The 72,089-nt window shown below is 42.2% G+C and overlaps 1 protein-coding gene across 1 annotated transcript; it reads left to right on the forward strand.

Moving 5' to 3' along the window:
* Positions 1-23,726: 23,726 nt before the first annotated feature.
* On the forward strand, positions 23,727-59,834 carry LOC149276710 (alanyl-tRNA editing protein Aarsd1-B-like). The gene is made up of 9 exons (XM_089503370.1): positions 23,727-23,765; positions 31,367-31,495; positions 32,428-32,587; positions 34,926-34,983; positions 39,111-39,267; positions 39,376-39,492; positions 39,980-40,110; positions 42,010-42,076; positions 59,739-59,834. The coding sequence occupies exons 1-9, from the start codon at positions 23,727-23,729 to the stop codon at positions 59,832-59,834; spliced, it is 954 nt and encodes a 317-aa protein (XP_089359496.1).
* Positions 59,835-72,089: the final 12,255 nt, after the last annotated feature.

The raw sequence follows: 72,089 nt of genomic DNA on the forward strand, positions 1-72,089 counted from the left end.
TTTTATGTAGTCTTGTAGGGACAAGATACCATCTATTCAAGATTTTGAATTGGACTTCCGCTAGAGACAAAGAACGAATAGATGCTGTAACCTCAAATAAGGATTTACCCCAGTTATCATACTTGATCTTAACATTAAGCTCTTTTTCCCAAGTTTTAATGGCCGGAGGTACACTACCTGGAATAGCAAAGCGTATTAGATCCAAACTTTTAGAAAACACTATCTATGCTATGGCCCTTGAAGATGTTTTTAATTCGGGACGAAATCCCCTGATTTGCTCTAAGTTCTTTTAAAAGTTTTTCATTCTCAAATATTTAAATATATCAGCACTAGTCGAGTAGTATTCTTGAATCAATTGGGGGGAAAGGCTTGGGTCCTTCAGAAGTCATAAGCTGTTCTAAACCCAATATGCCTTTTGCTCTCCAGTCATCAAAATTGATATTTGGAATAAGGTATTGAGCCAACTTAAGTTTGGAGAAAATTGGAATCCCTTTATGGAGATTCATTATTTTCTTAATGGAAACCCATACCGGGAGTATTTGTCCCAGTATTATATTTGATTTTCTTACATTCATAATATCATCTGAAGTTAACTTGTTCTTATTGCCCTATAACTTGAAACATTGGGTATTTATAAGCTCACAACAAGTACTAGAGTCTATTTACCATTTTTTTATTGGCTTTTGTAGTTTTTTTTTTTTTACCATATTTTGTAATTTGTTTTTATAGTAAATTAGATGATATGATCAAAATAATGGTATCGAAAGAGAGCCCTAATTGTCCTGAAGAAAAAAAATAAAAATATATGTGTAATTTGTGTGGTGAGAAGAAAATTACAGCTTAACACAAGCATCAAACACATGTTAAAACGAAGGGTCCAAAAAATAGAATCAGCCATTGTCATGGAGGTGTTAAGTGAAAACAAGGTAAAAAGTAGTTGAAAATTGACATAACAAAAACACACAAAAATGCTCTGGTCCTGTAGCAAATAGCCCTGGTCCTTAAAGGTTAAAGTGCTTTAATATGCGCTCTTTGTTGATGAGGCCTCATGGGACACTAGGCATGGTCAAACCCTCAATATTTGTTAATTTGTTATTTTATACACTACTTGCAGTATGAAGACAGTTGTGGTACTAACACATAAACATGATTGCCATAATTTATATCACTTCAATATACTATTTTTATGACTAGATTGTTACCTTTAAATTACAGAATAGATCTGGACTGGAGCAACCAATTGCTACAGAGCAGAACTTACATTTGCAGAGTGACCACAAATGGCTTTTCACTGTCAGAGAGATAGTTATGCCTCAGAGGTAAGTTTTGATTGGAGTATGCAATGGTGTGGTGAATTGAAGGCTTGTTTCTCTCAGCTTTGTATATTTTGCAAATTTCAACTTTATATATATTTTTTTTAATAATTAACTTTTAATTGCCGGCAAACCACAGGCAGCTTCAGGAAAGGGGGTTGAGTGCTGATTGGGTCCCCACACAAACCTGACACAACAAACCCCTGCTGCCTGATCGATCCATGAGAGGGACAGTGTAGCGTTAACCCCTTCAATGCCGCGATCGCAGCATTTTAGGGGTTAATTCCCATTTTGTACGGGGCTCTGCTGCTGGTGGTCTGCCTGGAAGCCCAAGCAGACCAGCAACAGCAAAAACGAGCCCCCATAAGCACTTTGAGGACTCCTGTAGGCATGAAAGCCTACAGGAGTCATCAAAGAGACTCCTCCCTGCAATGGCTGGTCTATAGACCAGCAATTGCATCCCTGCTGCCAAAAGCATCTTCAGGGACAGGGGGAGAGGGTTCTTCGGTCTCCACATTAGTGTGGCGACCAGCCACAACCCTCCCCTGCTGCCTGATCGCTCCCTGAAAGCGACAGTGCAGCGTTAACCCCTTCAATGCCGCAATGTGTGTGACACAATCGCGGCATTGCAGGGGTTAACATTTGTCCCCACAAGCTTGTGGGGACTAAATATCACTCAATGCTGTGCTCTTCATCAGCTTTGAATGGTTAAAAAAAAAAAAATCAATATGAAAATATCTCTAAATTTGGCAGCAATTGGCGATAAAATCCCTGTTTGAAAAGTGTCAAAATGACCCTAGTTGTACACTTTGACTTATCTACTGTTCATAAACCTATAATTTTGGGGGATAATCAGTATCTGTGACAACTATTGCCATTATTAGCCTACCATGCCAAATTTGAAAAAAAATACATTTTAAAAACGTGATGCATGCTTTGCAATATTTGCCCTATACTGGTCAAAATAGATGAAAATCCTGGCCATATTGGGTGGTTTCCAAATCAGGACAAGTTAATGAATATATTTTGGATATTTTTTTTTCCCATTGGTTCAATGTGTGTACAATTTGTATGTATACAAAACTGTTGAAAAATGTTTTGTTTTTTTCCATTTATTCCCCACGTTTATTTCAAACAAAACAATACTACCCAGCATAATATGGTTTCAAATGAAAGTCCTACTTGTGCAAAAAAAATTTTTTTATGATTTGATTTGTGTGGGTGCGTTAATTGAGAAGAGAGAAATTACAGTTGAAGAAAGACATATCAAAAACGGCTCAGGTCTTTTAGCGCAACCTTAGTAACAAAAACACGGTCCTAAAGGGGTGAAGGGCTTCTCATTTATTGTGGTTCACTTTGTACCTTGATATTTGTGAGTAAGTTAACGGCGAAAGTCTGGATAACTAATAACTAGTCTCCCACTTGTATTCCATGAATGTTTAAATTTTCTCCAGTTGAAATTGCAAGGGGGCAGAGGGCACTGTCTCATTACGTTCAAGATGGGGAACCTAATTAATTCTTGGACTATATCACATTAAAAACGATTTTTTTATGTTATATATTGTTGCTCTTATTTATATATACACATTGACTGGTCACTTTAATTTTTTCACTTATGGGCGGGTGTGCCCATCCTCTTAATTTTTCCTGTTTTGCTTAAATACTTGAGTGTGTGTTTTCATGGCTTGAGAAAGACCTGTGTGTCGAAACTTTGCTTGTGTGAAATAAACTCACCATTAAAGTGCTTAGCCTCTGCTTCTTTATTCCATATATTTGAGGGACTGGTGGTACCCTGGCTCATGCACCACCCCATAACTGAGTGCCATACTCTCTTTTTTTGTACCATCGTCAATGTCTGCGGTATATTATGCTAGAAACATAAGATAGAAACATCTCTGTGTGTGTCACATACAGGATCCGCCCCAGGTGCCAAATACTCTAGGTACGCCCCTGTTTATTATCATAAAATTCTAGTGGCAAATTGCTTCGCCATAATATTCGGCGTAATCCAAGCTTTGCACTTTTGCCTGGCACGTTACGACTTTTGCTTTCTTTGTTCAAATGGTGTTGCTGTAATGCCAGCTATAGAAAGCTAAGACAGGAGATGAAGGAAGCGAAACAGAAGGTAAAATCATTGGCAGTATATTCACAGCCTCTTAATGTGTTTCACTGGATCAGGTCATGTTGTTCCCATAATGTGTTCAGCCTTCCCTGATACAGCAGGCACTTTTTCATGATTGAGAACACTGGCTGGGGCATTCCAGGTCATATATCCATATCATAATATCGAGTCCACCCACATTAAAAGGTAAACTGTGAAAATGAGTGTGATCAGATGTAGATATCATGAAAGTTAATTTAAACAAAAATACGTAGAATTGCTGTAATATGGTTTTGTACACATACCAGTAATACCGGTAATCTCCCACAATTATACTATGGGGGTTTAGAGGTAATAGTAAATCTATCAAACTATCATAACAATTTTCTGAAGACACTAAGCGGGCACTTAATTATAAATAAGGATGCTCACACATTTCTTTTTTATTTCTTGAGAGACCCATGTGCTGCATTCTAAAGGGCCCTATATTTCTTGCCTAGTATTGGGGAGTGTCTTTTATTCATCTTTTGTAGTAGTGCTATATCTTCCTTTAAGGCATGCGTTATATCGTATATTTTGATATCACCCTATGTCACAAAAGAGGGCTGTAAGCCCAGCTTTTAACGATACAAGCTCCTTTGCTACCTGTTACTATTCCCAGCACTCACAAAATTAACCCCCGAAAATGCTTCTCACCCCTGTACAGAATTTGTTGTCCTCACCAAGTCTATATAAATGGGTGTTTTAGATTACCCCAAATGCAACAGAAGAAGTATAAAAAAAAAAAAACTATCACCTTAATAATCAAACCTATATGATTAACGCTTCAAAGGTATTTACTTACCGCCTGTTTGCTGCCTTGGTGTCACACTTGACTCTGCTCTCTCCTTCATTCTTCACATCCAGTCCCTCACCAAATCCTGCTACCTTCACATGAAAAACACCTCCCTCACACAAGAAACAACAAAAATATTTATCCACTCCCTTGTGATAATCTTGTCAGGACTACTGCAACTCCTAACTGGCCTCCCCCTCTCCTGCCTTTCATTGCTCCAATCCATCTTTAAAACATATTGGGGTGTTGTGTGACAGTAGCATATACCAGGACCTGCAAATTTATACCTTAAGTACAGCAAGAAGCCCCCTTGGCCGCGCCCAAGGTAGGTGTAACGTTCCACCCTTCGCTGTCTGGAGTTGTTTAAACTCTGTTCAGCTCATTTTCTTTGCCAACCACTAGTGGCTGCCCTTGCCTCTCTGAAACACTCAGACCTGATTGTCATGTCCAGCTGCACCTTATCACCTGGAGTACACAGCCTTTATAACCCTGCCCAGCCCTTCAGTCTGGGCCTTGACATTAATGTTTCTGGACTACCTGTTTTGATCCTGTACCTGTTCCTGATCTATTCCTGAGTTGCAGCCAGCGCCCCGCAAGCAGACTCCCAAGCCGAGTGACCCGCAAGCGGGCAACCTGCCTTACCTGTGTACCCGGTCCGTGACAGTAGGAAGCCCACTTCGCAGGGCTGACGGCAGGAAGCCCACTTCGCAGGGCTGAAGGCAGGAAGAATACAGGATCAGGTACACAGGAAGGCAGGAACAAGTCAGGATCGGGTACAGGGATTTTTATTAGCTATATGCTACAGTACAATAAATAAATACTTTAAAACAGGTTAAAGGACATAATGGAACATTTAAAATGAATTAAAACATTTTACATAAGATTAGAATAAATGTATAAAACCAGTCTTTGGGATGTTCATGCAAGAGAAATGGAAGGATCTATATAATCTTAATTAAACAGTAAAATATTTCTGCTCTTGCAAATTGCTTCTTTTATACAATTTATCATAATCCATAAAACACGCGACTGGTCAGCTGTGGGACAGGTAAAAAGGCCATATAAAACAACTTTATAGCTTAAAAACCGAAGGCCACAAATCTATTTTAAAAGTGGGCCTGCCTTTTCCCATATGTCCTGTGCATAAAAGCAGTTCCAAAATATATGCAACACTGACTCATCTTGGATACACTGATCTCTGGGGCACTTAGCGGTGGCACCAAAACCTCTCCTGCCTAGTAGGCAAACATTTATTTTTTTATTTTTTTTTAAATAATTTATTGATTTTTAAATAGAAAAAACACATACCAGTAACATACAAAATATGAAGAATATATGCAACAATTCATTCGTATATCGAAACTTACAACATTTTTCTTATGCAATAGCTTAATAATTAATCAATGAAATATACCAATCAGACCCATTCAAATGGGTCTAGACTAGTTTCCTTATTCAATATAAGATCATATATAAATCATACTTCCTAATACACTACATTCATTCCGACACATACTATTAAGGACGCATACAAACAAGGGTGGCGGTATAAGGGAGGAGTAAGAATATGATTATTGGTGGCTATATTATATTCCAAGACACTATACCCATTGGGGTCTTACATTACATGGGAACAGATACAGTCTAGTATGAAAAAACTCAAGGAATTTAGGATTTATACCAAAATAGAAAGGTAACTAGATGATATAATATAATCAAATTTGTTTAAATGAGTATTCAAAAAAAAGTATTACATTAAATGAATAAGAAACTCAGGCTAGTGTAAGAAGACTCCCCCCTGAGTCTTCTTACACTAGCCTGAGTTTGTTATTCATTTAATGTAATACCAAAAATAGTACCAAAGAAAAAGGATTTCTAAATAGTGGAATCAGGATAGTTTGTATGAATATCTGTAATATATTTAAACCACAAAGACCATATATGATTGTATTTGGAAAGATTTTGATTCGTCAAATAAAAATATTTTTCCATTTTAGCTTGATGAGTTATTTGATCAATTATTTCTTTCCAGGTAGGAGCTTCAACTATCTAAATATGATGATATCAAAGAGATTAGATTTTTTTTGTAACGTTTATTAATAATTAAATCGAGTTCTAAGGGTGGGTGAACTATCTGGAAATCCAAGAAATGTTTCATTCTAATATAAGAAAATAATTCGTTATCAGGAAGTTTAAATTTAGATTGTAGCTCGGAAAAACTGAGCAATAAATCATTCGGTTTTAAGTCTCCAAACGTACAGATATTATTTGAGGTCCAATTTTTTAAATCAATATTCTGCATATAGTATTTAAGGGCCTTCAAAGGTGTAAAGGCTGTAAATTCCACATCTGAACTTTCAAGTGTTCTAAACTTATGACTTGTTTTTAAAGCATCCACTATAATTGGGTTCATAAAGTTAAATTTTTTCCAAATAGAGGGTCCAAGCCAGAAAAGGTTAAATAAATCATACTTGTTTGCCTGATTACGTTCGCAATACAACCGTCCTAAATTTATATCCTTTTTGATGTCCCAATGTAACACATGTGTAAACATTACAGCTTCGTGTAACCTTCTGATGTCTGGAAACACCAGACCCAGATATCTATAGCTTCTTTTTATTATTTTCTGACTTATTCTTGATTTACCCGCTTTCCAAACAAAAGAAAGAGAAACATTTTTGAGAATTTATCCAAAATATAAGCCGGAACTCGGAGAGGTATTATCCTAAAAAGATATAAAATTTTAGGAATTAAATAAGATTTAACCATGTTAACTCTACCGAGCCAGGATAACTTTATTGATTTCAGTTTTTCTATTGAAGAAGCAAGATTATTCAATACAATTTCATAATTCAAAGAGATTAATTTTTTTAGATTAAACATTAATTTGATTCCAAGGTAGTCCACCGACTATTTTGAACAATCAAGGTGGTATTGTTTATCGAGGTAGGTCTTTTGAGGAGAAGAAATATATGCTGACATCGCCTGTGTCTTCGGAAGATTTCATTTATAATTTGAATACAAACTAAACTCTCGAATAGCTGACAGAGCTGCAGGGACTGATACCTCTGGATTTGTCAAAGTAAGTATAATATCGTCTGCCTATAATGTTATTTTGAAAGATTGTTCCTTAATATTAATCCCTTCGATTTCTTGCAATGATCTACCGTATTTGCTCGATTATAAGACGAGTTTTTTTTCCAGAGCAAATGCTTATGATCGGGGGTTGTCTTTATAATCAGACCTCAAAGTCTGACTATGAGACTACTAAAATCCAGATCCCCCGCAGCTGCAGGGGATCTGGATCCTCCTGTCTCAACCCCCCCGCCCCACTTACCTACTACCGTCTTACCGTCTACACGCTGCCCCAGCTACATGACAGGAGGCTCAGAAGTACCGGTAAGTGGGGCGGGGGGGGGGAGTGTTAAATGGGGGCATAAGGCATTTCTGGAGGCAGGGTGCTCTGTGAAATGCCTTTTAACCCCCTTAATGCCACTCTGCCTCCAGAAATGCCTTTTTAAACCTCTCTACGCCACTCTGCCTCCTGAAATGCCTTAAACCTCCCTATATGCCACTCTTCCCCATAATATGCCTTTAACCCTCTAAGTGCCAGAGTGGCAAATAGGGTTAAAAGGCATATCATGGGGCACAGTGGCATATAGGGTTAAAAGGCATATCATGCGGCACAGTGGCATTTAGAGGGTTAAAAGGCATATCATGGGGCACAGTGGCATATAGGGGGCATAAGGCATTTCTGGGGCAGATGTGCATAACTGGGGGGCAGGTTGGAAAATAGAAGGAAATAAAACCAAAATATTTTTCTCAATCATAGCTTTAATTAAAAAAATTGTTTAAATGAATTAACATTTACTGGTAAAACTTTTTTCCCATAGGGTCATCTTATATTCAGGCTTTCTTTTTTTCCTAAATTAATAAGATTTGGGGGGTCGTCTTATAATCAGGGTCGTCTTATAATCGAGCAAATACGGTAATTTGGGTTCAATACGCCAAGGGTTCAATTGTTGGTGCATAGAGCAAGGGGGCCAACGGGCACCCCTGTCGGGTGCCATTGGCGATATCGAAAAATGTAGAATTTAAAGCAGGCCCTGTGACCTTAGCAGTAGGAGTACTGTACAAGGCCATTGTACTTGATTTAAAGAATCCCGTAATCCGTACCGCATCCAAAGTCGCACTCAGGAAGTTCCAGCTTACCCTATCGAAAGCCTTCTCGGCGTCTAGAGCCAAGAACACAGAGGGAGTACGGGTATAGTGCACCTGCGCAATTAGATCTAATAATTTCCGAGTATTGTCTTCTCCATTTCTGCCGCTAATAAATCCTGATTGATTGGGATGGATCAAATCTGTTATTACTTTACTTAATCTCTTTGCTAAGATTTTAGAATAGATCTTTGCATCTACATTTATCAAAGAGATCGGTCTATAGTTGGAAAGAGAGCAAGGATCCTTCCCTGGTTTTGGGATTGGACAGATAGAAGCTTGGAGAAAGTCTTTTGTAGCAACACCAAGTTCTCCAATCTTATTAAAGACCCTCAACAAGAGGGGAGAAATCAAAGGATCTAATGTTTTATAAAATATTGCTGTATAGCCATCTGGGCCAGGTGATTTCCCATTCTTCAAATTTAGAATGGCTTCTCTTATTTCACTTAGTGAAAAAGGTCTGTTAATATATTCTACTTTTTCTCTAGATAATTTTGGTATTGGAAGATTACGAAGGAAACATTCGATACGAGAAAACGAAACATCTCTTGATCTGAGATTATATAAAGATTTATAATAATCTCTAAAAGCTCCTGCAATTTGTGAGGGATCCAAAAGTACTTCCTTGTTTACTATTAATTTCTTTATTCTATGTCTTTGGACTGTTGACTTAATTTTATTTGTTATCCACTTATTCGGACGATTGCTATCATAGTACCACCTCTGTTTAGTATTAGAGATAACTCGCTCTAATCTCTCATCAAGTTTAAATTTAACCCCTTGATGACAATTGCTGGTCCGGGCACGTCACGGAAATTCAAGTCGATAACGACAAATGACGTGCCAGGACCGGCACGTCTTTAAACGGGTGCAGAAAGCGATCTATTTTCGCTTTCTGCACCGAAACGGCGTTGCTGTAATGCCTCGACCTCGAGGCATTCAGCAACGCCATTATCGGCACAAAGGGGCCATCTCTGGCCCCTCCCCGGGGCGTCAACATCCGCCATACATGGCGGCGGACGCCCGTTTTAAAAGCGTTTAGGAGGCGATCAACGATCGCCTCCTAAACTTAAATGGTGTCGCTGGAATGCCTCGATCAGGAGGCATCCAGTGACACCAAACACTTACCTGGGGATGGACTGTGACCGCTCCGGAGAGCGGTCACAGCCGCAGCTGCCGGTGATCTTCGCCATCAGCAAGCCCGGGAAAAAAAAACCAACAACGACTAAAAAGTTCGCTAGACGGTCTCCAGACCCTCTAGAGAACTCTGGCTCCACTTGCAGGTTGAATATAGGTACTGCATTCAACCATGCAAGTCAATGGAGCTCAGCTTTCTAATCACAGTGTGATTAGAAAAAAATTAAAAATTAAATAAAATTAATAATAATTAGAAAAAAAATAGTAAAAAAAAAGTAAAATGTAAAAATAATTTCCCACCGATGTCACTATCAGGGGAACCTTCAAGTTGAAAAAAAATGTTAAAAAAATAAAAAAAAAAGCAAAAAAAAAATAAAATATATATATATATATAAAAAAAATATTTTTGTGAGCAAGTCCTAAAATTAGCATATTAGCTTAAAACAATTCTCGCATGGAAAGAGTTAAAATACTGGCATATTAAATGCCCATGGGGTGTCTACTTTTAAAAAATGTATGATCTGATGGGGTAAATTGAATTGGCCGGGTTCAACAAGGTCCCAATTAACACGGGGGGAAGGATGGCCACACATCTAATTTCCAATTAGAAAAATGCACACGTAGCAAATGTGGCCTTTTAGTTCCCCCCCAAAAATGACAAACCCATGCATGTGGGGTATCACTGTACTGTAGGAGATGTTGCTGAACACATATTGGGGTGTCCTGTGACAGCGGCATATACCAGGAGCTGTAAATTCATACATAAAGTAGGTGTGTGTGGGGAAAAATACACACACAAAAATACTACTGCAAACTTTGGAAAAAATGCTGGTGGTAAAATGTGTGCATGCAAAGAGTTAAAATACCAGCATTTAAAATACCCTGTGGTGTCTAGTTTTCAAAAATATATGGTTTTGTTGGGCACACTGAAATGGCCCGGCTCAAAGATGTACCAAATAGGGGATGGGCAGTGGATCCCCAAATGCCAAAGTTCAACATTGAAAAATGTGCATGCCCCAAATGTGGCCCTTTTGCCCCCGAACAGCCAGGCAAAATCATTCATGTGGGGTATCACTGCGCTCAGGAGTAGTTGCTGAACACATATTGGGGTGTTTTGTGATAGTGACATATACGAGAAATTTTTAATTCATACCTGAAGTAAAATGTGTGTGACAAAACAAATGCAAAAAAATGACTACCACAAAGTTTGACAAAGACTGGTGGTAGATATGGTGCATGGAAAGAGTTAAAATACTAGCATTTGAAATACCCTGGGGTGTCTAGTTTTCAAAAATATATGGCTTTATTGGGCACACTGAAATGGCCCGGCTCAAAGATGTACCAAATAGGGCATGGGCAGTGGATCCCCAAATGCCAAAGTTCAACATTGAAAAATGCGCATGCCCCAAATGTGGCCCTTTTGCCCCCAAACAGCCAGGCAAAATCATTCATGTGAGGTATCGCTGTACTCAGGAGATGTTGCTTAACATATATTGGGGTGTTTTATGATAGTGACATATACCAGAACCTGTTTATTTATACCTAAAGTAAAATGTGTGTGAAAAAACAAAATTACTACCATAAAGTTTGACAAAGGCTGATGGTAGAATAAGTGCTTGGAAAGGGTTAAAATACCAGCATTTGGAATACCCTGGGCTGTCTAGTTTTCAAAAATATATGATTTGATGGGGTAAATTGCATTGGCCGGGTTCAAAGATACCCGAAATGGCACATGGGGGGAAGAATTACCAGATTTGGAAAAAATGGCTTTGAAATAGCAAAACGCTACCTGTACTTATTGCTCCATAACATGCAGAAAAAAGCAAAAAAACATAAAAACATTGGGTATTTTTAAACTCAGGACAAATAGTAGAATCTATTTAGCAGGTTTTTTTTACCTTTTATAGATGAGTAAAAGATTTTTCAACTAAAAGTTAGAAAGTCATTTTTTTCTAAATTTTTCACCATATTTTATACTTTTTTTAATAGTAAATAATATGATACAATCAGAACAATGTCATCTAAAGAAAGCCCTTCTTGTCCTGAAAAAAACAATATCTAATGTGTGTGGGTTCAGTAAACGGGAAAGAAGAAAATTACAGCTAAACACAAGCAGCGCAGAAATGTTAAAACGGTCACGAAGGGTACAAAAAGTAAAATAAGCCTTTGTCACGAAGGGGTTAATCTCCTTCTGGATTGTTATTTCTTTAGAAAGGTCCGGGGTAGGGTTTAATTTATTAATGCGTTCGACCTTTGCAAGTGCTATATATAGTTCAGCGATAGTTCTACCTTTTTGCTTACTAATGAAGGCATCAGTTTTTATTAAATACCCCCTTAATGTACATTTAAATGCCCCCCATAAAGTAGATTTTTGAACTGAACCGTTATCATTTATCTGCATAAATTGCTGGACTTCTTTAAGAAGATTTTGTTTATATAGGTCAGATTTTAGATTAAATTCATTCAATCTCCATCCCGGTCTAGCATTATAATTAGATTGATCATTCAAAGAAAAAACAACTGGTGCATGATCAGACCAAGAAATATTCCCAATACAAGATGAAATACAATTTTTTAACGATACTAAATTAGTATATAGTGCATCAATCCTTGAATAGGACAGATGTCTATTAGAAAAAAAACTATAATCTTTTTCGGAAGGGTGTTGAGTCCTCCAAATGTCAAATAAATTATAATTTTCAATAAGTGTAGACAATCTCCGAGCCATGGTCCCTGCAGCCCTGTCAAAAGATCTACTATCTCTCAATCTCCTATCCATATCCACATTTGGAACACAGTTCAAATCTCCTCCGAATAATAAGATACCCCTCTTAACTTCCTCAGTTCTTCTAATAAGTGATGCCAGAAATTTCACCGGATAATCATTAGGGGCATAAAAATTAACCAGAGTATAAACCATATAATTTAATTTACATATAAGTATAACAAATCTACCTAAGGAACACACTCATGAAATATGTAGTCAAACTTAATTTCAGCGGACAAAATTATCGCTGCGCCCCTTTTTTTTTTTAAAGTGGTAAATTAGATGAATAGACAATGGGGTATTTTTTAAAATTTCCAATATGTGTATCCTTTTATGGTCCCAATGAGTCTCCTGAGCGAAACAGATCGATATCCTTTTGAGGTGTATTTAAACCTTGGGTATTTATAGTGACTAAATTGATCTTTACCATTTTATTTTAAACTTCACCCCATAGCGTCTACTCATAATTCTCCAGATCGTCAGGTCACCATCTACCAACCATCCACCGCCACCACAACTCACAAACAAAACTTTCATACTCAAGAGATACAGAAATGTATGCATCTCTGGCTCTGATACCAAAATAAAATCAGAGCACAATCAAGTGGAGGCACAAGGGGGTAAAGAAATGGACACAAACAAATATCAAACAGTTCCAGCAAAAGAAAAAAAAAGAAGTAAATAAATAAATAATAAAAAAAGGTAAATAAATAAACAATTCATAAAGTGTTAGTCTATAGTATCATATCATAAGCTATGAGGTCTATAGTAATCATATATTACTACAGCTACACAACTCAATAATATATATGTGATCTATAATAATCATATTTCTAACAAATTGTATAATATCCAACCAATACATATTGTGTAATCTTCTGTAAAGAGGATAATAACATAAAAAAACAATAGTGATCATAAATCAACATTATAGAAGCTATCTATTCGTAAAACAGTAAGCTATATTATCAGTTCACAAATTAATAATCCTAAGTGATTCAGTGCTTAATATATCCATTATGTATAATATCCGTTCTATACATATTGTGTTTTAGTCTTCTATAATGAAGACATAATAATGGAAAAAAATGAAAAAATGATCAATTCATAAGGTAGTGATATACAGTATCAATTCATAATCTAATGATATAGTGGTCATGTTGCTAACAAGTAATTGAAATAATTTAGCAATACCAGCTATACAGTGATCTATAATTATTATCCTGTAATCCAATATGTGAATTCCCTCCAAATAGACTAACTCACAGATTCATCAACAAATCGCTATACTTCATTAGTTTTTATATCCACTTTGTAAAATATTTAAACTATGCATATTATGTGATCTTCTAAAAAACAAAAACAAAAAAACCCCAGAATTCATAAGGTGTTAGTCTATAGTATCATAAGCTATGAGGTCTATAGTAATCATATATTACTACAGCTACACAACTCAATAATATATATGTGATCTATAATAATCATATTACTAACAAATTGTATAATATCCAACCAATACATATTGTGTAATCTTCTGTAAAGAGAATAATAACATAAAAAAAACAAGTGATCATAAATCCACATTATAGAAGCTATCTATTCGTAAGACAGTAAACTATATTATCAGTTCACAAATTAATAATCCTTAGTGATTCAGTGCTTAATATATCCATTGTGTATAATAACAGTAGTGATCATAAATCAACATTATAGAAACTATCTATTTATAAGATAGTAAACTATAATAGCAATTCACAAATAATAATTTATAGTGATTTAATAATTCAGTGCTTAAAATATCCAATATGTAAATATATCTAAATTCCGTTCTGTGCATGTTGTGTAGTCTTCTATAATGAGGACATTCTAAATAACAAAGGAAAAGAGCACAAAAAAAAAAGGGGAAAAATTTGTCAAGCAAAGGATAACGAGATGCGGCTTTCAGTTTATTCAGATGGATGATTATGTTCTTCAGCCTGTAATAATAAGGCTTTTGCCTTATCTGGGTCTTCAAAGGTATGTTGTTGATGTCGAAATGTAAAAAATAGTCTAGTTGGAAAAAGCCATCTGTAAGTAATTCCCATTAGGGCTGCAACAACTAATCGATAATAATCGATAATGAAAATCTTGCCAACGAATTTCATTATCGATTAGTTGAATCGATTTTTATCGATTATAAAATGAGGGTTTTTTCAGAGCAAACGCTCTGAAAAATACCCCTCATTATATAAACCGTTTCAGTGACTCACAGCAGCAGCTCCTACTTACCAGTCCCTCCCTGTAATCACTGTGACAACTGGCCCCGCCCCCTTCCTTCTCCCAGAAGGCCAGAACCACATGGCTGTGACACTCATCTAACTGTAAGTATAAAATTAATATTTGTGGATAATGTTAGGGGAGGTGGGGTTTAATTTAGGGGCAGTTATGGTTAATGGGGTGTTTAGGGTTAATTTAGGGGAAGTTATGGTTAATGGGGTGTTTAGGGGCAGCTATGGTTAATGGGGTGTTTAGGGGCAGCTATGGTTAATGGGGTGTTTAGGGTTAATTTAGGGGCAGTTATGGTTAATGGGGTGTTTAGGGTTAATATAGGAGCAGCTGTGGTTAATGGGGTGTTTAGGGTTAATTTAGGGGCTGTTGTGGTTGATGGGGGTCTTTTGGGTTAATTTAGGGGATGCTGTGGTTAATGGGGTGTTTAGGGTTAATTTAGGGTAGTTGTGGTTGATGGGCTCAAATGTGCATGTGGGAGGCAGCGTGGCATATGTGGGAGGCAGGGTGGAGTGGAATATGTGGGAGGCAGCGTGGAGTGGTATATGTGGGAGGCAGCGTGGAGTGGTATATGTGGGAGGCAGTGTGGAGTGGCATGTCTAGGAGGCAGCGTGGCAAGCCTGTGCTCAAATGTGCATAAATTGGGGGGGCTGGTTGGGAAATAAAGACAAGAAATGCATTTTGTCAGTTTTTTTTTTTTTTTTTATTCTGCGTTTGTATTTAACATCATTTGTTTATTAAATTATTTTAAATAAATGAAAAATGTACATTCATTTTTTTATCCGATTAATCGAAAAAATAATCGGCCAACTAATCGATTATGAAAATAATCGTTAGTTGCAGCCCTAATTCCCATCTTCGTCAGTATAGTCGTTGCATCCGAAAATTTGCGTCTACTAATTCTTGTTGCCAAGGATACGTCCGAGAACAGCAGTAGTTCTTTATACGGGTCCGGAAATTGTTTAGCTCTGGCTGCCTTCATCAGTAGTTCTTTAATTTTAAAATTGTTACAGCATATCATTACATCTCTCGGTTTCTCCATATTGGGGAAATTTCTTGGTTTCGGCAGTCTGTGTATGCGTTCAAATGGGAAATTTCCCAGGTTATCATCTTTAATCACCGAGGAAGCCCATTTTTTACAGAATAACTCTAACCGGTCATTGGAGACGTCTTCAGAAATGTCTCTTATGCATAAGTTTCTTCTCCTTGAGCGATCCTCCATATCTGTTATTTTGAGCTCTAAGTTGTTTAATTCTGCTTTCAAAAGTTTATTATATGAGTTTAGTTGTTCTATTTCATTTCTCAATGATTGTGTTTCAGTCGCCAGTTTGCCTATATTTTCTGAAATTAAGTGGATCTCTTGTTTAAGATCTGACACATTTTCTATAAGATCCGCTTTAATTTGTACACGAAGAGTTTCCATAGCTTTAATTAGGCTTTCATTAAAGGTTAATTCCATAGAGTCACTAGAGCTTTCAAGGTTTGTTTTCTCAGGAGTTACCATAGGACCGGGTAGTGATTTCCTAAATATGTTTGCAGCTTTGGGAGAATAGTATCCGCTTATTGCACTTGTTGCCTTAGTATTAGTATTTTGAAGCTTTTCTTTATCTCTCTCTTTTTCTTTATCCTTTTTAGGCGGCATTGTGGAGAGGTATATGAAATGTCCAGCAAATTGACTTTTTAAGGTTGATATACTACTTTGATATGCTTTTGATGCGCCACATGAAACAGGGAGAGTTAATTTATGGGAATCCCAAAGACTTCGCTTTAACTTATATAGGATCTCAAATAGCTCAAATAGACTGATATGAGAGATCTACTTGTATTTGCCGAAATTTCAAGAGTTTTGACCAAATCAGTAATACTGCAGTGATAATAAAAGATTGAGGATATGTAAAGATCCGAAATAGAAGAAATATTTATGTAAATTTTAAGGTGTTATTTCTTTTGTAATCAATTGCGTAAAGTCTTAAGTGCCAAACTGAAAAAAGGGTGAAAGATGTAATATTCAAAATTTACTCACTTCTGCCAAAGCAGGAGTTCGCTATTTGAAAGTTTTTTATCATAGGAATAAGGTCCAGAAGTCCAAAAATTAGGAGATATACACCATTTGCATTTAGCAATTTGTGATTTGCAATAGAGTTTCTCCACTCTCTGCTTATTTATTCTTCTCCTTATCTGCCCATTTTCCTTTTCTTTCTTTCTTAGCCTTACAATTTTGCAGTTTAAATATTCCGTTTTTTTCCTTTTTCTTTCTCTTTACCGCTTTTCCTTTTTTTTTCCCCCGGGTATTCCTCTTTGCCGCGAAATTCGGCAAACGTTTTTCTCGGCCTCGCTTCCTCACCGCCCAATCGTCTCTCCAGCACGTCAACGCTCAGCCTGCCAGCCCCCATCCTCGCCGTTCCAGAAACCTCGCCCGTAGCTACAGCCATACGGGTCTAGTGCACTTTGGGAGGAAAAGGGGAACAAAAAGAAGCTGCCGCTCAAAAGCCGCCGCTCAGAGGTCCCTGCAGCCTCGCGCCATTCCTCACCCCCCGACGCTCAACCACGCCTCCGATACGTGCGTCCTACGTCATCACCCTTGACCTGGAGCCTTTATTTATTTTATTTTTAGTAGGCAAACATTTGTGCACTACCTGCCATGCAAGATCTCTCTGAGAGCTGGCAAGAAAACGGCGACATACATTCTGCCAAACTCTTCTGGACTCTGAGAGAGTATTGTGCCACTTGCTCAGTTTCTTCCTTTGATAATATAGCAGCAGTCAACTTTCCTAAAAATATGACCAGCCACGTAGCGTAAAAAATAAGCAAAAATACATTCTTTGTAAAAGTTTTTAAGTCTCTCTTTACTTTCTCACTTCTGGAGTTCCAGAAAAACATAAAACAAACACGCATAAGTTTCTTTGCGTACAAGTCAGAAGTGGGAAATACCACTCCTAAAAAATACATCATTAATGGTAAAAGTATTGCCTTGATGATTAAAATTCTCCCTTCCATTGTCACCTTTCGGGTTTGCCATAATTCTATTTTGCGGTTTAATTTTTCCAAAACAATATCCCGTGATCTCTTGCCATTATTTGCATAATCAAAAACCACTACCAGCATTTTAATACTGTCACTTTGGGTCTGGACAGAAGGCGTCTGACTTCCATCCCAATCGGCAATAGTGAAACCAGAGGCACAAGTAAAATACTCAGTTGTTCGTATAGCTCTTTTGAAGGACTCTGGGGTTGTGCAATACACACTAACATCATCCAGGTAGCCCAGAGCCTTCACCTGTACCCCTGCCCCCCCCCCCACCGGGATTGGGGACAGCCTGGATAAACTTATCCTTTCGTAGAAGGGCTAAAAGGGGTTCAATGGCACAGACAAAAAGAAGGGGTGAAAGCGGACATTCTTGCTTCACCCCGGATTTAAGAGAGACTTTCGGAGTTAAAAAGCCATTGATTAAAGTTTCTCTAAAATACAACTTATATAAAATGTTAATATGCTGAATAAAATCATCTGGGAATGCCATTTTCTTTAAAACCATAAAGAGATATTCATGGGATACAGGATCAAAAGTTGTTTTTTTTTAAATCAAGAGATAAAATGGCCAGTTTTTGTTTACGGGCTTTCTGATACCAGATTAGATCACGTATTACATTTAGGTGTTCCCAGATAGCACATCTTGGAATACCACAGATCTGATCTGGGTGAATAATCTTATCAATGACAGCTTTTGTTCTATTAGTAAAAGTTCCCGAAAACATGTATAAAATTCAATAGGGATTCCATCTGCTCCTGGGGATTTATCAGCAGAAAAGCTTTTGATTGCATCATGCAATTCAGTTACCGTCAGCTTTCTGCTTAAACACGCTTGATTATCAGATTTTAAAACATTAGTTATGGCCCCAAGGGTATCAGTTAAAAAGGAATGATCTATGACTTTCTCATTAAAAAGGCTTTGGTAAAACGCTTGTGACACGTTTTAAAAGGCCCGTGTGACGGACCCTGTAGAGACGGATGGTCTCTACGGGAGGTCAATAGTTCCAGCGATCTCCTATGGTCCCCTCGGTATATTCCAAACTTCCAGTAACCAAGTAGTTACACTCCACGATGAAGTGTCCCTTGTCCCCACAGACACGGTCTTAGGCTTGAACAAGTAAGAATCTCCTTTATTGTACACCAAACACCAACTTTATACCCGAGACCATCTTGGAAAGAACAATACATAAATACATTAGCTTAAACACTTTAACTGGCACTAATCAGAAGAGAGCTAGAACAGGGAGCAACCCATCACAGTGCAGGGGGTGTGGTCAGGGGCCACCCACGTCCCATTAACTTACCATATATGGATGTCCGGGGGTATGGCTGTAGCAACCAATATATTATTTTTTTCAGGACAAACAGGGCTTTCTTTAGATACCATTAATTTTATCATATCATCTAATTTACTATAAAAAATGATCAAATATGGGGATTTTTTGTTAAAAAATTACTTTTTCTCACTTTTTAAACAAAAAACTTTTACTCATCTGCAAAAACGAATGTAAAAACCTGCTAAATACATTCTACTATTTGTCCTGAGTTTAGAAATACCCAATGTTTTTATGTTTTTTTGCTTTTTTCTGCACATCATGGGGTGTACAGGTCAAGTACAGGTAGCGTTTTTGCTATTTCAAAACCTTTTTTTCCAGATCTGGCAATTCTTCCCCCCCATGTGCCATTTTGGGTATCTTTGAAGCCGGCCAATGCAACTTACCCCATCAAATCATATTTTTAAAAAATAGACACCCCAAAGGTACTTGAAATGCTGCTATTTAAACCCTTTCCATGCACTAATTTTACCACCAGCCTTTGTGAAACTTTATGGTAGTACATTTTTTTTTCTTTTTCACACATGTTGTACTTCAGGTATAAATTTATCGCTCCTGGTATATGTCCGTGTCAAACACCCCGATATGTGTTCAGTAACATCTCCTGAGCGCAGTGATAACTCACATGCATGGGTTTGTGGGGTTATTTGGGAGGTAAAAGGCCGCCTTTGTGGGGTGTATATTTTTATGCCATTTTGACATCTGCCCCCATGTCCCATATTTGGGACATCTTTGAACCAGTCCAATTCAGTTTACCCCATCCACTCATGCATTTTTTAATACGAGACACCCTATGGGCATTTGTAATTTTTATTTAAAGATAAAAAATTTTAGGACTTGCTTATTAATTTTTTTTTTGGTGACAGTGGGGATTTTTACCATATTATTTATCTTTTTTAAACATTTTTAATTTTTTTTTTTTTTTACTAATCACTCATTAGTGAGCTGGGCTCCATTGACCTTGCATGGTTGGATGCAGTACCTGCATTCAACCTGCAGGAGGAGCTCGAGAGTTCTCAAGAGGGTCTGGATAGACCCTCTATGAACTCATATCTATTGTTGATGCCATCCTGTGAATGACGGTAACGTTATTTACAGGATGGCACTTGTGGTTGCTCCTCGGAGCAATCACAAGACTATCTGGGTAGGGGGGTAGTGTTACTGACATGCCTCGCTATCGAGGCATGTCAGCAACACCGTTTATGCTTAGGAACCGATTCCGATCGCTTTCTAAGCTGTTTAAGCAGGGCGCCGTTTTTCTTCACTTGTGAGGCTTCCGTGGATGCTGCAAAGCTGCTGATCGCGGCTATGCAGCTATTTAACGGCAGCCTGTACATGTACGGGCATTGTCTTTATCTCGTTGCACGGCAACCCTGTACATGTACGTGGATTGTCGTTAAGGGGTTAAAAACTTGTTTGCTCTCTTTTTTCCTCCTCTTGCCAGCAACAATGAAAAAGTTCTTAATCTTGGACTGGATGGTTTCCCACCGATCCAAAAAAATGTGACTTGGGTCTTTCTGGTGCCGCCATGGCCCATATGAGACCTTAAAATTATTACGGATTTGTTCGTCCTCTAGTAATAATACATTGAGTTTCCACAGACCATTCCTAGTTTTGGATTCATTAGGAATTAAAAAGTTAGTTTTTAAAAGTTTATGGTCTGAGAATATATTATCTTCTAAAAACATGTCCTGAGATTAAAACCAGTAGAGGACAACATAAAATCAATGCGGGAGCTGACCTGGCCATCAGACCATGTATATCCAGGGTCAGATGGTTTTAAATGCCTCCACGCATCTTTCAAGTTAAAATCAGTGATAAAATTTCTAAGCTGGCCAGAAGTTTTATCTACCCTCTGGTTCTCACCCCCTCCACAGAACCTGTGGCAAAGAAGGAGATACGCTCTTAAAATTCTATTCTTTCATTCTTAACTGGTGAAGCATATACATTCATAAGACGCACATTAAAACCTTTAAAAACAACATCAATTAAAATTGCTCTCCCGGGAGCAATGTCAATAATAGAATTTAAAACCACATGTTTGTTCTTAAAAAGGATCCCAACCCCAGAGGCTTTAGTATCATTTGACCCGGACCAGTAAGAGGGCCCCGCGGTCCAGTCCTTCTTTAAATGTCTATAAAATAGTCCATGATCTATTGTACACTCCTGTAAGAAAATGATGTCCGCATTTAAAGCCAGTAAATATGCAAACAAAGCAGCCCTTCTGACAGAGCTCTTCATACTCCTCACATTAAGTGAGGCAACAGTGAGATTCAGTGAGAGCATTAGTGCATTTTACCCACTTCCCTCTCACCTTCAGAGTCCGAAACTTCTGATACGCCCATCCCAGCAACACCTGCACGGCTCTGTATGTTCCGAGCCACCTTCCGGACAGATGATTCCAGAAGGTCTCCTTGCTCTGACTGCGTCATCTCCAGGGCTCCCGGAAAACTCTACTTTGGATTCCTCCTCCCAGGACCTCCACATCAGCCCCCAGAAGGGGTGCCAAACGGCATTCACGGTCAGACCTCTTAGGCATAGGACCAGCTGGATACTCCACATCTGCTTCCATCAGAGCAATCGTATGCGCAGGGTTAATGGATAGTAGGGATTGGACGGTCTCCGCTACAACAGCTGTAGTTAATGCTTGTTCCAGACTTGATGGCGAGATCTCGCTGCTGGACTTTCCACCTCTGTCGTCAGGACTGCTCTCAGGGTCTCCCACAGAAATGCGACTCTTATGGCTGGTAGAAGGACCTGCACAAGGATTTAAAAACACATTGGGATCCGCAGGACCCACCACTGGGGAGGAATCCATTGGACCCTAAACAGCCTTTTCCTTCACCTGATCAACTGAGATTACTGATGCTACTGCAGCCAGCACAGCAGGATCATCCAGTGGCAGCATCACCATTACAGGCTCCTTCGGGTCAGCTGTAGAGGAGGGCTTACTTGGACCTGGATTTAATTTCCCAGGCCGTCCAGCAGCCATTTCTGCCCAGGACCACCGGGGCTTACTAGCACAGTCCTTATACACATGATCAGGCTTTCCACATCCGTTGCATAGCTTGAACTTGTCACAGCTAGTGGTGAGGTGGCCCCATTCTCTACAATTCCTGCATAGGGGCCTAGGTTCGGCTCTGCAGGTCGCAGAGTGTGCCAGTAGCCTCCGCATCTCCTGCACAGGAATGGCATCCCAGGGTAGAAACAGTGTCCCCTGTTGCTATCGTTGGAGAAACTCTGGGGGGGATGCACTATTCCACCAATGCCTTCCTTGTGTTCTTTTAACTGCACAAGGAACCTCCTCTTACCGTTCCAAATCCCCATCTCATTCTGTACCTTCTGTGGGTTAGATACTTTGGTACAATAGCGAAATAGCCAGACACACATGGATTATGCATGTGAACAGTAAGAGGGATTTCCTCACCGCCATACAGCAACGTGAGTCCATTCAATCGAGGGTCATTTTTCTTTTCTCTGAGGCTCTTGTAGATGTTATGACAGGCACCGATGTTCAGTAGTGTTACTACGTATGTACCTTTCACTTGGTCTCGCAAGAAGTATATGTCTTTAAGATCCAGCCTAAGTGTTTTAATTAGCACCTCCTCTACAACATACTTTGTTCCTTTTTCCTCCTTCTTTCTCTCAGGAACTTCAATCTTTATTGAATTTCTTAGTCTCCCGTCCTTAACAGACGCAAAGTTGATAGTTTTCCCCTTCACCAAAGCAATAAATTACTCCGGCTTAAGGTAAGGCAGCCTGCTGCCTTAAGTGACTGTTTACACAGCCCAAACGCACAGTAAAGCAATAGGTTGCTGACACTGTAATGCAAAGGCAGGTACGGCCAGAGCAAAACGGTCCACAGACTGTAATGAAAAGGCCCTGACTGAAGGGCAAAGCTGGATTAAATAGGCAGGTTTCAGTCCAGGAAACAAGGCTCAGCTGAATGTAATGATTAGGGCTGGGTGCTCCAGAGTGAGAAGGGTTACACCCAGGTAAGTAGAGGCAGGGTAGAATCCTGACAGCTTGGCCCTGGTGTGGAGCTGGGTAGTCCAGGAGCGAATAAATCAGGAATAATAAATTGGGATGCACCAAAATGAAAATTCTGAACCGAAACCGAAAATTCAGGATTCACTTGGCCGAAACGGAAACCGAAAAAAACCCCACACTTTTATTAAAAGTAAGTAACACACCAAAATTGGACAAAAAAATGCAATAACTATTAATATCATTTTTTTTATATATATATATATATATATATATATATATATATATATATATATATAAAAACATCAATCAGCCAGATTCCCGCATGTACTGGCTGACTTGGCATGATAGGAGTGTGGTTGCTAACAAATACATATCAAAGTATAATTATTTATTAATAGAAATTCATAATATTATAAATACTATACTATAACCTCCCTTTAGCATATTGAGCTTTAGAGCTTCTGCACTCTAGGCTACTTTTTAGTTGCAGGAAGCTAGGAAGGAAATGTGGTCTGAAAGCCTTAGCCTAGTTAGTAGAAGATGTGGTGTTAAACCACAAAGGTTCGTATACTTTAACAGATATAAAAAAGAGACAAAAACGCAGTAATATACAATAAATGAGTGACAGCCCAACAAACAATTAGAAATGACGCCGTGAAAGAAACCAAAAATACGTGCTACTATGGTGAAATATAGTGAATAATAAGTAAAATAATAAACTAAATAGTACTTCCCAAATATGGACCGCAGCTACCCAGACGACACTCTTCCTCAAAGTGTAAGAATACAAGCGAACCAAAATTGGATGGGGCGCAGGTGCATATAAAGGGAAAAATGAAACAACACAATAGATGGTATGTCCAATAAGGTGATCAAGTGGTATATTGCACTCACAAATAAAAGAGGTGATTCCAACCCATCAGTATGGACTATGTAAAAGCTTTAATGTTCTTCATATGAAAATCTAAAAGACAAACTTAAAATAGTGCAGTATCTCAAGGTAAAATACAGGTGTACCAATAAGAATGCACTCACAATTTTTCATGCACAAAAGTGCATATGCAGGCGTTTGGTATAAAAGTCCACCAAAATGTGAAGTATAGTGAAGTCCAATTGAGTCTTTAAACGCGTTTCGCCCCTTGGGCTTCTTCAGGAAATCAATTGGTGAAGATATCAGCAAATATCAGCAATAATCAGCGATCTGTGTGTAGTTCCATTCCTTCTGTCTGCTCTTTTATAGCCGTTTCCATGTATTTCCGTGTGTGTCATCGCGTATTGACCTTTTCCCTTTGTTGTCATCGCGTATCGTCTGTTTTTTTCTAATTGTTCTCCCGTTTGTCGATAAAGTTTGCAGATGAAAAAAACGAACAAAAGAAAGAGGCCGCCCCGCCTGTATACGCGAGGATCTTCAGGATGCGTCACTCGATGGTTAAAAAGAGAAGATAAATCATTTACAAGAAAAACAGCCTCGAAGGGATGATCGCGATTTATATATGTTACCTTGCAGGCGGCGCAGCCCGCCCCCTGCTCGTTCTGTTCACGGGAAGACGCGTTGTGGTCCGTCCGGCTGTTAGACGCGCGCCCCCGTGTGGTGATCTGAGGTTAGACGGGACGCGCGTCTCAGCAGCATGAGCAGCTATCTCATGAATATTTATGCCGCGTCTTAAAGGGGTACTTATCTCTTTTCCTCCTCCCCCTAATTTAGGGGGTAGGAGGATCCTGAGCTAGAGGACTATTTAAACCTTCAGCCTGCATGTACCCCTTGCCTGTGATAGTGCCTTTATTGCCTTCACTAGCGTTCCAGAACCTTATTTGCCTTTTTGTTGCCTGAACTTTGCTTGAACCTGACCATCCGTTGTTTGCTGCCTGCCCTGACCTCTGCTCGTGACCCCGACTATCCGTTGTTTGCTGCCTGTCCTGACCTCTGCTTGTGACCCCGACTATCCGATTGCCAGCTCCTAGTACCATCTGGTTGTTCCTGCACTGCTCGTCATCACCGCTTGGGGGCGCCTTTCCTTGTACTGCAGCGTGGATCCACAGCCTGAACCACCGTTAGTGACAGTATCACAGGCCTTTAATATGGATCCCGCAGAATTGGCAAGGATGTCCAACCGACAAGACAGACAGGATCAAGTTCTAGCAGCACACGCTTCTCAACTCCAATCCTTGGAACGGAAGTTAGACGATGTTGCAGACCTACTAAGATCTATGGCCACAAACTTGTCTCCGTCCATCTTGCAGGGGGCATCATCCACTTATGCACATTTGAGCCTAGGCTTGCCACACTGCCTCCCAGATATGCCACATACCCCCAGATATGCCACATGCCTCCCAGATATGCCACTCCGCCCTCCCCACATATACCTTATACCTCCTGATATGCCTTTGTGCCCCCTGATATGCCTTAAACCCCCAGATATGCTATAGTGCTCTCATTGATTCACAGACTTGTTCACAGCACACTGACACAATACTATAGGATTAAACTTCACTGCCCCCAGGATTTAGATTCCCATTAGTTTGCCCCCCCCTTTATCTCTAACTGCACGTTAAGTTAACTTTCTTAAATTAATCCTAAAGACCCTATTAACCACAACTGCCCCTAAATTAACCCTAAAGATCCCATTAACCATAACTGCCCCTAAATTAACCCCCACCTCCCCTAACTTTCAGCAGCCCAAATATTAATTTTATACTTAGTTAGATGAGTGTCACAGCCATGTGGTTCTGGGAGAAGGAAGGGGGCGGGGCCAGTTGTCACAGTGATTACAGGGAGGGACTGCACCTGCAGACTGGAGGGATGATTTCTCCCATCCCCACTTCGAATCATACTGGGCACAGTACTGGACAATGTGGGATATACGAGTTCCGCTCCTGGGGGAGAACCCGTTGCCGGAGTGGGAAGAAGAATTGAGAGGTCTCATATATGCAGAGCTTGACCTCCAGAGCCGCTACCAGGGATTCTCCCAGCAGTTAGCAGGTGAAGACCACAGCGACCCTCTGATGCTGTATAGCCCCGTCGACCCAGGACTGATATATGATGCCTTCCAATTTGACTCGTCCTTCGGAAGCCCCTGCCAGTACCGCTGGGATACAATCTGGGACAACCGTGCAGAAGTCCTGGTTTATGCTATTCCCCCCCGAGCTGGAGGCTGTTATGGATTGCCTGGTCCAAGAGGAATGGCAGCTCGAGAGGGACTATAAAGAATTGCTGTGGAGAGTGGAGCTCCAGGAGTTACAAGGAGACAGGGAGCATGATCCTACAACTTGCGGGAGTGGGACCGAGGTCCTCTTCACCTACTCTGCGGCCCCTGCCCTGGCGAGAAGAACCGAGGTCCTCGCCAGCAAGAAGAAGCGGAGGAGGAAGCCAAAAACTCCGACCCAAGTCCTCACCAACAACCTTGGCTGCTCTACCCCGGCAGAAGAGATGACTGTCCCCACCTCCCGAGTAAGTGGCACAATCCCCCTCACCAAACCCCTAGCTATGCCCGTAGAAGCCAGTGCCCCAGACTCTCCCCCTGATTTCCCGAGTGTCCTGGAAGAAGCCCGGGTCACTGCCTCAGAGGTTCCCTATGAAGTCCCCGGTGACCCGGTAGAGGCACCGTTCCCTGACCTAGCGAGGGCGCCAGAGGGGCTGCCGAGTTCCCTGGGTCCTTTCAGTAGCCTGGCGCAGGCCCTGGTTCCTATCCCTGTGTTCTCCGAAGGGGCTGTGTACTTTCCTAGGGCCTTCCGGTGACCTAATACTGGCACCAGGTCTAGTCTCCGAAGTGATCCCTGGTTCCCCAAGTGTCCTGGTAGAAGCCCAGGTCACTGTCCCAGAGTGTTCCTCTGACTCTCCCCGTGCCCAGGCAGAGGCACCTGTCCCAGAGAGGAAGATCGAGGGTCTGCTTAACCCTCCCGGTGGTCCAGTATTGGCACCTGTCCCTGCTCCGGAGTATTCCCCTGGGTCCCCTGAGTACACCGCAGAGCTGCTTAGCTCGCCCAATAACCCCGTAAGGACACCCGTTCCTGTCCCAGAGTGTCCCCTAGGTCACGCCAGTGTCCCGGTAGAGGCCTCTCTTACTACCTCTAGGTGTTTCCCTGGTTCCCCGAGTGCCCCCGGTCCGATCAGCAGGGCTTTCCTTCCATGCAACCGCCCTGGCCTGGCAGCTGCCCCAGACTCGGTTCCCAAGACTAGGGAGCAAGAGTCTCCAGGTGCCCCTGTTACCCTGGTGAGGGGGATAGCCATGTGGCCCCGGCTGAGCTGGGACCGCCCTCCAATTCACAGAGGACTACTGACTATCTTTTTGGGCAACCAGGGCCCTGGCCCACCTTCTATGGATGCTTCTGACAAAGGCGACCATGAACTAAGGCCTGCACCTGTGAACTTTGTCCACTCGGACAGCCTGCAGCAGACCCGTGAGGATCTGCCTGGTCTGCCGGACCGTTGGTCAAGGGGGAGATCTGTGACAGGGCCAGGCTAGCTGGCTCATGTGTCATATGAAGTTTAGCCGGGTCACGGAGCACTTTTGTGTCCGGTTCCGTATACCATGACCCGGTAATATTTTATAAGACGTTTTATTGTGTATTCGGCCCAGAGACTGAATGTGGCTGCAGCTCCAGCCTTCAAAGAGACAATCCTATAATCTGGCTGGGGCTCTTAATCGGCCAACACAGCCCTGTCTGCCCAGACGGCACCCGCACTACGGGGGGGGAACCCATTGTATTCTGTAATCCCCTCACCTGATACATCCCCTGTATACCGATGGGATTTGTGATGGGATTGGGGGTTGGGTTCGGTACACATTGCATTGAGATTGTATAAAGTTCTGTGTGTTTGTAATAAAGAGAGTTCTTCTTGGTTTACTACGAATGGTGGTCTGACTGATCCGTGGATAGCTGAGTGCTATCCGTATGAGGGACTGACTGGTTATTCCTCAGCCCTCAAACAGGTGACTCTGTAACAGGGACTGGTAAGTAGGAACTGCTGCTGTGAATCACTGAAACGGATTATATAATGAGGGGTATTTTTCAGAGTGTTTGGTCTGAAAAAAACCCCTCATTTTATAATCGATAAAAATCGATTCAACTAATCGATAATGAAATTCATTGGCAACGATTTTCATTATCGATTTATTATCGATTATTTTTTCGATTAATCGGATAAAAAAAATTATGAAATTTTTCATTTATTTAAAATAATTTAATAAACAAATGATGTTAAATACAAACATCAGAATAAAAAAAACTCTGATAAAATGCATTTCTTGTCTTTATTTCCCAACCAGCCCCCCCAAATTTATGCACATTTGAGCTTGCCACGCTGCCTCCCAGACATGCCACGCTGCCTCCCAGACTTGCCACTCCACTCTACCCCCACATATGCAACTCCACTCTATCCCCACATATGTCACTGTGGCCCCTGATATGCCTTATACACCCTGATACACCACTTCGTCCTCCCCAGACATGCCACACTGCCCTCCCCACATATGCCACTCCACTCTACCCCCAGATATGCCACTCCACTCTACCCCCAGATATGCCTTATACACCCTGATACACCACTTCCTCCTCCCCACATATGCCTTATATACCCTATATGCCTTATACCCCCAGATATCTCATAGTCCCCTCATAGAGTCACAGGCCCGTTCACATCACACTGACACCATACTTTTATAAATAAGTACTGGGTTAATCTTCACTGCCCCCAGGATTTAGATTCCCCTTAGTTTGCCCCCCCCCTTTACCTCTAACTGCACCTTAAGTTAACTTTATTAAATTAATTAAATTAACCCTCAGTCCTCATTAAATTAACCCTAAACACCCCATCAACCACAACTGAACCTAAATGAACCATAAACACCCCATTAACCACAGCTGCCCCTAAATTAAAGCTAAACACCCCATTAACCATAACTGCCCCAAAATTAACCCCCACCTCCCCTAACTTTCAGCAGCCCAAATATTAATTTTATACTTAGTTAGATGAGTGTCACAGCCATGTGGTTCTGGGAGAAGGAAGGGACGGGGCCAGTTGTCACAGTGATTACAGGGAGGGACTGGTAAGTAGGAACTGCTGCTGTGAGTCACTGAAACGGATTATATAATGAGGGGTATTTTTCAGAGTGTTCAACTGATCGATAATGAAATTCGCTGGCAACGATTCATTATCGATTATTATCGATTTTATCGATTAGTTGTTGCAGCCTTTTGAATAATGAAGATCTTGTTTCTCATACAAATTTTTTTTTTTTAAAACTTAAACTATAACATAGTACCAAAAAAGAAAGAAAAACGGTGTCTTTAAATCCCACTTCAAAATGCACTTAGATTGTTCACAGCTTTAAGTCCTGGCTCTTGCTGCTCAAAATTAACCCCCAGGCTCCTCTGGCTTCCTATGTATTAACTCCGTCAGGACCGTGGTTTTTTTGTTTGCACTAAACAACCAGAGCAGTTTTTGTGCTTTTGCTATGGCTTTATTAAGCTCTGATTGCCCACTAACTGATTTAGTGCACCCACTCACATAATATATTGTTTTTTTTCATTACAAGTATGGAATAATATTATATATATAAAAAAAACATTATTTAGTATGAAAAATATCTAAAATTATGGGGAAAATTAGGGGAAAATGGAATGTTCACAATTTCACCCATAAAACCTATATATAGCCAGTGCAAATGGAAAAAAACCCTCCAAAAGTGTATTTAGGTATATGTCCTGTTTTGGAAACACCTCATATGCCTGGTATTTCTATTTATTTTGGCACTTACAGGTTTAAATATGAATGATGTGCATTGCTGTTTCTAGACAAGATCTTTTAAAGATCTGGTATGCTTGATTGTGCCCCAATAGCCACCAGAAAAAGAAAAACTGCTAAACAAAAGGTATATATTTTTTGAAAGGTGACAACCCCAAGTATTTTACTATGGGCATTTTAACACTTTTTACTTAACCATTTTAGCACCAGTGTGTTCTATACATTGCAGTATAATTTCATTTTTTTTCATTTTTAACAAACCCATTCTATCCAACCACAGTATTTCAGTAAAAAAAATCCCTGTGTATGTGACATTACTACAACTTGTAAGTTGTATTCTGAAACACACACGAGTACAGGAATACCCCATATGCATAGGTAGGGCATGTCTCTTCAGGACTGCGGGTTAAAAATTGGAACATGCACATTACAGTTTTCAAACATGGAATTTTGACAAATCAGTTTGTTGGGTCCAGGTCTCCTTTGAGACACAGCAGAGGTCCCATGTTTCATTTTAATCCCCTAAAACGATATATTTCAATAAACTAGACAGCTCAGGAGATCTAGTTAGGGGCATATTGGCCTGTCCCATGCAGCTGATTTCGCACAAACACCTTCCAAAAGGTAGTCTAACAAAAAAAAATAATACATTTTTCACATCCACTTTGCAGTTTCACCATGTTTATTTTTCTAAGAGGATATGTGAAACAACAAAATAGATCTTGATTTATGTTCAGTAGCACCCTCCAAGTACAGCAAAACCCCTCATGGATGGATAAGTCATGTTTCTCAGACATTGTGGAGTAAAAACTGGAACTTGCGCATTTCAGTTTTCAAACTCTTGTAAGTGACAAGTTTAGGCCACTGACATTGATCAGGTAGTAATTATGTATTTTTTCTTAATTTGTGGTTTTTCTATTATTACTGTATTTGCCTGACCCTGATTATAAGACGACCCCAAAAATGTGAATATTAATTGAGGGAAAAAAAAAGAGAAAAAACCTGAATATAAGACGAGCCTATAGGAAAAACGTTTTACTAGTAAATGTTAATTCATGTAAACTATGTAAACTATTCTTATTTTAATAAAAGCTATGATTGAGAAAAACATTTTTTTTTATTTCCTTTTATTATCCAACCTGCCCCACCAGTTATGCACATCTGCCCCAGAAATGCCTTATACCCCCTATATGCCACTGTGCTCCATGATATGCCTTTTAACCCTCTATGCCACTGTGCCCCATGATATGCCTTTTGACCCCCTTTGTGCCACTCTGCCTCCAGTAATGCCTTATACCCCTATATGCCCCTCTGGCATTTAGGGGGTTAAAAGGCATATTATGGGGCAGAGTGGCATATAGGGTGGTATAAGGCATTTCAGGAGGCAGAGTGGCATATAGAGGGTTAAAAGGCATTTCTGGAGGCAGAGTGGCATTAAGGGGGTTAAAAGGCATTTCATAGAGCACTCTGCCTACAGAAATGCCTTATGCCCCCCATTTAACACTCCCCCGCCCTCCCCAAACTTACCGGTGCTTCTGAAAAAAAAAAAATTGCATATACACATCTGTTATTATTCATTAGTAGTTGTTTAGAGTAGTAGAATGTGTTAAATTTTGGTATTGGTTCATTTTCAGCTGCTTACAGAAGTGGTGTCGTGCAGCCCAGGCCAACTGGAAACTGAGAATCGGTGCAAGAAAGAGATATTGTATGGATTCAATGTTATATTGAAAGATACTATACTTTTCCCTGAAGGTGGTGGCCAGGTAGGTGGCCGCATGCAGTAAATAAATATCTGATTGTACATTCTTCTGTGTTTAATTGAATTTCATAATGAAATCTTATATTCATTGCTTTTTTAAGAGCATTCTTCCTCTGACTTAATTATATATTACATCAAAATAAAGGGTACTGATGCTAAAATTTGCTGTGTGTGGCAGCCAAAAATGTAATCAAGCACCTCTGCTGGACAAAGTAAAAACAGTCTTGGTGCTAGATTCCGTGGCTTTTACTCATCTAATGGCTTTAAGATTGCAAGAGCAGGTCCCTCTTTTTCTCCAGTACTAGTAAGTGATGCTAATATTAGTTTTAATCAAATTACATGATTTCTGCCCTGTTTTAATAACTCAAAGCAATAAAATTACCCTTAACATAGTATAAAATAGTAACAGCACCATATTGCCACTAAACTACCCATCAAATTGGCACATGGTTTACGACATATCATCACGCTCACAAAGGTTTTCCCTGCAGCACTAAAAAATAGACGCATAGCATTCCAACATGCAAGAGCTGAAATACACAGACACAATAACATGTTTTGCACGTTAGCATTGGAGAGGTTAACTAAGTACAGAAGCAGACTGAAAAGGCAGATGTTAGGGTCATCATAATACTGCACATATATAAGGTTAGTTACAATGTATCACTTGCGTTGTAAGCTGCTAACTGAGAGGAGACTGCTCCCTTATTAAGTAGAACTGGGTGCTGAGTTGTACAGTATTCTCCCTTTTTGTACAACTGATCAGGATATTTAACTGGCTTGACCTTTAAAAAGACATTACTTGACAACCCAAGCTGGCACTCTAGAAATAAAATGATATGCAATAAAGTAGGCCATTATGTGCTGTCAATCTATTATGATTTTTGTCTGTCAGGTGGTATACTTTACTCTGTAATGAACATTTTTATTTTCCAGCCAGATGACAGGGGTTTAATTGGTGGTGTGCCTGTGCTTCGAGTGACCCGGTATGGCCAAAATGCGGTACATTTTTTGTCTTCTCCCCTGGATATTGGTGCTCAGGTACTAGTGAAGGTGGACTGGGAACGGAGGTTTGATCACATGCAGCAACACTCAGGTGACTTTATTTTTGTTCCCCACCAGTTAAATCTTTAAATCAGTTAAACCCACATAAAACAGTAGGTGGCTGACCCCCGGAGCCTTCCCTTGCGGGACGCTACAAGGACTGACTTCCCGTGATGTAGGTGGGCGTGATGTAGGTTGCCAAGCTGTGACGGTGTGGAGGGCGTGGGCATGAGGGATTAATAGCACCAGGCCTCTGGATTTACTAACTTCACCCCTTAACAAGGCATCAATTATACCAAATTAACCCCCAAATCCTGCCCAGTAATCTGCCACGACTCACGATTTTGATACCAGATTTTTGAGATATCCGAATTAAAATATCTATCTTTATATATGTATCAACCCACCTCGGACAAACAACATATATATATCCTCTAGAAATTAGGTAATAACAATATGGTAACGTGTTATCCTCTCTTTGGGTTTGTGGATATCAATACTACAGTGGAAAAGTATAGTTAAAATGATACCATATATTGGCTAACTGAGAGTTTAATTTCAAGCTTTCGAGACCAAGTTGTTAGGTCCCTTCCTCAGGTATTAACATTATCAATACTACAGTGCAAAGACAGATATGAATTATGAATATTTTAATAACAAAAAGACATGTTACACAATGCCACCAATGTCGGTGGGCAGTTTTGTTTTATATTATATTTGTTTTATATCTTATATAACAATTTCCTTTTAATTCAGAAGCACATGTAGAAGAAAATGTTGTTGGTACATATTCTTAAACTGGAGGGGCAAATGTAATATCAGAAATATTTCTTTACTGAAAGGGTAGACATGACAGAGAGTAATACAGTGAAGGAGTTAAAGCAAGCATGGGATAGGCATAAGGCTAAGCTAGCTATAAGATAAGGCCAGGGACTAAGGAACATATTTAGAGGCTAGACAGACCTTTTTTTCTTTCTTTTTTTTCTTTACATATTTTCTTTATTAATCAAACTTGGAAGGCTGAATACATGGAGGCTGAATTTTTTTTTCTTGAATGTTCTGTATATTTTACCTGTATTCAGAAATTTTGCAGGTCTGGCTGAATACTTTATTACCTGTCCTACCTTCAATGTTCTCTTAACCTCTTAATTACCAGTGACGGAAAAACAGTTACTTAACCACCGATCAACGGTGTTGCTGAAATGCCTAGATAACAAGGCATTTGCTGACACAAACACCCACCCCAAGATAGCGACGTCTTAAAAAAATAAACAAATTAACGAGAGCCCCCCCACAGGTTGAATACAGGTACTGCATCTGAGCCCCTGCTTTCTAATCACAATGTGATTAGTAATATATATATATAAAAAAAAAAATGGAAAAAATAAAAATAGCTAAAAATATTATACAACTAGGGTAACAATTAAAGATAATTATACAGTGATGTCGCCATCAGAGGAACCATCCAGCTTTATTTTTATGAGCATGTGCTAAATTTAGCACAGTATGAAAAATCCTGACATGGACAGAGTTAAAATACTAGCAAGACACAAGTAGTGTCTACTTTAAAAGAAAAAAATGAATGGTTTTATGGGGAGAATTGGAGTGGCTGGGTTCAAAAAGGGGTCCCAAACAGGACATAGGCACAGACTGACCAAAATGAAAAAAGAAAACGCACTAACCAAATGTTTTTAGCCCGCAAACAACCTGGCAAACCCATGGATGGGCTGTATCATTGTACTCGGGAGAATACCTATACCAGGAGCTATAAATTCGTACCTGAAGTACAATTTGTGTGAAAAAAAATTACTACCACAGAGTTTGACAAAGGGTGGTAGTAGAATTAGTCTATGAAATGGGTTAAAATACCAGCATTTAAAATAACTTGGGGTGTCTAGTTTTCAGAAATATATGGTTTGCATTGGCCGGCTTCAAAGATGTCCCAAATAAATAGCACATGGTGCAGAATGACCAGATTTTGATTGTTCATCTTACTTTATTATATTATTTTTTTATAGGAAATTAGATGGTATGATAAAAATGGTATCTGAAGAAAGTCCTCCTTGTCCTGAAAAAAAACAACTTATAATTTGTGTGGGTACACTAAATAGGAGAGGAGAGAATGACAGCTAAACACAAGCTCCACAAAAATATTAACAGCCTAGGTCACAAAGGGTACAACCCCCCCCCCCCCCAAAAAAAAACAGCCTGCTCATTAAGGGTTTAATACCTTCTTTTTTTTTTCTTCTTCTTTGTTTTTTGTTTGTATTTTACTTGCTGCTCAATAAAAGAAAAGAAATAGATAGAGGTTGGGTAGACTAGATGGGCCGAATGGTTCTTATCTGCCGTCGCTATGTTTCCATTTTATTGACTTGTTCTCTTTGCTCTAGGTCAGCATCTTATCACAGCCATCGCCGATTCCCTTTATGGATATAAGACAACCTCCTGGTAAAAAATATAAATACATTCTTCTCTCCCCCCTCTCATTAACTTTTACCTTGTACTATTCTCATGAGTCTCTGTCTCTTATTCTATCTCATTCTTCTGTCTTTTTTCCCCCAACACTGCACCTTTACCCAGCACAGAACATTATTCAACAGCCCCCTACATACAATGCTATCCGGAAGGCTATCATTCCCACTTGCTTAACACTATCCAGCAGCCCCTCTCTTCCACACACCCATTTGGGTCTGTTTACTCAAGGGAGAGTGACTTTACTATACTTTATGAAAGTCCAACTCTTAGTGAGCGTCCCCTGCATGAGGAGGCTTGCTTGCTCTATATAATGTATATTTGAATCAGTGGGATTTCTTGAAAGTTTCCCCACTCATTAAGTTTTTCAGAATGCAGCACTATCTCAGCCCCATTTTGGGGGAGCTAAAAATTCAAATCCTTACAAACTCTCCTGAGAATTCTCCTACCAAAGAAAAAACATCAGGAGCCTGTCCATCCCCTGCACAAAACAATAATCATCTCACACAACACTATTGGGCAATCTCCTCGCAAGCCACAACATCCTGCAAACCCTAAACCTCACCATTGTACATCAGGAAGCTCCTCTCTCCCCAGCACTCAACACTATGTAGAAGCACCCTCTCTCCCTGGGGCACAACACTGCATTGGAAGCCTTTCCCTCTGCAATCCAACAGCCCTTTCCCCACATAGTATTCAGCAGCCCTCTCTCAATCATAGCAGATCATATTAGTCGCACCTCATTTTGCCCATTCCAGGTAGCACTAAGAGAGATGGCTCTACCTATCAGGTAGGGCAGGGACAAATAAATTAAGCCTTCCCCTTTTCCTCCCCAGTTTAAGGCTTACTTTCTCCAAAGCCATTAGGAAAACTACTATTCCTCTAGAGGATGCCTCTCTCTTTACAGATCTGCTAAAAGATCCATTGAAGCAGCCGCTGCAAATTTCTGCCCAGCTTTACCATTGCTTCAACTTCCAGAGCTGTCAGAATCTGGTTACAGCAGCCTTTAGAAGACCTAGCCTCTGTTTCTGGTGCAGATCAAGTGGCTAAAACAATAGCAGATACTTGCTTAGCAGTAGACTTTGTGTTAGTGACATGAAACATGTACACAGTACTGCCAGAGCTCGGGTCTTCCACCTCTACCTTCAACTGCTTGGGCAATCAAGAAAAGAAAGCTACAGTAATGGATATGGTTCTCAGAACTTCAGAGATTATTCATAGAACATCTGATGCACCTTCCTGCTTGAAGGGGCATTCTCTTACAAGGCCCCATTTGCCACCCGAATCCAAACTGAAAGGGAAAAAATAGCTGTTCAAGGTCTCTCCCCTTTAGTTATTAACACCCTTATGGCCAGCAGAAAAATGTTAACCTCACTCAAATATCAAATATTTATGGAAGATGTTTTCCCTGTGGTGCCAATCATAACACATATTGCAACCTTCGATTCTGGAGTTGTTGGATTCTTTTCAGAAAGAGATCGACGCAGGTCTTAGCCTGGCTACCATCAAGTTTCAGATTTCTGCTTTCAGTGTTCCCTTAGACTGCTCCTTTTGTTATCACCCATGTGTGTCGGGACCGACTTGTCAGCCGACAGGGTACTCCTGCCAAATGTTGCTTCCTCCTGCCGTGACACCAACAATTAACCCCTTCAGTGCCAGGCAGAACCAGCGTTGTAGATAGAAGGGTGGACGTCGCTGCACCCAAGCTGCATTGGCACTGTGGCTATCCGAAGCTTAGCTACACTGCGTGGCTATTGTCCTGAAAAGGACAATTAAGGATCATAGCAGCCCACCTCAAGCATCAGGCAACACTCATGTTGAGGTGAAAACAGGACTCCTTTATTAAAACCAAAGACAGAGCTATATATACACAAGTAAGAAAAGGGGCAAGACAAATATCACATGATCTAATTACCATGTCAGGAAGGAAGTAATTAGATCAAATCCTGCAACACAATATCCGGGGGAAGGACAGAATGACATGAGACATGAATAATTACATTAATTGGGGACGTAGACGTGGAATGACGATAGACATATAATTGGCTTGAGACAGACAATGGCCAGGACACAGGGATAACAGGAGCTCACAGGATTAACAGCTACCTGTTATGTAATTGATAATTAGGTACGCAGGAGTGACACCTAGTCATACCTACAGGGGGTCTTAAGACAAGGGCTAACTCACACAATAACAGGGGAAACACTTCACACCTATACAATTAACACTGCTAAGACAATCAGCCTTCTTCCTACCACAGGATGTCCAGCTGACGTTAGTTTTGAGACTGAGTGCTAAAACATGGGGAACATCAGCAGAAACTGAACCCCTGTATCCACACAGAAGTCTCTATAAGGCCTGGGCCTATAGTCAATAGGGAGGAGGCTGGCTCTCAGGCCTCTCCAGGGCCCCAGTGATGGAGGGTTCTGTCACACCATGTATCTGAAAATTTTGTAAGGCTATGTCTATGTCACGGACTGGGTCCAAACAGATGACAGGACCCAGCGCGCCCAAGGATTGTATGCAGGAGTCACAGTGCAGTAGTGGAGTCTGGACAGGGCCTGGTTGCAGGGTGACCATACTCATCCAGGTGTTGAGCACCTAGGGTTGTGCAGCCAAACACCAGCGCCCTGATATGGCGGCGGATGTAGTCCAGAACGAAGTTAAATCCTGCAGACACCCTGGAGCAGGCATGAAGCATATCACTAGAATCATGTGCGGGATGCTGCAGGCTGGGAGTATGGAAGCTAAGCAAAGGGTATAGCAGAGACATAACAAGCAAGGGACAGGGAGACCAGGCACAAAACATAACCAGACAAGACATACATGTTACAGGGCACTACAGTGAACCAGACAAGGAATAAACATTACTAGACAAGATATACATGATACAGGGCACAACAAAGGACAGGGAACAAGGCAAGGAATACAGGGGAAGGAGAGAGGAACCAGAATCCTCAGATGATACAAGGAAGAAGGGCAAAGGTACATAAGAGACACACAAACATGAATACAGAAACTAGCCTAGAACTATATGATAACAATTGGGGATTCCATCATATCATATGGCCATAGTATGCTTAGCCCACCACTACGCCAAAGTAGTCCAATGAAGGTGGGTCCTAACGCTAATCCCTGCTGACAGTGGTACGAAACAAACCAAACATGTAAACCAAACACATAGCACTGAGACATACCTTTAGACTGAAGACTGAGACAAACAGAACACACAGGTGGGGCACACATTATAAAGGAAACAGAGCTGAAGCAGAAGCAAGGAATGGAAGATCAGAACAGAGCAAAAGGAAATCCAGGAATGGATCGAAGCAAAACAGGGAAACTGAAACAAGACAGATATGCAGCTCCGCAGCCTGGGCAGAACGTGACAGTCTATGATGAGGCCAAGACTCGGTAACTACGTAGGATCCAAATTTAGTCCTTCGTCAGTTGACCCTAGCCCCTTTGAACTTTTGGAAGAAGTACCTCTCAAATGCCTGATACTCAATGTAACATTTTATTGACTAGAAGACTAGGGGAATTAAATGCTTTATCCATACTGGATCACTTTCTTAGATTCTTTGACAATAGAGTTGTTTTTTTACTTCCTCCTGATTTCCTCCCAAATGTCATTAAAGATGCCTTCTGATCTACTTGTTTCACACTAAGAATTGAACATGATCTACCTCATTGATCTTTTGGTCGGTATCAGGAAAGGCATGAAAGTTTCTAAATCAGTCCATGGATTACTGAATATATTTCCTAACGCTACATAGCGGGTTAAAAGTTCACTCCACCTGAGTTTCCTCATCATTGGTGGAATCAGCGGGAGTGCAAGCAGATTTACACTACCCACCCAACCTACAATCAACTTCATATAGTTTACCTCACTGTCTGCTCATCCTAACAAACCTCTTGAAAAGCTTCAGTTCCATGCTCTGTGCTTTAAAATATCCCCACCATCACAACTCATTCCTCTCATCTCTTTCATAACTACTTATGTCAGATTCCCACTCTTCCCAGTCTCCAGTCAACTGCGAATAACCCATGCAATTCCCGGTGGTATTTGTAATGGCAGCGATCTGGCCTAATTTTTCTCTGACAGGGAACTGGGAAGCCAGCGAAGTTTTATTGAGCTGAATACACCAGTGATGACACCTGAACAGGTTTATAGTATTGAGAAACATGTAAATCAAAGGATCAGAGAGTGTATCCCTGTCATTGTGAGGGTTATCACAACAGATGATCCAGAATTTGATATGGTAAGACTGGTGCAAATATTTATAATATGTGCCAGCTAGCTCTTTGCAATTGTTGCTACTTTATCTTCCTTGTTGTTTTTAAAATACAATCATTTGTTTTTCTTTTAGGTTAGAAGTCGTGGTTTGCCAGACAACCATGCTGGTCCAGTTCGAGTAATTGATATTAGAGGCATTGATGCTAACATGTGCTGTGGTACTCATGTATCAAATCTGAGTGACTTACAGGTGTGTTAGACAAACACTATGGCTCCTACCTGTCTCCTCATCATACTGTGTTCACTTATTCTCCAAACATACACCACTAGGTAGAATATGGTAAAAATAAGAGCCATGCATATAGTAACTTTGTATATAAACATGAAATCAGAAACTAAAACATAGGAACATTGTCACTATTTGAGCTTCAAACATGGTGGGATCTGTACACCTCCCCTTTTAGGACAACGAAATGGAGTAGAACATTTAATGGCGCTATAACAGCGTAATGTTTAATAAAATAATGACATTAGATAAACTGAAACAGGAATAAGGTTTCGCAAGTCTTCAGTGTAAAACAAGTTAAAACCTAATTACATAAAATAACTTCCTGTCTTACTAATTAGCATTGTTAATAGTGTTCAGTACCATGTACAGGAGGAACAAATTAATTTAATAAACACTGTGTTGAATATTATTTCATAATAAGAATATTTTGTTGAATTACATATTCTAGGTTATTAAAATTCTTGGTGCAGAGAAAGGAAAGAAGAACAAGACTAACTTGATATTCCTAACAGGAGAACGAGTTCTAAAATATGTTGACCGGAGCTATAACATTGAAAAATCCTTAACATCTCTTTTAAAGTAAGGCTTTGTTATTCCATTTGCTAACTTTATTTTACCAATATTATTGTGTAATACAAAAGAAATACTTGGCACTTACCCCGCACTTGCTGCACAGTGAATCACAGTGACTCTCTTATTACAGAAGAAAAAGTGTGTACACATCAAACGTAAAATGAAAATGTTGATAAATGTGATCAGTGCAATCCACCAGAAGATAGTTGAGACAATTTACAACCATAAATAAAATACTATGATGATGCAGTCAGACATCCACAATTCCAATTAATACAAATATAGAAAAGAGAAAAATCGTATATTATGCATAATACTGTAAAACTTCGATGTTACAGTGCTGTACAGTATTGCAGTCTCATGTGCATAGAGATAGGTTCATCAAATGGTGTCTTCTTATGGCACACAAACGGATATGATTATAAGAAATCAGCAAATACAATCGTCAACAAATTTATTATATATAAAATACCTTACATAGTAGTTTTCAGCATCCTGCATCCACAAGCAACGTTTCAGGTACATAAATCCAAAATCTGCAAACATCCCAGCAATAAAACGAAGAAACAGAAAATATCATACTACCAGTTTCACCCTCCATAGTGACAAATCAACATTTTTTTATTTGATGTGTATACCATATGATTAAAATAATTTTCATCATGTAGGTATGGATAGGATTTTAACATGGTGATAAATTATTATTAGTAAACCGTTATTGCTGCCTTGTGGTTTTTTTTTAATAATATGTTTTAAGGACTATGAATGCTATTCCACTGTAATATTAACAAACTAATACGTTTAATTATACCAAACAAAATAAATATGTTTCCATGACATTCTTGACATATTGGCAGTTAGCTCTGTTGCATAACGCAGATCTGCATCCTCTGTACTGATTTTAGGGGTGTCACATGGTCACAGTGATCGTATGATGCCCAAGACTCATGGGATAATCATAAAACATTCTCATTATGATTTTATAGTACATGAGACAAACAATCCAATATATTGGATTTTAAATATAAACACTGGAATAGAAACTAGATACTTCTGTCGATTAATCCTTATCTCAACTGACCAGGTTTGGCTTCAGTCTCATGCCCAATCCTTGCTCCTAACTACCATTGGTAAGCTGCAGCCAGTGTTAGGCGGCCGTGGGGCCACATAGACATCTACGTGGCCCGGTGCTTCTCAGCCAGCCCCCGGACCAGTGAAATCTGCAGGTGTGGTAAGGGTGAATTAATGGGTGAGTGTTTAGGGGCAGAAATGGGGCAGCAAGGCTGTTAAGGGGCAGAGGTGGCACACGCAGGCTGCTTTAGGGGCAGATGTGGCACAGGCATGCTATTTCAGGGCACAGATGACACAGGTAGACTGGTTCAGGGGCACAGATGGCACAGGCAGGCTGCATCAAGGGCAGAGGTGGCACAGGAAGGCTGCATCAGGGGCAGAGGCCTACCACATGAATGTCTGGCTAAGTATAAAGTCATAGGTGTTATGCTGTACAATATCTGTTTAGTAAATGTTATTTATTTAAACCTATTTATAAGTTAATATTTTATTTTTTCAGATTTCTATTTGTTTCCAGTTGTGATTCAGATTACAAATTTGTACAATAAATATTCTAGCCCACAGTAATTATTTTTGTAGGTGTCTTTACATTTTAAAGTGGGAGGGGTGCCAGATTTTTATTGTACTAAATACTCACCAACTAATACCATCCTCTGTCTTTTGAAGAAGAAACAATTAAATCTAATCAATATTGTTTTTTTGTCAATGGAGTGCACACCATCCAAATTAACACATTTTGCCTAGACAGTTTCGGTTTCTATTTTATTTTTTCAATGTATTCTTGTTTGTAATATATGAAGCTCTTCTGATTATGTACTTCATTTAAATTCATAGATCTGGCTTTGAGGAACACACAGAAGCTGTGGATAAATTACAGAAATCTGTTAAAGCACTACAGAAGGTAGGGATATAGACTGAAACGAAGAAAAATAACTACATAAAATCTTATGTTTCTGTAATATATTGTCATATTCATGGCCTATGTTCTTACTCATAAATGATCTAAAACAAAATGTAAGTGCTAGACTTGTGATTTTTTATTTTTATTTCTACAGACATATGAGAACATGCATGAGTAGATACCCTATTGGTAACACTAGTCATTAACCCCCAAAAAACAACAAGCGCAGAAAGTTGATTAAAACACCACCAATACTACTCTAAAGCAAAGGAATGTAAAAGTTAAAGGCTCAGCTCCACTTACTAAAAATTGTCCACTACCATTAAAAATTAGGAAAAACATTGGAGGAAGGAAAACGAAACAACAAATGCCTCACCCCTCTTCTAAGTGAGGCACTTAATAGGTTGAGTAAAAGATAACAGATTATAACTAGATGCTAGTGAGAAAGAGGATAGCTAAAGAGAAATGAGAGAGACTGTGAGAAAGGGAGTATCACATACGGGGTCCATACAGACGACTGTAATGACCCATAGCGCCCAAAGATGGTGTTCAGGCGTTATTGCGCAGTAGTGGACAGGGTCTGGTGCAGGGCGACTGCACTCTCCCGGGTGCCGGGTGGGCATCTAGGGTTGTGCAGCCACATACCAGGGCCCTGACATAGCAGCTGATTTTGGCCAAAACTTGGTGATATCCTGCAGGCACCCTAGAGCAGACATGAGACCTAGCACCAGCATAATGTGCAAGATGCTGCAGGATGGGAGTATAGAAGCTAAGCAGAGTAACATACCAAGCAAGTAGGAGAGAGCGAGCAAGAAATTTAGCCAGACAAGACATACATTGTACAGGACACAACAAAGGACAGGGAGCAAGGCAAGGAACATAGGGGATGGAGTGAGGAGCCGAGATCCTCTGACGCTTCTGCTTTAAGCAAGGATAGGATATCTTAAACTGGGACATAGGGAGAGAGGAACCGAGATCCTCAGATGATTCAGGGAAAAGAGGGCAAAGGCACATAAAGGACTGACACACAAACAGAGGACTAGCCTAGGACAATATGATAACAATTGGAGATTTAGTCACATCTTATGGCCATAGAATGCTTAGCCCACCACTACGCCAAAGTACTCCAATATTCGGTGGGTCCTAGCGCTAAACCCTGCCTACTGAAATGATAATAAGCTGAAACTTAACGTTGAATCTAAACACAGAACCAAGAAGGACATACCTTTAGCCTACTGACTAAAACAAACATAACAAAGAGTGGAGCACATCTTATTAAGGAAACAGAGCTGAATCCAAGAACAGGACTGAAACAAAGTATCAGAAGTACACGGCAGAGCTCAAGGAAACCCAGGAATGGATCACAGCAAAGGGGGAACTCTAGCGAGACAGGGACACTAGAAAGAAGCAGCTCTGCAGCCTGAATGGAGCCTGACAGGGAGGATATAATGAGGAAGGGGAGAAATAAGAGGCAAAGGGATATAGAATAGGAGAAATAAAGAAAAAAGGTGACGGGTAAAACAAAATGTTAAGAAACCTTAAACCTGAATATTTAAGAAAGTAAGGTTTTGGCTTTCTTAGGAGAATATCTATGTGTGCACAATTATTGGGCAACTATTAGTGTGCAGGATTATTATGCAACTAAATGAGAACAATAATTTTCCCATTTTAGGTGTTTATTTATATCTATTAAAGTGAGAATACTTAACAAACAACAAAAAATTTACGAAATTTGTGACATTTCCAAAAATAAATAAATCAGGGGCCAATATAACCACCCTTCTTTTACACAGTCATAAGCCTTCATTCATGGAGTCTGTCAGTTTCTTGATCTGTTGATGATCAACTTTTTGTGCAGCAGCAACCACAGCCCTCCGAGACACTGTTCAAAGAGGTCTACTGTTTTCCTTCAACTTCAATCTGCCTTTAAGAAGGGCCCACAAGTTGTCAATAGGGTTCATCAATGTGTTATTTTTTCATCTTTAAGGCCTTTACTGGCTAGCCATGCAATGGAGAACCTCCATGCATGCGATGGAGCATTATCATGTGTAAAAATCATGGTCTTAATGAAAGATGCAGACTTTTTCCTGTACCACTGCTTTAAGAAAGTGTCTTCTAAAAACTGGCAGTAGGTTTGGGAGTTGAGTTTGAGTCCATCCTAAACCTGAAAAGGTCAGACTAGCCCATACCAGTATCCCTCCTCCACCTTGCTTGGGTCTGAGTCGAAGTGGAGCTCTGTGCCAGTTACAGATCCAGTGACGGGCCCATCCGTCTGGACCGTCAAGAGTCACTCTCATCCCATCGGTCCATAAAACCTTTGAAAAATCTGTCTTAAGATATTTCTTGGCCAAGTCTAGATGTTTCAACATAGGTATCTTGTTCAGTGGTGTCTTTGGTTTCAGCCTTCTGTACCGTGGCCATGTCTCTGATCACTGAACACCTTGTACCTCTGGACACTACAGGTAGGTTCCTGGTAGCTTCATATTTGAGTCTTTTTTTTTTTTTTTAAATCGTTTTATTAGCATCGGTCACAAAACAGAAATAGAGAAGTAACATAGTGATGCAAGGTCAACAGTAGAACATCTCTGTAGTACAAACCGATACACAGACACAGGATTCACATGTCGGCGGAGTAAAGACAGAATACCGATGGCGAAACTGATACACATGATACACAACCAACAATAGACCTCAGAAATGCCTAAGCGACCAGATAACGCAGTGACCTTGATGCAGCTTTACAATTTTTGTGTCTTGTTCACTTGTAAACCACTCATTGCGTGAAAGGAGTACCATTACATGGCAACACAGTAACAACATTGGGGACGTAGCAAAAGTACCATAATATGAGTGAAGCTGAGTGGTGTGTGGCATACATAACCCTATAGAGGGAACAATGAGAACGTACTACAGCGGAAGGCGACTGTATACGAAGAGGATGAGACAAGCCAAGAGGCCATCCTCCGCAAGCTACAGAGAACGGTCACGAAACAAGACATGAGGGCAGTAGAGATACTGGGGGGGTGGAATAGAGGATAGAGAGCTAAAGAGGGGAAGAAAAGAAGAACAGAAGAGGAGAAGAAAAAAAAAAAAAAAAGAGAAAACGAGCGATCCAGGTGAGTACCCATCCAGTCAGAGCTAAAGACGAAGCAAGGCCGCAGACGCTCTGGTATCCGTGAAAGCAGCCAGCCAAGGATCCCAGATACTCTCAAACTTCGGAAGCTCATCTCTGAGTTTGGCGGTGATGTGCTCCATCGTGAGAAGGTGCCATATATGTGCTGAAATTTCACCATGAGTTGGAGGGGGGCCTTTCCAGTGTCGCGCCAGGGCCTGTTTAACGGCAGAGCATATATGGTGGATGAGGCGCTGGGCGGCAGGCGACAGGGGCAAGTCGGGGGCATCCATGACAAGTAAAGCGATTGCAGGCGAAGGGGCAATCGTGGTGCCCAGGGCCGTGAACAACATGTCAAAGTAGGTAGACCAGATTGGGCGCACCACGTCACAAGTCCACCAGGCGTGAAGGTAAGTACCTCTCTCACCGCAACCTGTGAAGCAGCTGGCATCACTGTTCCGGAACATACGCGAAATCCGTACTGGCGACATGTACCAGTGTGCGAGAACTTTGTATGCCCTTTCCTTGGTGACTGTGTTAACCGTGAGTTTGTGCACATTTGCCATGGCCTCGTCCCAGGCGTCGTCCGGGAAGGTCTGCTGGATTCATTGATTTTGTATCCCGAGATCCTGGAGAACATACTGAAAGTGTTGTAGAGGTTTGGAAGCGAAACGAGGGGGTTGGTGATGGTGAGTAAAATGTCGTCCGCAAACAGGCTCAATTTGTACTGAGTATCATGGATGCCTGCTATGTCCGGATGGTTTCTAATAGCCACGACTAGAGGCTCAATGCAGAGCGCGAACAGGAGGGGAGAGCGGGCACCCCTGTCTCGTGCCGTTGCGGATGTTAAGTGTCGACGACTCACAGCCCATTAGGGCAACGGTGGCTGAAGGATGGCAGTACAGGGCTCGGGCCCCACGAAGGAAGCTGCCTCCCAGTCCGAATCTCTCCAAGACAGCCCACATATAACATAGTAACATAGTTCATAAGGTTGAAAAAAGTCCATCAAGTTCAACCTATATACATATTGTGTCCCTACTGTGTCCCAATAGGTCCAGTCGACTCTGTCGAAGGCCTTTTCCGCGTCAAGTGCCAACAACATAGAGCCCTGACGAGTCATCCTGGCTGCTTCAATCAGGTCGACGGTGCGTCGGATATTATTCGGTGCTTCCCTGCCAGGAATGAAACCCACCTGATCTGGATGGATCAACGACGGGAGGACCGCCCCCAGTCTGGTCGACAGAAGTTTTGCGTACAATTTAATATCCGCATTTATGAGAGAGATTGGGCGGTAACTGCTACAGCTGGATGGATCTTTACCGTCTTTATGAATAACGATGATCTTGGCCTGCAGCATCTCCCTCGTGGGTGGGACTCCAGACAGGAACCTGTTGAAGAGCGTAAGCAGGCGCGGAAGGAGCAGTGACTGGAATTTTTTGTAGTAGGAGCCTGGGAGGCCATCTGGGTCGGCGCTTTAGAGGGTTTAAGAGAAGTTAAGGCAGACCGGATCTCCTCTTCAGTGAAGGGACCACTCAGCGTGTCGATCTGGCCCTGGGAAAGGGTCGGTAAGGGGAGGGAGTCCAGGAACCGGAGCAGGGGACCCTGATCGTGCACATTGCCTTGAGCCTTGTTGCCATCATATAAATGTTGGTAGTACTCGGCGAATTGATTGGCAATATCCGTAGGATTGACCCAAGTGTTCTGTTGAGAGTCCACAATTTTGGGGATGTTCTGCGACTTCCTCTGCGCCCTCAGTCTCCGGGCCAGCATGGCGTCTGGTTTGTTGGCCTTTTCAAAAAATTTCTGATTGGTGGCATTGAGGGAGTGCACAACTTGTCTGCTGTGAAGTAGATCGATTTCCCCTCCTCAGTTTAATGATATCGTGAAGAGTGTTATTGTCCAGGGAGCGTTTATGGCGTGATTCCAAATCCTGCAATCTGAAAGTAAGTGAGTCAAGAGTTTCCCGGTGGAGACGCTTGCGGTGAGCTGCTATGCGAAGAAAAGAGCCTCTGATGAACGCCTTGTGGGTCTGCCATACAAGCAGCGGGTCTGTATCAGGGGTTTCATTGTGGTAAAAAAAGTCCTCTAGGTCTCTATTAAGTTCCTCTAGCACATGGGGATCGGTTAGTAAGAATTTGTCGAGTCTCCATTGTCCCCGTGACAGTCAGGTGAAGAGTGCATTCCACTGCACCATGGTCAGACCATATGATAGGATGAATAGCGGAGGACACCACGGAGTGAGCTGAGAGTTGTCCTAGGAAGATATAGTCTATCCTAGAGAAGGACTGGTGGGGGTGGGAATAGAAGGTATAATCCAGGGTTTTCGGATGGAGAAGCCTCCAGGCATCCACCAAGGCAGCTGTCCTCGCGAACTCTTTGAGATGTTTGGAATTAGGAGGGGGGTGCAGCAAGGGTGAGGGACCCCGTCTGTCCAGGAATGCATCCCACAGGGTGTTGAAGTCTCCTCCAACTATTACACGGTGATTGCGATGCGACAGCAGGATGTCTGTGAGGTGTGCGTAAAAAGAGGCAGCCACTGTGGAGGGAGCATAGATGTTAAGGATGGCTGTCGGCTGGGAGTGTAGAAGACCAGTCACCAGGAGGTATCTGCCCCACTTGTCAGCTGTTACCTTCTGAAGTTGGAAACCCAAGGAGGAGCGGAGAAATATGCTGACCCCGTTCTTTTTCAAAGTTTCGTGAGTAGCGTGAAAGTGGGTGCTGTAATGTTTACTCCAATACGTCGGAAGATACGAGGTACGAAGATGTGTTTCCTGGAGCAAGACAACGCTGGTAGTAGGTCATAGCGAGGCGCCTCTTCCGGGGGGAATTCAGCTCCTTGATGTTGTGTGAGATTATCTTGACGTCACTCGCCATTCAGAAGAGTAGGTAAGTAGCTGTGAGGCGAAACAATGGCCACGAGATGGAAGGTATCCTGGAGCGCTCGAAAAAAGAAAAGAAGAAAAAAAGAGTGGAGAGGGACAAGGAGAGGGGACAAAATCGCAATGCATATATGTGATACAACATTCGGGGTAGAGGCTGTTTTTTGTGTACATTGTACAGCCAATACACTGTAAGAAGCGCAGACAGTTTTTGTCTTTTGTATTCATTGTACAGCCAATACACTGTTTCTTGCAGCATGCTTACACCTGTTTGGTAGGCCTCGTATTACACATTTGTATTATTTGAGCCTGAGACTAGCTTAGCGCACCGACATTTTTTCTTTTCCCTGTTTGCACATATTTGAGGTTGTTGGCTCCTCATCAGTCTGGTTGCAGCTTGCTGTCCAGGGGTTAATGGGGAGGAGGTTTATTTGCACCTCCCCCAACACATTAATAAGGTTTTGGTAGCAGTATAAACCGCTTTGTGTGCCCACTATGTAGGAGGTGAGAGTAGGTTCTCACCCTATTGAGAGTGTGCCTTGACGTGGCGGGTGAGCTTAATTATGCTTTGGCCAATTCATATAACCAAAACCTCTCATTTATATTATGTTTATATATTTGTTGCCAACTTTATTAGGGTAAGAAGCGCAGACAGTTTTTGTTTTTTGTATACAAAGTCTCAGGTGTCAGATCAAGTGACCAGTAATGGTCTCGAGGGGGATCTGGCATGGCAAATCACCAAGGTGGGACCTCCAGCCCTATGGAAGGAGGCGATATCTCTAACCAACGGATGATAAGGGGAGTAGTGGCGTTACGGATAAATTATGGCAAGGTGGCCAGTATAAATGTGTGAAGAACAAATATGTATAATAAAGTGATGAGTGGTCTTAAGGAAGTGTCATGGCGGGGCCGGAGCCAGCCGTTTGTGGAGAAATGAACCATAGTGGGAAACTAAAACAAAGGCATAACCATGTGTGTGAAACATAAAATAAAAGTCAACACGGCAAACTTAGCTGACTCCGGTAGCACGGAAGACCCCAAACAAAACAGCCGCGAGGTAAGTCCGATGGGTCGGAGCGGGCGAGGCCCGGCACGAGAAGACAAAACAGCGGGGAGCCCCAGGCGACAGTACGTGCAACTAGGGCGTGAAGACATCCGGGAGCACCGAGGGGCGTCTGGCGACGAGGAGCCGAGGCTGGAGGACATCGCTGGGGATCGTTCTCCAGGGTAGGCGGTGTGAGCACGTCCGTTCGCTGGGGTGGCAGGGACGCAACTGGAGATCTCAGAGACCGTACGTGGTGGAACCGTGCAGGCAGCGGGAAAACTAGCATCCGAAATCAATCAGCTGTGCGGGCTTCATCGGGGGCCTGGAAGTTGCGCCTAAGCGGTGCTGGGGGAACATCAAACCACTCACCCGCCCGGTTGGGGCCTGGATCTTGTCGGTTCCTCTTTCGGCTCGCGGCGATGGCAGGCAGGCCTAAATCGTGGAGAAGAGGCTCGGCGTCTGAGAGCGACTTGATCGTGCGCGACACCTCACCCCGGACGACCTGGAGTGCAAACGGGAACCTCCAACGGTAGGGTACGTCGTGAGAGCGGAGGTGGTCCGTGAGAGGTTTAAGGGCCTTTCTACGTAGCAGGGTTCTGGGTGCAATGTCCGAATAAACCGGGATCTCACAGTTGTCAATCCGTGGAGTGGTGGTTCTTGCAGCTTTTATCAGATCCTCTTTATGGGAAAAGTTTCTGACTTTGACGACAATGTCCCGCGATCGTTCGCCCGGCTTGGGTTTAGGGCGAAGAGCCCGATGGGCCTGGTCCACAGGGACATCGCCTGCAGGAACATGAGGAAGCAGTTGAGAGAAAACCTGGTCCAGAATGATCGGCATATCCTGCAGGGTCTCCGGAATTCCCCGTAAGCGAAAGTTGGCTCTCTTCGATCTGTTCTCGAGGTCCTCTTGTGCGTCTTGTAGGGAGAGAACCTCTTGTTGCAGAGCGGCCATGTCGGATTCCATCCGGCGTTGGTCACGCTGCATGGTAGATTGTGTGCGTTCAAGGATGTCTGTCCTGGACCCTATTTCTGCAAAATCTCTCGTCAGCTCTCGGAGTTCATGGTGGATATGATCCATGAGGTCTTGTTTAACGGAAAGGACGAGGTCCTTTAGTTCGTCCACGTCACGTTTCGTGCATGGTGCCACAGTCACCGCAGCAGTAGGGCCCTCAGGTTCCATGAGGGAAAGCGCGGGAAGAGCAGGAGTGGAAGTTTTTTGTTGAAAAATCGCAGGTACCGTTTTCCGTGTTTTCGGGTACTGCCTGGCATGCTGAGACTCTGAGCCGCCTGGAGGAGCAGTTTGGGTAGAGGTAATCGCTGATTTTAGAGCTAAATACAGGACATCGCGGAGGAGCAGAGTGACTATGCGTCCATCTTGAAGACCGGCCAGCCACGCCCCCCCCATATTTGAGTCTTTTATTCTCAACACGTTTCTTGTGACCCTATGAACTATTTGCAAAAAAAATGTGATGTTTCTGTGATCACGCCCCAATATCTTAGCAATTTCAAGAGTGCTGCATCCCTCTGAAAGACTTTTACAATGTTTGACCTTTCAAACATTGTCAGCTAAATTTTCTCTTTTTCTGCCCATTTTGCCTGAGAAAATGAAGCTGACTAATAATTATGCACACCTTGACATAGGGCGTTCTTCTCCTTAGGCCACACCCTCACTCATTACACAAATACACATCACCTGATATGGTTTAATCCAACAAGCGTTCAAGTTAATACAGCTTGGAGTTGGAAATATGCATAAAATGATGATATGGCGAAAATACTTGCTTGCCTAATAATTGTGCACACAGTGTATGTGTGTATAGGGAGGCATGTGTAAGGGCAGTGTATATAGGTGTGTAAGGGCAGTGCGTGTGTGTGTATATGGGTAGTGTATATATGTGTGTGTATGGGCAGGTGTGTGTAAAGGCAATGGATGTGTGTGTATATGGGCAGTGTATATCTCTATGTATAGACAGGTATGTAAAGGCAGTGGATCAGGACATAACCATTGACGATGACTCCTTTCTGTCTCCCCGTGTCGGTTCAAAATTGTTGGGAGGACCCTTTCTACACTATTTTGAAACGGAGGCTGCCTGCTCAGTGTGTGAGCAGCCGGAGAGGAAGCTGCAGGAGCAGTGTGTGTGTGTGTGTGTGAGAATGCATGTGCACTTGCGTTGTGTGTGTGAGCATGCATATGTACTTGTGTGTGTGTGTGTGAGCATGCATGTCTGCTTGTGTGTGTGAGCGTGTGTACTTGTGTGTGTACGTGTGAGCGTGTGTGCGCGTGTACGTGTGTGAGCATGCGTGTGTATGTGTGTGTGAGCGTGTGTGTGCACTTCTGTTTGTGTGTGAGCATGCGTGTCTGCTTGTGTGTGTGCGTGTATACTTGTGTGTGTGTGCGTGTGAGCATGCATGTCTACTTGTGTGCGTGTGTACTTTGTGTGTGTGAGCATGCATGTCTACTTGTGTGCGTGTGTACTTTGTGTGTGCGAGCGTGTGTGTGTGCGTGAGGGTGTGAGCATGCATGTGTACGTGTGTGCGTGTGAACATGCATGTGTACTTGTGTGTGTGAGCATGCATGTCTATGCCTGCTTGGAGATGGTCTTGTAGCCACCCATTCCAGCCTTGTGTAGGTCTACTTTCTTGTCCCTGACATCCTTGGACAGCTCTTTGGCTTGGCCATGGTGGAGAGTTTGGAATCTGATTGATTGCTTCTGTGGACAGTTTATTTTTTTATTTTTTTTTTATACAGGTAACGAGCTGAGATTAGGAGCAATCTTTTAAAGGGAGTGCTCCTAATCTCAGCTCGTTACCTATATAAAAAGACACTTGGGAGCCAGACATCTTGATAGGGGATCAAATACTTATCTCACTGAGTAAAATGCAAATCAATTTATAATTTATTTGAAATGCTTTATGCTGGATTTTTTTGTTCTGTCTTTCACTGTTCAGATAAACCTACCATTAAAATTATAGCCTGATCATGTCTTTGTCAGTGAGCAAACGTACAAAATCAGCACTTCACTGTATATGTGTGTGGGCAGTGTATATGTGCGCGCGTACAGGCATGTGTAAGGACAGTATTCCATATATATCTGTATGGTTGTGCAGTGTATATGTGTATGTGTAAAGGCAGTGTATGTTTGTATATAGGCAGGCATGTGTAAGTGCAGTACATATTGTGAGAACTCAGAGCTATAGGGACTAGTGTGCAAGAAATAGCAAGTTTTTTAATAACCAGATTTTTCAGATGGTAGTTCTGAAATATGAAAAAAGGTAAACAAAAGAAAATCATAGTGTAAACTGTGCTTAAGGTTGTGTCTCATGCTATGTTTTATGATTGCACTCACAGATGGAGGAGCAGAAATGGCTCCTTATTTGAAGATCTATAATCAGCTTATTTTTCTGAGGGTGCAAGAGAAAGAAGGAAATAATCATAGTGTATACTGTGTATTAAGTTTACAATATAAAATGTAAAAAAAAGGCTCATCTAAATCAAGTCACAGGTGATTAGTAATGACTTTTACCATCCTCTTCAGTAGTCAGTCATATCCGTTTATGCCAGATGAGAGGATCCATTTGGTTCATTTGTCACCAGTTACAAATTCCAGTTCATTCCACTAACGTGTTTTGCATGATGCAACTTCCTCAGAGTGGAGATGGTGACCACGCTGCTGTTCTTCTCTTATATTCAGTCCTAGTCTAGATATCGTAATAACTCTTGCTACTTCTGGGTTTATGTACTTCAGGGTTTACAGTTTGGTATCCTTCAATGTTAGTACCCGGAGAAGGTTTATTCCAATGTGACCGTCAGAGGAATAAAAATAAATTACATTACGTTCTAGTGGAGCTGGAGAGGGTTCAAAGACGAGCAACCAGAGTAATAAGGGGAATGGGAGGACTACAGTACCCAGAAAGATTATCAGAATTAGGGTTATTTAGTTTGGAAAAAAGACGGCTTAGTGTTATGCGGGACCTAGGACAACACGGATTATGCACCCACAATGCAGAGACGGTAGCGTAGCACAGCACAACGGGTATTGGAAGTTCCACAGTCGAGGCAGGCAGTACAGGAGCAAGGTCAATATACAAGCCAAAGTCGGGGCAGGCAGCACAGGATCAAGGTTAATATACAAGCCAAAGTCGGGGCAGGCAGCACAGAATCGAAGTCAGAAAACAAAGCCAAGGTCAGGAACACGTAGATCAATCAGAATAACTCACGATAACCCAGAGTTACACAACAGTGACTCTTTGAACGGGCAATGAACTAATGGGACAGGGGGTTTAAATAGGAAGAATGGCGGGAAACACCATAGCAACCAAAAGGAAACAACAAAGGAAGACGTCATCGCGACCGGCGCACATTAATGGCGTCGGCGCGAAAAATAAATAAACAAACCGGCATCTGCGTGTGCTACACCCGCGAGCGCCGCGGGTGTGCCACATCGGCAGATGCCGCCGAAGTCGAGCCCCGCGAACGAGTCGCGGCAACCCGCTCATAACCCTGCGAGTGCCGCCGACTCGTCGCGGCGGCTCGCTCATGACCACTGGCGCGTCGTGGGCGTGCCACGGCGGCTCGCATGTTATCATGCGTCCGCCGTGGGCGCGCCGCATCGACGTGCCCCTCCGTCCGTGCCGCGCGCACAGTACACTGAGAAGACGTGCCCACGTCACACTGAGGGGACGGGAGCGCGTCAGCGCGCAAGCGCCGCCCACCAGCGGCAGACCGGCGAGGGACCGCGGCGGACACGGCAGGTATGACACAATCCCCCCCCCAGGAGCGCGCCCCTAGCGCGAAGGACCGGGACGAAGCGGGAAGCGAGCATGAAAGCGGGAGATACAGAGAGGGGCATGAACGGAGCGAGCAGGAAGCCAGGACCGCTCCTCCGGGCCATAACCCTTCCAATCGATCAAGTACTGAAGGGAGCCACGGTGCCAACGAGAATCAAGGACGCGATGAACTACGTGTTCTTCGTGGCCACGGACGAGAACAGGAGCAGGGCGACGAGCAATAGAGATACGGGGGGCAACACACGGCTTCAGAAGGGAGACATGGAAGGTATTGGGGATCCTCATAGATGGCGGTAGAGCAAGGGACATAGCAACCTCGTTCACCCGCTTGAGGATACGAAAGGGACCTACATATCGGGGACCCAGGGACCGGCAGGGCTGACGAAGGGAGATGTGCTTGGTGGATAACCACACATAGTCACCGGCTTTATAACGAGGGGAAGGAGCGCGTCCCTTGTCGGCAGCTTTCTTGCCGCGAGCCTGAGCTTTAGCCAATTGTGCACCCAGCCTCCTCCAATGAGCCCGCAGGTCGGAGACCCGTTTCTCCACTGCCGGTAAGCCTCCACCACAAGACGAGGAAGGAGGAGGTAGGACGACAGGGTGGTACCTTAAAGCAGCAAAAAAGGGAGAACACTGTAAGGCAGTGTGCAGGGAATTGTTATAGGTCATCTCGGCCAAGGGCAGGAGGGAAGACCAGTTGTCTTGCCTGTCGTTGATGTACATACGCAAATATTGCTTAAGGGTTCGATTGGTACGCTCCGTTTGCCCGTTGGATTGAGGATGGTAGGCAGACGTGAGGTGCATGCGAATGCCCAGTCCATGACAGAGGGCTTGCCAGTACCGGGAAATAAATTGTGGACCTCTGTCTCAGACCACGTGTAGGGGAAGACCATGCAACCGAGCCACCTCTCGTATAAAGACGTCTGCCAGTTGTGCTGCTGTGGGAAGTCGGGGTAGCGCGACAAAATGAGCCTGTTTGGAGAACCTGTCCACTACCACGAGTATGGAAATATGAGTCCAGGGCGTCCTAGGCACAGGGAGAGGTAACAACAGGCCGTGGGGACGGGAGTGTGGTGTCTTGTGACGAGAGCACTGGGGACAGGCGGCTATGAACGCGTTGACGTCATGAGACAAGGAAGGCCACCAGAACGTTTGCCGTAAAAGGAAATCCGTTTTACGCGTGCCGGGGTGACCAGCAAGTGACGAGTTATGTCCCCAACGCAGGACAGCGGTGCGAAAGCGTTGTGGCACGAATAGACGTCCCGCAGGGGGTCTTTGAGACGCGGTGATGTGGGCCTGTTGTATACGGATCTTAGCCATAACGGCAGAGGACAGAAAGGAAAGGATGCGTTTTTGTGGAATGATGGGTTCTTCTTGTTGGGAGTCGTGGTGACAGTCGAACTGTCGAGAGAGAGCATCTGCTTTTTTGTTTTGTGAGCCGGGTCTGTAGGTCATCACGTAGTTAAATCTGGTGAAGAATAGTGCCCATCTCGCTTGTCGTGGATTCATTCGCCGTGCACTTTCTATGTATTGTAAGTTTTTATGGTCTGTCATGACCACGACGGGTTGTTTAGTTCCTTCGAGGAGATGTCGCCACTCTTCCAAGGCGAGTTTCACTGCTAGCAGCTCCCTGTTCCCAACGTCGTAATTGCGTTCGGCAGAGGAAAAGCTCTTCGAGAAGAAGGCGCAAGGAAGGCATTTGGAAGTAGTCGGATGACGTTGAGACAGGACAGCCCCCGCACCGTTCTCTGATGCATCCACCTCCAGAATATACTGAAGGGCAGGATCCGGGCGTTGTAGTACAGGGGCTGAGATGAACGCTCGTTTGAGCAGGTGGAACGCCTTTATGGCCTCGCTGGACCAGACCTTGGGGTTTGCTCCTTTTTTAGTAAAAGCGGTGATGGGAGCTGCGATACTGGCATAGTTCCGGATGAATCGCCGGTAGTAGTTCGCGAAACCCAGAAACCGCTTTCACGGTTCGCGGAATCGGCCAGTCTGTGATAGCCGTCAGTTTAGCAGGGTCCATCTCCAATCCCTTGCCAGAGATGATATATCCCAGAAAGGGAAGGCTGTGTTGTTCGAATACGCATTTCTCGGCTTTCGCATATAAGCCATTTTCGCGTAGTCTCTGCAGTACGGAACGGAGATGCTTACGATGGATGTCGTTATTGGGCGAAAACACGAGGATGTCATCGAGGTATACGATTACGTGCGTGAGTAGCATGTCTCGGAACACGTCGTTGACAAACGCCTGGAACACCGCTGGCGCATTGCAGAGACCAAAGGGCATGACTCTGTACTCGTAGTGGCCGAATCGCGTATTGAACGCGGTTTTCCATTCGTCGTTCTCCTTTATGCGGATCAGGTTATAGGCTCCCCTCAAGTCCAGTTTTGTGAAAATCGTGGCTCCTTTCAACCGGTCATAGATTTCCGTGATCAAAGGAAGGGGGTAACGATTTTTTACGGTGATGCGATTAAGACCTCGGTAGTCAATACAAGGTCGAAGCGATCCTTCCTTTTTGGACACAAAGAAGAAGCCGGCACCAGCAGGTGAAGAGGAGGGCCGTATGAACCCTTTTTCCAGGCTCTCCTTTATGTATTGTTCCAGTGCTTCGTTTTCTGGTTCTGATAACGGGTAGGTACGCCCTCTAGGCGGCATGGTGTCATGCAACAAGTCAATGGCACAATCGTAAGGCCTGTGGGGAGGTAGTCGTTCGGCTTGTTTTTTGGAAAAAACATCCAGGAAGTCCCAATACTGCTTGGGTACCAGGAGTTTGGGATCTGTTGGCTTGATTTCCAGGACAAGGTTTACTCGTCGACAAGGAACGGAACAAAGACGGTGACATCGGGGACTCCAAGCCAAGATCTCTCCTCTTTGCCAATCGATACGTGGGTTGTGGGTTTGCAGCCAAGTGTAGCCCAGTATGAGAGGCGCATGCAGGGACTGGATTATTTCGAACACAATGGTTTCTTTGTGGGTAGCTCCGATGAACATGGTAAGGGGCGAGGTCTCTCGGGTGACTACGCCTGGACCCAACAGGGTGCCGTCTACAGTAGTAACGACTGAGGGTGTTTTCTTAGTACGCAGGGGCACGCGATGTTGTGCTGCCCATTGTTCATCGAGGAACACTCCCGCCGCACCAGAGTCTATGAACGCTTGGGTGACCACAGTGTGGTCATGCCACCTAAGCGATATGGAAAGCAACATGCGGTTTGGAGGAGTGGAAATAGTCGCGCTTAGGGGTTCTCCTCGACTGCTCCCTAAGCCCTTTCGTTTCCCGGACGTACGGGACAGGAACGCAGGAGGTGGCCTGTTTGTCCGCAGTATAAACAAAGGCCGAGGTTCCTCCTTCGGGTCTTTTCTGTGTCCGAGAGATGGCGGATGGTGCCTATCTCCATGGGTTCGTCAGTAGGAGACCTGGGGACGATCGGTGGTGGCAGAGGCGAGGACTGAGGCATGTAGGGACGAGACTTGCGGTTTCTCTCTTTCTCTATGTTCCTTTCTTGGATGCGTTTATCGACGCGAAGACACAGAGCGATGAACTCCTCTAGGTCGAATGGTGGATCATGAAATAAGAGCGCATCCTTTATTCTCTCGTTTAGTCCTTTACGGTATGCTGCTCTCAAGGCCCCTGGATCCCATTTGAGCTCACATGCCAGAGTGCGGAATTCGATGGTGTACTGGGCCAAAGTCTTATGTCCTTGCTGGAGCTCCAGCAAGGAGGCTTCTGCCGTCTCTCTACGGCCAGGCATGTCAAAGACAGACCGCAGGGCTTCCATGAAGGCAGGACAGTCATCGAGTAACTCTGACCCCTGCTCAATCAAGGGAGAGGCCCAAAGTAATGCTTCGCCTTTAAGTAACGAGATGATGAAGGAAACTCGTTTGGCATGTGAACGAAAAACCCGAGGATTGTTCCGGAAGTGCAGAAGGCATTGATTCAGGAATCCCCTGCATTCCTTGGGTTCTCCCGAATATTTGTCTGGGAGTGGTAACCGTGCTGTAGGATCCTGTTCATCGGGACTGGGTTCCCTTGGTGCAAAAGGGGACCTGGTGGGCGGTGCAGCCGCCATTGACCGGAGCAACTCTGTCATGGTGTCCATTTTTTGCGACAGCGACTGCAGCTGGGAGGAATGAGACGTCAGTAGTTGTTCTTGCAGCTCCTGACGGGAGAGAACACTTGCCATCTCCGCGGGGTCCATGTTTGGCCCGTTCAATGTGTTATGCGGGACCTAGGACAACACGGATTATGCACCCACAATGCAGAGACGGTAGCGTAGCACAGCACAACGGGTATTGGAAGTTCCACAGTCGAGACAGGCAGCACAGGAGCAAGGTCAATATACAAGCCAAAGTCGGGGCAGGCAGCACAGGATCAAGGTTAATATACAAGCCAAAGTCGGGGCAGGCAGCACAGAATCGAAGTCAGAAAACAAAGCCAAGGTCAGGAACACGTAGATCAATCAGAATAACTCACGATAACCCAGAGATACACAACAGTGACTCTTTGAACGGGCAATGAACTAATGGGACAGGGGGTTTAAATAGGAAGAATGGCGGGAAACACCATAGCAACCAAAAGGAAACAACAAAGGAAGACGTCATCGCGACCGGCGCACATTAATGGCGTCGGCGCGAAAAATAAATAAACAAACCGGCATCTGCGTGTGCTACACCCGCGAGCGCCGCGGGTGTGCCACATCGGCAGATGCCGCCGAAGTCGAGCCCCGCGAACGAGTCGCGGCAACCCGCTCATAACCCTGCGAGTGCCGCCGACTCGTCGCGGCGGCTCGCTCATGACCACTGGCGCGTCGTGGGCATGCCACGGCGGCTCGCATGTTATCATGCGTCCGCCGTGGGCGCGCCGCATCGACGTGCCCCTCCGTCCGTGCCGCGCGCACAGTACACCGAGAAGACGTGCCCGCGGCACGTCCTCTCAGTGTACGTGCCGCGGGCACGTCACACTGAGGGGACGGGAGCGCGTCAGCGCGCAAGCGCCGCCCACCAGCGGCAGACCGGCGAGGGACCGCGGCGGACACGGCAGGTATGACACTTAGGGGGGATTTAATAACTATGTATAAATATATAAGGGGACAGTACAGAGATCACTCCCAGGACCTATTTATACCCAGGACTGTATCTATAACAAGGGGACATCCTCTACGGTTGGAGGAAAGAAGGTTTCTACACCAGCACAGACGGGGGTTCTTTACAGTAAGAGCGGTGAGATTATGGAACTCTCTGCCAGAGGAAGTGGTTATGGTAAACTCAATAAAAGAGTTCAAAAGGAGCCTGGACGTGTTTCTTGAAAGCAATAATATTACAAGTTATGGATATTAGATTAATAGGGACAGAACGTTGATCCAGGGATTTATTCTGATTGCCATATTTGGAGTCGGGAAGGAATTTTCCCCCTGGTATGGGGCAATTGGCATCTGCTTCATAAGGGTTTTTTTGCCTTCCTCTGGATCAACACAGTAGGGACACAATATGTATATAGGTTGAACTTGATGGACTTTGGTCTTTTTTCAACCTTATGAACTATGTTACTATGTTCTGTTATTTTACACGTTTTCATGCATATGCTGTGTATCTAATGTTATGTCAGTAAAGCTGAAATGTCTGAAAATGTGTATCAACATTCAAAATAAAAAAAAAAAGCAAAATAAAGTATGTTTTTAAAAAAAATATATAAATTAAAAGGTAATCCTACCGCCTAATAAAACATACGGTTAATTTTGGTAGATGAAGCATGTTTTTTTTTTCTTCGCTTAATACTAGTGTGTTACTGCATATACAATGTATAAGGATGCTCACTTTGTGGGCTGTTTTTATTTCAGGCCAATCTGACATTGCTGCGAGATCTTGCTGCCCTAACTGCTCAAACCTTCAAAAGCATTGCAGACAGAGGGAAAGTTTTCTCTTTACACAGGTAAATAGACAATGGTTTTGAGCCTAACTTATTTATTTATTATTCCTATGTTAAGTTCCCTGAACACACACTTTATGAATGGACTTTAACTAAACATACAACCTCCGAATAAACATTATGGTTTCTATATGAAGTGAGTCAAATAAAAAATGAACAGTGATTCAAGAACCTAATAAAATACTCACAAGTTAGCAATTTAACTCCCAGAGCACAACTCCAAAACAAAACAAAAAAAGTTCATCACTGACTGCCACAGCAAAAAGCCTATTACACGTCATGGGTTTAAACTTGCTTTCTTTGAACAGCCAGTGTTGCTGAAATGCCTTGATATCACCAACAAAAAACACTTGCATGGAATGTGTTAAAATACCAGCATTTGAAATACCATGGGATGTCTAGTTTTCCAAAATATATGGTTTGGTGGTCAATTGTTTTGGCCGACTTTAAAGATGTCATTAAAAAGGACATGGGAGCAGGATGACCAGATGTTAAAAAATGGTTTTGAAATAGCAATAGCCCTATAACTTGCAAAAGCAGATAAAAGTATTGGGTATTTCTCTCAGGACAAATATAAGAATCTACTTTTACTTTAGCTTTTGTAGATTTGAACATGTGTAAAAGTTTTCAAATAACCTATTTGCTCGATTATAAGACGGCCCCCCAAAATCTGAATATTAATTTAGGAAAAAAGCCTGAATATAAGATGACCCTATAGGAAAAAAGTTTTACTAGTAAATGTTAACTCATGTAAACAATTTTTTTTAAGTAAAAGCTATGATTGAGAAAAATATTTTTTTGTTTTTATTTCCTTTTATTTTCCAATCTGCTCCCTAGTTATGCACATCTGCACCCAGGCTTGCCACTGTGCCCCAGAAATGCCTTATACCCCCTATATGCCACTGTGCCCCATGATATGCCTTTTAACCCTCTAAATGCCACTGTCCCATGATATGCCTTTTAACCCTCTATATGCCACTGTGCCCCATGAAATGCCTTTTGACCCCCTATGTGCCACTCTGCCACCAGAAAGGCCTCATACCCCTATATGCCACTCTGGCATTTAGGGGGTTAAAAGGCATATTATGGGGCAGAATGGCATATAGGGAGGTATAAGACATTTCAGGAGGCAGAGTGGCGTCGAAAGGGTTAAAACGCATATCTGGAGGAAGAGTGGCATTAAGGGGGTTAAAACGCATATCTGGAGGCAGAGTGGCATTAAGGGGGTTAAAAGGCACATCATGGGGCACAGTGGCATATAGGGGGTATAAGGCATTTCTGCGGGGAACTCTCCTCTCTGAAAGCCGGGGAAGGTTAATATCAGATGGAAATTCTACTTCTGCAAAAAATTCCGCAAAAAGGAGATCAGGACTTGAGGCTTGAATCTGAAGGTTGTAAGGTCTATTTTGGGCATACCCCATTTGTGATCATCTGGAAAAATTACGTGATGAAGAAAACCGTCCCCTTGAAGTAGAAGTGTTCTTCTTAGGAAGTCTGCCAGTCAATCCCAACACTAATCTGAATCGTGGACAGTGAAATGGAATGAGCTTCTGTCTAGACACAGATCCTCAGGAAGGATCATATAAGAAGGGGAACTTTCATACCGCCCTGCTTGGTATAGAACGCCAGTAATCAATTGACTAATTTCATGAGTTTTTCCACATCCAATATCTCAACGCAATTGGAGGGAGAAATGTATTCTCTTGGTGGCCATAGCTTTGGACATATATCTATCTTGATAAACCGCACACCATGTTCTGCTGCTAGCAGTATCATTAGGACTTGGTTGAGGAAGACCAACATTTGTCTGTTGAGAGTAGTTCCAGCCACCAGTGAAGGGTTGACCCAACATTGGCAGAGAGCTGGACATAATGGTCTAAAGAAGAAAAACCTTTCATCTCAACATTGGAGGAAAAAAATATTCTATAATTCTCAGGTGCTCTGGGTCCCACGTACATCGGCTTAACCCCATCATGGAGGCTAACTACCAGATTAGCCTTGAATCCTGAAATGAGTTGTGACGACATCAAACAACTTAGTGAAGACTCTTGGGTTGATGCGAGACTGGATGGGAAAACCTGAAACAGTAGATGAAAAAACCCTACTCAGGCCTTCCTGAGGAAATGGTGAAGGGCACATGAGGGTAAGCAACCTTTAAAGCTATAGATGCCATGAAATCGAAAGGGCACAATATCACTAGAGTAGATTTTACACTCTCCATATTAAATTATATATATATATATATATAGAGGTATCTGCTGGGACATCTGCTGAAACCTCCAGAAACAAACAGTAGAATATACCAGTAAACCTCTTTCTTGGATAAGAATCGGAACGAGAACTTAACTATCTTATCTATGGGAACACACGATAGCTTTAAACAGAAGGCTCTTCTCTGAGGAAGATGAAAGATGAAGAGACACATCTGTAGGTCTGAGCTGAAATTCCAGTACTCTGGGGTGCGAAGACCCATCCTGTCTTGAAAAAACCAAGCCTACAGGTTTGTAGCAGAATCCAGAAAACTTGGGGCCTTGCTATATCTTGGGAAGGAGAAGAGCTCAGATATTCCTCTACCTCTGAAAGTTCACCCTCAGAAACCTTGCTTTCTAGAGAACTGGATGATCTTGACTCAGAACGTCTAAATAGGCCGTACCTCAACACAAAAAGATATCTATTTCATACTGCCGATTTCTTCTGCGGTGTCCAGTTCTGATCTCCTGTGGTTCATTCAGGCAAGGCATCCAACTCTTCAACAGACAAGAAGTTAAAACGAGGTATAGAGATGTCTGCTCTTAAAAACATTCTCAACAGCCCAAGTGTTTAGCCACCAGACTTGTCTGGCTGAGATATAGAGACACTCACAGCTATACAAATAGCTTCATTTGAGTAGTCCTATTTCTGAACCTGCGGTTCCTCTCGTGGGGAGGATTACTATGCGTCAGGTGTGTAGGGTTGGAGCATAGCGCAGAGAGACACCAAGCGAATAGCAGATCCAAAGTCAGTGTTTGAAATAACAGCAATGGTTCTTTTTTCCACTGAGCAGTAAAAGTAGGCAAAAAGGCATAAACAGTACCGGAAAGCAATGCATGGTCTGGGGTAGGAGAATATCAACAAAGTCCATAAACAAGCCAAGGTCAAAGTCCAGTGAATCCAAAAACAAGTATATCAGCAAACAGGTATCAGTAAACGGGTATCGACAACGTTCAGAAAGGGACTAGAACAAATCAAGTAATGAGGCATAGGTGCTGTGGGTTTAAATAGCCCACCAGGAGATAGCTCCTCCCACCAGTTTCAGAGATCCTCCCCTCATCTGTATACCTCTATGGAGTAGTGAACTATCTGTCACTACTCGCCCCACCCCTAGCCAGGCCCCCTTTTTTTTTTTTTTTAAAGCGAAAGACAGAGAAAGGGGCGCCGAGTGGTTTTCACTTACCAAGCTGTCAGTACCCACTCTGCGCCCCTCTCTCTCTCCTCTGCGGTGAGTCTCCCTGTTCGGTCTCGGTGCCGGCTTGTAATGCTCAGCATTACAAGCCGGCACCGAGACCAAACAGGGAGACTCGCCGCAGGACTGCTGAAAGGGTAGAGAAGGGGGGGCGGCATTTTAAAATTCGCCCCGGGCGGCATTTTGCCTTGGGCCGGCCCTGACCCTGACACTACAGTAAGAACACATCATCAGAAGGGTAAAACTAACAGTTTCCGCTACATGCATGGCTGATATAACTGCAGGGAACAAGTTATCTACTTCAACTGGAAAACTGGAAGTATCTCTCAGGAGATAGACCCTACGGTATGACAGAAAGTAGTAAAGGTAACCCTGAGGAGAGGGGGAGTTATTATCTTTCAGAGGCCTGCCCTTTTTCAGGTACGGACGAGGAGTCTATGAATAAGTAACCTGTGATTACAGGGAAAAAGTGTGGGATTTTTTCAATTTTGCGGCATATTTGATTTATTTATTTATTTTATAGTAAATTAGATGAAAAAACAATATATAATTTGTGTGGGTACAATAAATGTGAAAGAAGTAAATTACAGCTAAACACAAACACGGCAGAAATGTTAAAACATCCAAATAATAAATAAGTTAACTTTCATACCATAATGTATTTAGGAAAGCATTGAAATCGCATCCCCCTGGCAACAAAAATAATAGTGTAGAAACGTTAATCTAATGCCACTAAGCCTCTTGTATCAAGGAAACCATAAACAATAAATGATATTGGTGAACATGTGTAATGTGTTATTTTGTGTATTGTAGCTTAATTCGTCTGTTATGTATAGTCTTTTCTATGTGCATTTCACAAAGAACTCTATGGAGACTGGTGGGGGATAGTGGATGCTGTATGAACATCTTCAATTAACATCTAACGAACTCTGATGAAAATATTTTTGTGTAGTTCAGATCTTTGATTTGAACATAATGGTGTCAAATGAAAAGTAACATTGAACATGGGAATGTATAACTAAAAAAAGAAGAGGACATTTTTTTTTATACCAAACAATAAAACAATGTTGGAGGCACTACCATAATACTCTCAAAAATACCCCTTGTCTTATATTTGAGGTGGTCTTATAATCAGACCTCAAGTAGAGATCTGACTACAAGACTAAGATCCAGTCTTGTAGGGGACTGAGTGGCAAGCCGGGGGGCAGATGTGCATAACTGGTTGGCAAATAAAAGGAAGTTAAAACAAGAAAAGCATTTTTCTCAATCATAGTTTTTATTAAATATAAAGAAATAGTTTACATGTGAATTAATATTTAGTAGTAAAACTTTTTTCCTATAGGGTAGCGTTAGAAAGACTCATTGCCAAAGAGAGTAAAACAAACCCCAAAATGTTCTTTAACTATATAAATAGTAAAAAGGTTAAAAATGAAAGCGTTGGCCCCTTAAAAAGTAATGAGGGAGAAGTTATAGATGGGGATCAGGAAAAAGCTAATCTATTAAATATAATCTTCTCTGCTGTATTCACAGAGGAAGATGAAATGCCAGGTAATGTACAGCAGGATGAGATAACTGCCCCAGTACATGTCGCCTGTCTAACCCAGGAAGAAGTGCAGTGCCGCCTAAAAAAAATAAAAATAGACAAATCACCAGGTCCAGATGGCATTCACCCCCGCGTTCTAAGGGAGTTAAGTAATGTAATAGGGTCTGTTCCCCAGGACTGGCGCATAGCAAATGTTGTGCCAATATTCAAAAAGGGGACAAAAAGTGACCCGGGGAATTATAGGCCTGTTAGTTTAACTTCTGTTGTGTGTAAACTGTTTGAGGGTTTCCTAAGAGATGCTATTTTGGAGTATCTCAATGAAAATAAATGTATGACTCCATATCAGCATGGGTTTACAAGGGATCGGTCCTGTCAAACTAACCTGATCAGCTTTTATGAGGAGGTGAGCTCAAGACTGGATCGCAGTGAATCGCTGGATGTCGTATATCTTGATTTTTCCAAAGCATTTGATACGGTGCCACATAAAAGGCTGGTACATAAAATGAGAATGCTTGGGCTGGGGGAGAATGTGTGTATATGGGTAAGTAACTGGCTCAGTGATAGGAAACAGAGGGTGGTTATTAATGGTACATACTCTGAGTGGGTTACTGTTGCTAGTGGGGTACCACAGGGGTCTGTTTTGGGTCCTATTCTTTTTAATATATTTATTAATGACCTTGTAGAGGGATTGTATAGTAAAGTATCAATCTTTGCAGATGATACTAAACTCTGTAACGTGGTTAACACAATAGAGGACAGTGCACGGTTACAAATGGATCTGCATAGGTTGGAGGCTTGGGCTGGGATGTGGCACATGAGGTTCAACACAGATAACTGTAAGGTTATGCACATGGGGAAGAAAAACACTGGGGACGACTGACATGGAAAAGGACTTAGGAGTTTTAGTTAACAGTAAATTTACCTGTAGCGACCAGTGTCAGGCAGCTGCTGCTAAGGCAAATAAAATCATGGGGTGCATCAAAAGGGGCATAGATGCCCACGACAAGGAAATAATTCTACCACTGTACAAGTCACTAGTCAGACCACACATGGAATACTGTGTACAGTACTGGGCACCAGTGTACAAGAAAGATATAGTGGAGCTGGAGAGGGTTCAAAGACGGGCAACCAGAGTAATAAGGGGAATGGGAGGACTACAGTACCCAGAAAGATTATCAGAATTGGGGTTATTTATTTTGGAAAAAAGACGGTTTAGGGGGGACTTAATAACTATGTATAAATATATAAGGGGGCAGTACAGAGATCCCTCCCAGGACCTATTTATACCCAGGACTGTATCTATAACAAGGGGACATCCTCTACGGCTGGAGGAAAGAAGGTTTCTACACCAGCACAGACGGGGGTTCTTTAGAGTAAGAGCGGTGAGATTATGGAACTCTCTGCCAGAGGAAGTGGTAATGGTAAACTCAATAAAAGAGTTCAAAAGGAGCCTGGACGTGTTTCTTGAAAGCAATAATATTACAAGTTATGGATATTAGATTAATAGGGACAGAACGTTGATCCAGGGATTTATTCTGATTGCCATATTTGGAGTCGGGAAGGAATTTTCCCCCTGGTATGGGGCAATTGGCATCTGCTTCATAAGGGTTTTTTGCCTTCCTCTGGATCAACACAGTAGGGACACAATATGTATATAGGTTGAACTTGATGGACTTTGGTCTTTTTTCAACCTTATGAACTATGTTACTATGTTATATTCAGACTTTTTCTTATAATCATCTTATAATCAAGAAAATAAGGTATTATGTTGTGTCAATTTAGTCTAAACGGCCGTGCAGCCGCACAATGAAGTGGCGATGTAGCCGCATAACCGCCAGGGAGTAAAAACCGGTAGAAACCACAATCGCAGGGGTTGCGGCAGGGCCTGCCACTCTAGGGGGCCTGGGCGACCCACGCAAACACTTCCGCAGGGGCCCTGCTGCTTACCTGCAGGTTGTGCGCACACGCTGTGCAACGTCTCATGTACCGCCCAGGGGAAGCAGGAACCCAGCGGAGTCTCGTGAATTACGTCACGTCACATGACCCTGCTCCATTTCTGCTTTCCCTGGGCGGGACAAGAGAAGTTGTGCTTCCACGCAGAGGGAAGCAGCGGCCCCTGCATAAGTCTGTGGGCGGCACCGAGAGCTCTGCAGTTCAGGTAAGGGGGTGGAGGAGGTTGTATGAACGAGTATGGGTAATTGCGGGAATGAGTATCTGTGAATGAATGAGTATCTATGAATGAGTGAATGAATGTTTGTGAATGAATGTGTGTGATAGCATGTATGTGTAACTGGGGGGAAGCATGGCACAGGGAGGCTGTTTGAGGGAGCACTAAAGCAGAGGTCTGGAGTGACAGACCTTGCGCTCCCATGACAGGATGGAAGATTTTTATAAAGGATGATGGAAGATGATTGAAGATGATGGAAGATGAGAGAAGTTAGAGATGGGGAGAAAAGGGTGTAAGGGCTGTGTGTTTGCAAGCTGGTGTGTGTATGGGCAGTGTGTGTAGAGCAGTGTAGGTATTTGTGCGGTTGTAAGCTGGTGTGTGTATATATGTGTGTGTAAAGGCAGGGGAGTGTGAGAGTAGTGTATTTGTGTTTATGGGCATGTGTGTGTGTGTAAGAACAGTGTAGGTATTTGTATGTTTGTAAGCTGGTGTGTGTATAGGCAGGGTTGTGTAAGGGCAGTGTATGTGTGTATGGGCAGTCGTGTGTAAGGGCAGTGTATGTGTATGTATGGGCAGTCGTGTGTAATGGCAGTGTATGTGTATATGTGTGTTTTATGGGCAGTCATGTGTAAGAGCAGTGGTATAAGGGCAGTAAAATAAAAGGAGCTAGCTACCGCCACGCTGAAGCTAGGGGTGCACTGAACCAAGGCTCCATGAGGGCAGGTCTGGGCTCGCCCCCTTTCTCACTATCCACTATTCCCTACCCCCCCTTTTCTCCCCATCATCTCAAGGTTGTAAGCTTGCGAGCAGGGCTCTCTCCACCTAATGTATCGATTTGTCTTAGTCTGTCAATTCTTATCTTGTCATACTCCTTGAATTTATGTATTGTATTAAGCGCTGCGTAAACTGTTGGCGCTATATAAATAAAAAATAATAATAATCTATCCCCCTTTTCCCCAATATCTCCTAACTTTCTCCTCTTCCTTCTTCAATACTGTAGTGGGAGCACACCCAGCATCAATCAACCTCTCTAAATACTACGCTCATGCCTACATATCATTTTTATTTGGTATTGTAAGGATATTTATTAAAAATGTTATAGGCATTTCTGATAATCTGGGGTTTACATGTGTTAGTTGAGCTCTATGTTTCCATGTATTTCTCATTGCAGCTATACACACAATGCATGCTTTGCATGTGTAACTCATTTGATATCTATTCTCCTGTCTGGTTCACATTTCATCTATATACACAATGCGGATTTTGCATGTGATATTCAGTTGATCTCTTTGTTTCCATGTGATTCTCATTTGATCTATACACACAATGCATGGCTTGTCCCGACCAAACAAATTTGGGCAGGACCCTACATATGTGCTGTATGCACAATAATTGCACCATGACATTCAGCTATTTCCAGGGCTGGTTTTAATTCCCAGTATAGACCTGAAGAGAAATGCAAGTAGTTTGCAAATACGAGGAGGAGGGGGAAAGTATTTAATGATAATAGCAGATGTATAGGGTGGTGCCATGTTAAGGACAGAAGTTTAATTTTAACTCTGGGGGTATAGAGAGCCAGTGGAGGGAGCAAATTATAAGCAATAGAATGAGGAAATTAGTCTGGGTAAGGATTGAGGTAGGGGCTGATGGAGCTGCAGCTCCAGGCCCCTACCTTAAAATAGGCCCAGTCAGGACCTACCAGGGCCGGCCTTAGGGTTGTGCGGCTGCGCAGGGCGCCATGGCAGCAGGGGCACCTGCCCAGGACTTAAATTAAAATATCAGGGGTTTTTTTGTTTGTTTTTTAACTTTATTTAACATCCTCCATGTTAAAGTTTAAAAAAAATTAAGTCCCGGGCAGGGGCGTCGAGCAGTTGCTCGTGAAGTTTTTAGAAACCTCTCAGCGCCCCTCGCTCTCCATGACTCCGTCGCGGTGCCGGTGTTTCATGCTGAGCGCCGGAACGTGGGCTTTTTCGGTAAATTGTGAAATTCTCAACATTCGTGTACATTAATGATTGCAGATTAAATGTTACCCTAGCTAGATAGCAGCCAATCTCAACTTTGTGCCTCTGGGAAAATGCACTGTTGAATGCACGGAGTGCTTCATTCAAAACCATGTACTAAAAAAGCTTATTAATACAACATTTTATTTAGCCTGTAGTTGCGGGAGGGACATTCATTATTTATTTAACCAGTCATCTCCCTCCCACAACACCGTTGCAGCATCTTGTAGTTGCGGACTCTGTTCTACAAATGTTTCAACATTTACGGAAGTTCCTTTGCGTAATCCAGAAGCGCAGCTTGGAAGTATTTATGAGCAGGAGCAACTCAGCCATGATGCGGAAGACCACGTAAACTCACAGAGCGTGGGTCTGTGCATAAAAGTCGCCAACACTCTGCTGATTCCATAGATAAAGAGTTTTAAACCTCAGCTGGCATTATAATTCGCACTAAACTCTGCAGTGAAGCTTTGTGAAATGGGTTTGCATAGCCTCACATAACAAAGTGCAATGCCAAGAGTTGGATCAAGTGGTGTAAATTGTTAGGGATATTAATGAGACAAAATAGGTAAAACCAATATTTTATCACACACGCAAAATAACGACGCTACCAAAGATTGTAGAACCACATCCACAATGTTAATTTAAGGAGATACCCTATATTTTATCTCCGATCCTAAATCCTTTCAGATCGCCGAAAATTATAATTCAAATTAGATAGATATTATCACAATAATCAATCAAAAATATTATTTATTGTAAACACAATTTATAAAATATATATATGAGTCATACAGTGCATGATATAAAACACAAAATTCTTAAAACATGTCAAATTGAATCAGTTCCAATTACAATATATTATCGATATTATCAATATGAATTACTACTTTATGAGTCTAACACACACAATTAATTTCCATCCCACTCAGCAACCAAAATGATAATCAGGGCGGTAATAAAAAGATCACTAACTCTATTATATTAGTTCGGCTAATATGACAGATTAAAATAATTTAATAATGTCTAAGAGTATGTAGTGAAATTCCTAATAGATGCAAATAATGTCAAACTTCATCTACAGGTAAAAATACCTTTTCATTATTGTCACTATCACGGGTTATAAGCTGCAGTCTCACAAGCCGTCATATACAATAATGCAATATACTATTTCCCAGAAACAGGGAATTCTATACGAAGAAGACAAAATTCACCTCTAGTGAGAATAATAAAACAATTATATTTACCACCACTTGTTGCTGTTGTCCAACTGGTCCTTGTAGAAGTTAATCCAGGTTCAGTGGCAAGAAATTAAGTGGAAAGAAATATAATTTACTAAAAGTTATATAGATTGGGACTCAAAGTAATTCTAAGAGTAAAATTATGGTGCCAGGATCTTAAGATTCCAATTCTCTGGGGTAAATTTAAATGAGTCCGTCAGGGTCTGTCTGTCTCAGGTCCGTTTCTTTTTTAAGGTCCCCCTTAATTATTCAAAACATAAGCTTTTAAAGACAGAGCTTATTATCATAGCCTCCACCTCTTGATTGGAATTCTCCAATCATAACGGTGGGTTTTACCCATTATAATTAGGACTTCTACTCATATTTACATCGTTGTAATTTCTTAATTTACCTCTGAGAGACGCTCTGGTCTAAGAAATAACTTAAGACCATTACATATGTGTTAGGAATTTATCCTTGGTCACCTTATCTTTAGATGTTACCTCCTATATAGTAAATCAGGTCTTTGTAGTCACTCATATCTCCAGACGTTGCCTCCTAGGTAGTAAATTAGGTTTTGGTGGTCTTACGACGTATCCCCCATTCCAATTTACATTCCTAAGGATATGCAGTGTCTACTCCTTAACTTTCTCATGGAAGATAACATTAATTGGATCATATATACTGAATACTTCTTTGTTCTCAATTATTGAGGGAACAAAGACACACAGAAATAACCGTTATATGATTAAATAAAATAAAATGTCTCTGACTCCATTTTGTGCTCATGTAAAATACAGAATATATAGAATACATGTTTTCTAGCATAAAATATCTGACAAAATCACGCCGCTACAGGACTCAGGAGCACTGGAAACGTGTTCTGTGGAGTGACGAATCATACTTCTCTGTTTGGCATTATGATGGGCGAGTCTGGATTTGGCAGATGCCAGGAGAAAGTTGCTGCCTGACTGTATTGTGCCAACTGTAAAGTTTGGTGGACAAGTGATAATGGTATGGGGCTGTTTTTCAGAGGTTGTGCTAGGTTTCTTACTTCCAGTGAAGGGAAATCTTAATGCTTCAGCATACCAATACATTTTGGACAATACTATTCTTCCAACTTTGTGGGAACAGTTTGGGGAAGGCCATTTTCTATTCAAGAATGACTGTGCCCCAGTGCACAAAGACATGGTTGTGCATAAAGACATGGTTGGATGAGTTTAGTGTGGAAGAACTTGAATGTCCCACGCAGAGCACTGACCCCATTGAACACCTTTGGGATGAACTAGAATAGAGATTGTGAGCCAGGTCTTCTCATCCAACAAGTGAAGAGGGGCCATGACATGTTAATGTCTATGTACTTAAAATGCAATGTCATAAAATTCCCTCTTGGTGTAATGGTCAGGTGTCCCAATACTTGTCCGTATTGTGTACATCTTGTTTAGGTGTTGCTTACTTTTTCATACAACCCGTTTTATTTATGTAAATAAAGTAAATAAGTTTTGCATAAAGTATGTGTGGGGTTGGAAGTTTTTATAAATTTTCTTCCTAAAGTTATTTGATACCTGTTGGCCAATAAAGTTTTTGCATGCATAAAATGAGGTATTGATTCACAGGAGGATGATATAATCTTGCCTCTTTACAGGTCAATGGTAAGACCTCACCTTGAATATGCGGTACAATTCTGGGCACCAGTCCTTAAAAAGGACATTATGGAACTAGAAAAAGTGCAAAGGAGGGCTACAAAATTAATAAGGGGATTGGAAGATACTAGTTATGAAGAGAGACTAAAAAAGTTAAAATTATATACATTGGAGAAATGGCGTCTTAGAGTGGATATGGTAACATTATATAAATATATGCAGGGCCAATATAAAGAGCTCTTCAGGGACC

This window comes from Sceloporus occidentalis, unplaced genomic scaffold (genome assembly GCF_023333645.1).
Source record: "Sceloporus occidentalis isolate IW3139 unplaced genomic scaffold, rSceOcc1.0.p SCAF_230, whole genome shotgun sequence".
Taxonomy (NCBI): Eukaryota; Metazoa; Chordata; class Lepidosauria; order Squamata; family Phrynosomatidae; genus Sceloporus; species Sceloporus occidentalis.

Excerpts from the sequence above, each read along its gene's own strand:
- LOC149276710 (XM_089503370.1), top strand. The coding sequence starts at position 23,727 with ATGGACCGCAGCTACCCAGACGACACTCTTCCTCAAAGT. Across the intron at positions 23,766-31,366 it reads ACGACACTCTTCCTCAAAGT|CTGCTTACAGAAGTGGTGTC; the intron begins GTAAGAATACAA and ends GTTCATTTTCAG. Across the intron at positions 39,493-39,979 it reads CAAATCTGAGTGACTTACAG|GTTATTAAAATTCTTGGTGC; the intron begins GTGTGTTAGACA and ends TACATATTCTAG.